The sequence below is a fragment of the Triticum aestivum genome, chromosome 6B, assembly GCF_018294505.1.
Source record: "Triticum aestivum cultivar Chinese Spring chromosome 6B, IWGSC CS RefSeq v2.1, whole genome shotgun sequence".
NCBI classification, from domain to species: Eukaryota; Viridiplantae; Streptophyta; class Magnoliopsida; order Poales; family Poaceae; genus Triticum; species Triticum aestivum.
The window spans coordinates 561,117,558-561,189,646 of record NC_057810.1 but is presented as its reverse complement, the minus strand read 5'-3'; the positions used below and the strand labels follow the sequence as shown (position 1 = coordinate 561,189,646).

Below are 72,089 nucleotides of genomic sequence, written 5' to 3'. Positions count from 1 at the left end.
TTCTGATCGGTGCCACCGAGTTGAGTCAAAAGTGTGTAAATTTTGCATGGGGGCTATATATACCCCTCCATCCCCTCTTACTTAGTAAGAGAGCCATCAGAACATGCCTACACTTCCACTACTCATTTTCTGAGAGAGAACCATGTACTCATGTGCTGAGATCAAGAGATTCCATTCCTACCACTTGAACCTTGATCTCTAGCATTTCCCAAGTTGCTTTTCACTCAAATCCTTCTTCCACCATAGCCAAATCTATGAGAGTGATTTGAGTGTTGGGGAGACTATCTTTTGAAGCACAAGAGCAAGGAGTTACCTTTTGGAGAGTGGTGTCTCCTAGATTGGTTAGGTGACGCTTGGGAGCCTCCGACATGATGTGGAGTTGAACCAAGAAGTTTGTAAGGGCAAGTAAATCGCCTAATTCGTGAAGATCTACCCGAGTGAGGCAAGTCCTTCGTGGGCGATGAACATGGTGGTATAGACAACATTGCTTCTTCGTGGATCCTTTGTGTGTGGAGCCCTCTGTGGATTTGTTGGGATGTACAGTAGGGTGCGTTGGGTGCAAATTAAAATTTTCCCACGCGCAGAACAACAGGAACATGCTACGGGAGATGGATGACAGTTCGTTACCACTAGACGCGCAGTGCCGTGCAGCGGAAGAAGAGATGGGGCAGCGCGTCCGCGTGGATCGTCTCCTCCTCGTCCGATCTCCCTCGAACAGTCGGTCGTCCGATCCCACGTACAAGTTCACAACATCATGCGGCGGACTGCTAGGTCATCCAGATCTGTGTCGAAGCTAGCGTCGACGTAACCCTTTACAGCGAGCTCTTCGTCACTCCATAAACAAGAAACATGTCCTTTGTCCTTTTCAGGTACTTCAGGATATTCTTGACCGCTGTCTAGTGTTCCTTGCCGGGATTACTTTGGTACCTTCCTACCAAACTTACGGCAAGGTTTACATCAGGTGTCTGATACACAGCATGGCATACATAATAGATCCTATGGCTGAAGCATAGGGGATGACACTCATCTCTTCTTTATCTTTTGCCGTGGTCGGGCATTGAGCCGAGCTCAATCTCACACCTTGCAATACAGGCAAGAACCCTTTCTTGGACTGATCCATTTTGAACTTCTTCAAAATCTTATCAAGGTATGTGCTTTGTGAAAGACCTATGAGGCGTCTCGATCTATCCCTATAGATCTTGATGCCTAATATGTAAGCAGCTTCTCCAAGGTCCTTCATTGAAAAACACTTGTTCAAGTAGGCCTTAATGTTGTCCAAAAGTTCTATATCATTTCCCATCAAAAGTATGTCATCTACATATAATATGAGAAATGCTACAGAGCTCCCACTCACTTTCTTGTAAACGCAGGCTTCTCCATAAATCTGCATAAACCCAAACGCTTTGATCATCTCATCAAAGCGAATATTCCAACTCCGAGATGCTTGCACCAGCCCATAAATGGATCGCTGGAGCTTGCATACTTTGTTAGCATTCTTAGGATCGACAAAACCCTCCGGCTGCATCATATACAGTTCTTCCTTAAGATGCCCGTTAAGGAATGCCATTTTGACGTCCATCTGCCATATCTCATAATCATAGTATGCGGCAATTGCTAACATGATTCGGACGGACTTCAGCTTTGCTACGGGAGAGAAAGTCTCATCGTAGTCAACCCCTTGAACTTGTCGATAACCCTTAGCGACAAGTCGAGCTTTATAGATGGTAATATTACCATCCGCGTCCGTCTTTTTCTTAAAGATCCATTTGTTTTCTATCGCTCGCCAATCATCGGGCAAGTCTGTCAAAGTCCATACTTTGTTTTCATACATGGATTCTATCTCGGATTACATGGCTTCAAGCCATTTGTTGGAATTTGGGCCCGCCATCGCTTCTTCATAGTTCAAAGGTTCACCGTTGTCTAACAACATGATTTCCAGGACAGGGTTTCCATACCACTCTGGTATGGAACGTGTCCTTGTGGACCTACGAGGTTCAGTAGCAACTTGACCTGAAGTACCTTGATCATCATCATTAATTTCCTCTCCAGTTGGTGTAGGCACCACAGGAACATTTTCCTGAGCTGCACTACTTTCCGGTTCAAGAGGTAGTACTTCATCGAGTTCTACTTTCCTCCCACTTACTTCTTTCGAGAGAAACTCTTTTTCCAGAAAGGATCCGTTCTTGGCAACAAAGATCTTGCCCTCGGATCTTAAGTAGAAGGTATACCCAATGGTTTCCTTAGGGTATCCTATGAAGACGCATTTTTCCGACTTGGGTTCGAGCTTTTCAGGTTGAAGTTTCTTGACATAAGCATCGCATCCCCAAACTTTTAGAAACGACAGCTTAGGTTTCTTTCCAAACCACAATTCATACGGTGTCGTCTCAACGGATTTAGACGGAGCCCTATTTAAAGTGAATGTAGCTGTCTCTAGAGCGTATCCCCAAAATGATAGCGGTAAATCAGTAAAAGACATCATAGATCGCACCATATCCAATAGAGTGCGATTACGACATTCGGACACACCGTTACGCTGAGGTGTTCCAGGCGGCGTGAGTTGTGAAACGATTCCACATTTCCTTAAGTGTGTACCAAATTTGTGACTTAAATATTCTCCTCCATGATCTGATCGTAGGAACTTTATCTTTCGGTCACGTTGATTCTCTACCTCGTTCTGAAATTCCTTGAACTTTTCAAAGGTCTCAGACTTGTGTTTCATCAAGTAGACATACCCATATCTACTCAAGTCATCAGTGAGAGTGAGAACATAACAATATCTTGGTTGGTTGCTCGCACACATCGGTATGTATGATTTCCAATAAGTTGGTTGCTCGCTCCATTGTTCCGGAGAACGGAGTCTTGGTCATTTTGCCCATGAGGCATGGTTCGCACGTGTCAAATGATTCGTAATCGAGAGACTCTAAAAGTCCACCAACGTGACCAAGGCGGCAGTGCCACAAGTATGTGGGACTATCATTATCAACTTTACATCTTTTGGTATTCACACTATGAATATGTGTAACATTACGTTCGAGATTCATTAAGAATAAAGCATTGACCATCGGGGCATGACCATAAAACATATCTCTCGTATAAATAGAACAACCATTATTCTCGGATTTAAATGAGTAGCCATCTCGTATCAAACGAGATCCAGATACAATGTTCATGCTCAAACTTGGCACTAAATAACAATTGTTGAGGTTTAAAACTAATCCCGTAGGTAAATGTAGAGGTAGCGTGCCGACGGCGATCACATCGACCTTGGAACCATTCCCGACGCGCATCGTCACCTCGTCCTTCACCAGTCTCCGCTTATTCCGCAGCTCCTGCTGTGAGTTACAAATATGAGTAACGGCACCGGTATCAAATACCCAGGAGTTACTACGAGTACTGGTAAGGTACACATCAATTACATGTATATCAAATATACCTTTAGTGTTGACGACCTTCTTGTCCGCTAAGTATTTGGGGCAGTTCCGCTTCCTGTGACCCTTCCCTTTGCAATAAAAGCACTCGGTCTCAGGCTTGGGTCCATTCTTTGACTTCTTCCCGGCAACTGGCTTACCGGGCGCGGCAACATCCTTGTCGTCCTTCATGAAGTTCTTCTTGCCCTTACCCTTCTTGAACTTGGTGGTTTTATTGACCATCAACACTTGATGTTCTTTCTTGATTTCTACCTCTGCTGACTTTAGCATTGAAAATACTTCAGGAATAGTTTTCACCATCCCCTGCATATTGTAGTTCAACACAAAGCTCTTGTAGCTTGGTGGGAGCGACTGAAGGATTCTGTCAATGACCGCCTCGTCCTGGAGGTTAATGTCCAGCTGGGACAGGCGGTTGTGCAACACAGACATTTTGAGTATATGCTCACTGATAGAACTGTTTTCCTCCATCTTACAACTATAGAACTTGTCAGAGACTTCATATCTCTCGACCCGGGCATGAGCTTGGAAAACCATTTTCAGCTCCTCGAACATCTCATATGCTCCGTGTTTCTCAAAATGCTTTTGGAGCCCCGGTTCTAAGCTGTAAAGCATGCCGCACTAAACGAGGGAGTAATCATCAGCACATGACTGCCAAGCGTTCATAACGTCTTGGTTCTCTAGGATGGGTGCTTCACCTAGCGGTTCTTCTAGGACATATGCTTTCTTGGCAGCTATGAGGATGATCCTCAGGTTCCGGACCCAGTCCGTATAGTTGCTGCCATCATCTTTCAGCTTGGTTTTCTCTAGGAACGCGTTGAAATTCATGTTGACATGAGCGTTGGCCATTTTATCTACAAGACATATTTGCAAAGGTTTTAGACTAAGTTCATGATAATTAAGTTCATCTAATCAAATCATTTAATGAACTCCCACTCAGATTAGACATCCCTCTAGTCATCTAAGTGTTACACGATCCGAGTCGACTAGGCCGTGTCCGATCATCACGTGAGACAGACTAGTCATCATCGGTGAATAGGGATGGACTAACGAGCAACTCGGCTCATTAAGCTTGTACTCGTTAAGCTCGTGCTCGTTAAGGCTCGGCTCGTTAAGCTCGTTAAGATTAACGAGCAGAAAACCCTGCTCGGCTCGGCTCGTTTGAAGCTCGTTAAGCTTGTGAGCGCTCGCGAGCGCTCGTTAACAGATTATAATGTGTTACGATATACATGATGAATGTGTAGGTATGGTTTTCAAGATAAAATATTATGAGTAAGAAAAGAAATGAAGTAGTATGTTGCCTCATATGTCGATTAGATTACAGAGATGGGCTGAGGTGCTACAAAAAGTTTGTCACATAATATGAAAACATATGTTGTGTTGTTACTAACGAGCTTAACGAGATACTCGTGAAACTCGTTAGCTCGCTCGTTAAGCTCGTTAAGCTTAACGAGCTAAAATCAATGATTGGCTCTGTTCATTAAGAAGCGAGCTACGAGCTTAAGGAGCCGAACTATCGAGCGCTCATTAAGCTCGCGAGCTACGAGCTTTTGGTCCATACGACTCATGTTCGACCTTTCGGTCTCTGTGTTCCGAGTCCATGTCTGTACATGCTAGGCTTGTCAAGTTAACCCTAAGTGTTTTTGCATGTGTAAAACTGTCTTACACCCGTTGTATGTGAACGTAAGAATCTATCACACCCGATCATCACGTGGTGCTTCGAAACGACGAACTTTAGCAATGGCGCACAGTTAGGGGGAACACTTTCTTGAAATTATTATAAGGGATCATCTTATTTACTACCGTCGTTCTAAGTAAACAAGATGCATAAACATAATAAACATCACATGCAATTATATAATAGTGACATGATATGGCCAATATCATATAGCTCCTTTGATCTCCATCTTCGGGGCTCCATGATCATCTTCGTCACCGGCATGACACCATGATCTCCATCATCATGATCTCCATCATCGTGTCTTCATGAAGTTGTCACGCCAACGACTACTTCTACTTCTATGGCTAACGCGTTTAGCAATAAAGTAAAGTAATTTACATGGCATTCTTCAATGACACGCAGGTCATACAAAAAATAAAGACAACTCCTATGGCTCCTACCGGTTGTCATACTCATCGACATGCAAGTCGTGATTCCTATTACAAGAACATGATCTCATACATCACAATATATCATTCATCATTCATCACAACTTTTGGCCATATCATATCACAAGACAATTGCTGCAAAAACAAGTTAGATGTCCTCTAATTGTTGTTGCATCTTTTACGTGGCTGCGATTGGGTTCTAGCAAGAACGTTTTCTTACCTACGAATAACCACAACGTGATTTTGTCAACTTCTATTTACCCTTCATAAGGACCCTTTTCATCGAATCCGCTCCAACTAAAGTGGGAGAGACAGACACCCGCTAGCCACCTTAAGCAACTAGTGCATGTCAGTCGGTGGAACCTGTCTCATGTAAGCGTATGTGTAAGGTCGGTCCGGGCCGCTTCATCCCACAATACCGCTGAAGCAAAATAAGACTAGTAGCAGCAAGCAAGTTGACAAGATCGACGCCCACAACAGATTTGTGTTCTACTCGTGCAATAGAGAACTACGCATAGACCTAGCTCATGATGCCACTGTTGGGGAACGTTGCAGAAAATAAAAAATTTCCTATGGTTTCACCAAGACCCATCTATGAGTTCATCTAAGCAACGAGTGATAGGAGTGCATCTACATACCTTTGTAGATCGCGCGCGGAAGCGTTCAAGAGAACGGGGATGATGGAGTCATACTCGCCGTGATCCAAATCACCGATGACCAAGTGCCGAACGGACAGCACCTTCGCGTTCAACACACGTACGGAGCGGATGACGTCTCCTCCTTCTTGATCCAGCAAGGGGGAAGGAGAGGTTGATGAAGATCCAGCAGCACGACGGCGTGGTGGTGGATGCAGCACGACTCCGGCAGGGCTTCGCCAAGCAACTGCGGGAGGAGGAAGAGGTGTAGCAGGGGGAGGGAGGCGCCAAGACTCAGGGTGCGGATGCCCTCCCTCCCCCCTCCTTTATATAGGCCCCCAGGGGGGCGCCGGCCCTGGAGATGGGAATCTCCCAAGGGGGGCGCCGTCCCTGGAGATTGGAATCTCCCAAGGGGGCGACGGCCAGGGGGGTGGAGTGCCCCCCAAGGCAAGTGGTGCGCCCCCCCCCCCCCCACCCTAGGGTTTCCAACCCTAGGCGCAGAGGGGGCCCAAGGGGGGTGCACCAGCCCACTAGGGACTGGTTCCCCTCCCACTTCAACCCACGGGGCCCTTTGGGATAGGTGGCCCCACCCGGTGGACCCCCGGGACCCTTCCGGTGGTCCCGGTACAATACCGATTGACCCCGAAACTTTCCCGATGGCCGAAACAGAACTTCCTATATATAATTCTTTACCTCCGGACCATTCCGGAACTCCTCGTGATGTCCAGGATCTCATCCGGGACTCCGAACAACTTTCGGTTTGCTGCATACTTATATTCATACAACCCTAGCGTCACCGAACCTTAAGTGTGTAGACCCTACGGGTTCGGGAGACACGCAGACATGACCGAGACGGCTCTCTGGTCAATAACCAACAGCGGGATCTGGATACCCATGTTGGCTCCCACATGCTCCTCGATGATCTCATCGGATGAACCACGATGTCAAGGATTCAATCAACCCCGTATACAATTCCCTTTGTCAAGCAGTACGTTACTTGCCCGAGACTCGATCGTCGGTATCCCAATACCTCGTTCAGTCTTGTTACCGGCAAGTCACTTTACTCGTACCGTAATGCATGATCACGTGACCAAACACTTGGTCACTTTGAGCTCATTATGATGATGCATTACCGAGTGGGCCCAGAGATACCTCTCCGTCATACGGAGTGACAAATCCCAGTATCGATCCGTGTCAACCCAATAGACACTTTCGGAGATACCTGTAGTGTACCTTTATAGTCACCCAGTTACGTTGCGATGTTTGATATACCCAAAGCACTCCTACGGTATCCGGGAGTTACACGATCTCATGGTCTAAGGAAAACATACTTGACATTGGAAAAGCTCTAGCAAAATGAACTACATGATCTTGTGCTATGCTTAGGATTGGGTCTTGTCCATCACATCATTCTCCTAATGATGTGATCCCGTTATCAACGACATCTAATGTCCATAGTCAGGAAACCATGACTATCTGTTGATCAACGAGCTAGTCAACTAGAGGCTTACTAAGGACATATTATGGTCTATGTATTCACACGTGTATTACAATTTGCGGATAATACAATTATAGCATGAATAAAGACAATTATCATGAACAAGGAAATATAATAATAATCCTTTTATTATTGCCTCTAGGGCATATTTCCAACAGGTACCTCATACCCCGGCTCCCAACCTTCTTTGCCACAAGGCCCAAAACCGTTTTGATAGCCTTGTCAAGTTAACTGACACAGTGCATGTCCGTGTCCGACACAAACCCTTCAGTTCAAGGACACCCAGCAGCACCTCAATTTTATGAGCCCACTACCAGACGTACTTGACGTGCGAAGGTGCAACATCCGGGATGGCAATTTACTTAATATTCATGAGGGATCTTTCTACCATTCAAACATGCATAGAAAGTAAGAAGCATAACAATCACAAATAAACATATACTGCGAGATAGTATGGCTCCTTCATGGACGTTCTTCCAGGTCGGCTCCGACTCCGATGACCATCCATGAACTCCATCTTGTTTGTCACGCCGGGACGCCAAGCTACCAACCTGATCTCTGTTATCCAACTACTACAACTAGTAATGAATTTTACATAGAGTCACAAGTCGACACGCAGGTCGTTATACAATATAATGACAGCACTTTGGCCCCTGTCGGCTGACAAACATGACACGCAGGCCACATATAAATTACACACATGCATCACATACACATGAGCCGTACTATTCACATCAAACCTGCAGAACAAAGTTATGCATAGAATCGCATTCTACCGGTTTATGTGTCGGGTACGAAATACACGGCGCTACGCATACGGCGGTCCCGATTGACAGAAAACATAGCCTCAACAATCCCCATGTGCAGTTGATCACATCAACCGTGCACATAGCCGATTTGATAAACAACATCAGATCTCATCTGCCGCCTCCACATATCTAATATGCATATGATCTGAATCCAAATCCTATAGCAGAGGCTCTAATACCACTGTTGGGATCTATGGTAGGGTGCGTCGACTGCAAATTAAAATTTTCCTACGTGCAGAACAACATGAGCATGCTACGGGAGATGGATGAAAGTTCGTTACCACTAGACGCGCAGTGTCGTGCAGCGGAAGAAGAGTTGGGGTAGCGCGTCCGCGTGGATCATCTCCTCCTCGTCCGATCTCCCTCGAACAGCCGGTCGTCCGATCCCATGTACAAGTTCACCGGAGCGGCGCAAGTGCACCGCCTCTAACGGTATCCGCACGTGCAGGAGGAATGTCGTGCGACGGACTGCTAGGTCCGATCACACAATCGGTGGTGAGTGGAGGTGGCTATTCGCAACACATGCAAACCTTAGTCGTAGCGCCGAAGAGATCAACCGCATGAGTGTGACGCACCTCCACTTTATATAGGCGTTCGTCGCGGGCTCAACACTTGGGCCTCGCACGAACCCTAAAGCTCATAAGTCTACATGGCCACAATCCGAATACAGCTCGGATCACATCCGACCAGTGTCCTTGGATCCGACCTCGTAGGTTCCTTCCCTTAAGCGTGCGACCCCTTAGGTTCAAGTCGGCTTGGTCGCACTTCGGATCACCTCTAAACTGCACGGTTGGTAGCGGCCTCTAGCAAGGCATGCCGAACATGAAGCAGACTATGAAGCTGGTTAGACGAACCTGTACAACATGTCACACTTCTGTTCCCTTTGCCACATGATATATGTTGTCGGGCTCAAGGCGAGACTATCATCCTTGTGCTAGCCTGACCTCTTTCTCGTTCCAGTGATGCTGACCACTATCCGAATTATCTCATAATCCTTGCCGCATGACCATGCTTATCCTGGTCGGATCACACGAGGGGCCTAGAGTATATCTCTCCTGATCGGAGGGGCAAATCCCATCTTGCTCGCAGGGCCGGTTTTGAGATTTTGGGGGCCCGGGCGAAACTAGAACTCGGGGCCCCTTATATTATATGAGAATTATAATAATAGCAATGGATTCGAGATTTATATAACAACCTTGCCTTCACTCCTATAGTTATTGCAGTAACTGCATCTACGACATTGCGTTTGGATGATTCTTTTTGTGAGATCCACCCCATGACTGGTTGTGTTATTTCGGTATTGTGTGCTCGGTACGGTACTTTTTCTGTTCGGATTTATTAGTCCTCATTTGGTTTTAAGCCTACTTTGATCTAACATTTGACTAATAAACTACTCCCTCCGTCCCATAATATAAGAACGTTTTTGACACTAGTGTAGTGTGAAAAATGTTCTTATATTATGGGGCAGAGGGAGTATGTGTTATATATCACAAAATATAGATCATTCAAAACATCCTTCGAATACTAACCCAATGATAGTTTTTTGGCATATAAATCATAACTTTTTATAAGTTAAATTCTAAGCAACTTTAGGCTCAACATTCGAGGGGGCATAATGAATTCCAATGGAGGAATTTTGCAGTACATGTAGCACAACCCTCGCGCTTGCATTGTATTTGGATTCTAATTAATATACACAAATACAAAATGATACGGAAAGACGCTTAGATAAAAGCAGAAATATATTTTATAGGTTGAATGACACAAGATATGCATTGTGTATGCGAAAGTAAATATAATTGAGATTGTGAGAACCGGCAATATGATATACCTGAGATCGATTGGATCAGCCATCAGCGTCGGTGATCGGACGACAGTGCTCGATGATGATGCAAAGTAGACTAGTGCATGACCCTGGCAGGAGGGGGGAGGCGATCGGCCATGTGCAATGGCGTCCAGTGATTGGGGCATCGCATCAACCTTGAGTAATATGGAATAAGGATCTCAATTTTGAAGGAAGAGATGGACTAGAGTACATCTGTACATATGACATACACCTGCAAATCCACTAGTTGAGATATGGAATAGCCACGATAGAAGAAGGGAAGCTGCGTCCGTGTGCTTGACTTGCGTCTGCGAGATTAAAAAAAAGCTTCGTATACGTGTGTGACTTGCATCTGCGAGATTAAAGGAAAGCTTTCGTCTGTGGGCTGTGCGATCCCTGCCTCGCTGGGCCGGCTACATGCATTCCTTGGGGAGGGGGCCCCTTGACCGTGGGGGCCCGGGGCGGTCGCCCCCTGCCTCCCTTAGGGTTGGCCCTGCTTGCTCGACCATGTCTCACAGCATGGGACTGGACAAACCTGAAACCTACCTTTGTAACTACCCAGTCACGGAGTAGCATTTGGTCAGCCCAAAGCAAGTCTGTCACTAGCCCGAGTACATGCGTCAGCTCAGGTCTTAGGACATAGAACGTATGTTGTACTAGAGACTCACAAATGACATATCGTTGCGTCTCATAATTGGGTCTGTCCGACTCGGACCTTATCTCGACTCGGATCCAATTACGTCGAATCCGACCAGACCTTTCCAAGTCCATATTATCCGGTTAGCATCCAATGCTCCATGGATAGCGAGACCGAGCCATTGACCGTGTCATATGCTAGTCTAGTCGGTTGCGCGTCCACATAGCCCTTTCGACTAGGGACCTTTTAGGACAGTCATCATACAATGCATAGTTCCACAAACAAGTCACGTACTTGCTGATACACATCAATGATAATGTCCAAGGACTATATTTATTCATAAACACATAGGAAATATCATCATACATGATTGCCTCTAGGGCATATCTCCAACAGGATTCGCGAAGCCCTTACCCTTTGTGGGTTGAAGTCTCCATCAACGTGGATGTACGATAGCACCACTTATTGGAACCACACCAAAAATCTTTGTGTCCCCATTGTGTTTGCCTTCTCCAAACCCTTCCTTTACTTACATGTGCAATTATTTACTTTCCGCTGCTATACTCTTAGAATTGCATGTGTAGGGTGTTGCTTGACTTGTCATAATTGCTAAAATCTACCTATAATTAAAATTGGGAAAAGGTTAAGTTTTACTTGGTCAAGTAGTCTAATCACCCCCCCCCTCTAGACATACTTTCGATCCTACACCATACGACTCTTGTTCATCTTTTGATGCTTCATGCTCTGAGCTCAGAACGATTCTGTCAGAACTTCAAGACAACCGAGTGTTATCTGCTTGCTCGGTCTGACCTTGTTCGTCTTACACCTCACATCCCGTCTGTACTCATGTGGACATGACGTGCTCCGGAATGCTATGTGTTATAGATGGTTGCAACACTAGGAAGAGCACCTTTTAACTTGATATTTACTGTGAGAGATCACCCTAATAATTGACTACTCTCCAATCAAAGGGTCCAAACAACAAAGGGATAAACATGTCAGGAAGTTCATAAAATCATGATATGGTATAACCCTGGGCACTAGGAATCTCCATGACCATCTTCAATCTCCAATTGAAGCATCGTGACGACCAATATTTTGTTGTCATGGAAACCGTTTCAATAATGATGTCGTGGCGGCAACTTCAGAAAACATTGTCGTGGCATCCGTTTAAGAAAACATTGTTGTGGCACCAAATTAAGAAATTGTGCCATGGCACAAAACTATAGCTCCTTGTCCCATGCCTAGTACACCTTCTCATCGTCGGGGTCCTCCGTGTACTGTTGCCTGATGTCTACTACACAACTTGTTCTTGTAGAATCGTGTTGGGCCTCGAAGCGTAGAGTTTTGTAGGACAGTAGCAAATTTCCCTCAAGTGGATGACCTAAGGTTTATCAATCCATGAGAGGCGTAGGATGAAGATGGTCTCTCTCAAACAACCCTGCAACCAAATAGTAAAAAGTCTCTTGTGTCCCCAACACACCAAATACAATGGTAATTTGTATAGGTGCACTAGTTTGGCAAATAGATGGTGATACAAGCATAGTAATGATAGTAGATATTGGTTTTTGTAATAAGAACAATAAAAAACAACAAGGTAGTAAAAACAGAGCACAAACGGTATTGCAATGCTCGAAGATGAGGCATAGGGTCCGTACTTTCGCTAGTGCAATCTCTCAATAATGCTAATCTAATTGGATCATATAACCATCCCTCAAAGTGCGATGAAGAATCACTTCAAAGTTCCTATCTAGCGGAGAACATAAGAAGAAATTGCTTGTAGCTATTCTTTCCGATCGATCTATCCAAGAGTTCGTACTAAAATAACAACAAGTTATTCTTTCCGATTGATCTATCAAGAGTTTGTACTAAAATAACACCAAAGCAAATTCAGATTCATAATACTCAATCCAACACAAATAACCTCAAAGAATGCCCCAAGATTTCTATCGGAGAAACAAAAGATGAGAACGTGCATCAACCCCTGTGCATAAATTACCTCAATGTCACCTCGGGAATCCGCGAGTTGGGTGCCAAAACATATCTCAAGTGAATCAATATAATATCCCATTGTCACCACGGGTATTCATATGCAAGACATATATAAAGTGCTCTCAAATCCATAAAAGTATTCAATCTGATAAAACAAAATCACACAGGGAAAACTCAAATTCATCACAACAAGATATAGAGGGAGAAACACCATATGATCTGACCATATTAACAAAGTCCATGATACATCAAGATCGTGACATCTCAAGAACACGAGAGAGAGAGAGAGTAAACACATAGCTACTGGTACAAACCCTCAGCCCCGAGGGTAGACTACTCCCTCCTCATCATGGTGGCCACCGAGATGATGAAGATGGCCACCGGTGATGATTTCCCCCTCTGGTGGAGTGCCGGAATGGGGTCTAGATTGGTTTTTCATGGCTACAGAGGCTTGCGATGGCGGAACTTCTGATCTAGGGTTATTTCTGATGGTTTCTCTATTTATAGGATTTTTTGGAGTTGGTTTCATGCTAAGATGGGCCTCGAGGTGAGCACAACCCACTGGGGCAAGCTCGACCCCTTGGGCGTGCCCCGCTGTCTTGTGCCCTACTCCTTCACCTTATGGTCCTTCCACGAAGCTTCGGGGGTCTCTTTTGTTCCAAAACAATCATCAAAAAGTTTCAGCTCATTTGGAGAACTTTCATTTCTCCACAAAAAACAACACCACGGTAATTCTGCTGAAAACATCATCAGTCCGGGTTAGTCCCATGCAAATCATACCAAAACCATATAAAATTGTTGTAAACATGGCATGAATACTTCATAAACTATTGATACATTGGAGACGTATCAGCATCCCCAAGCTTAATTCCTACTCGTCCTCGAGTAGGTAAATGATAAAAGAAATAATTTATGAAGTGTGAATGCTAGCAAAGTGCACAAGTTTGATCAATGATAATTTCGATCACTTCTCCTAGCATCATAACAGTAACTCTTTCTCATAAACTCATCATGATAAAGTAGCAATTGAAAACATATTCTTTTTTATGTGGAATGCTACCCATCATATTTATCATATAATCTTTTCTTTTCTAGCATGGACATTTGGACTTGAATGATTCAAAGCAATAGTCTATAATTTGACATGAGGACATCAATACTCAAGCATATCAACAAGCAACCATGTCTTCCAAAATATCAACACTAAAGAAAGCTATCCCTAGCCCATCATGCTCAATCATTGATCCATTCATGAAACACACTCGCATATTAGCTACATCCAATGCTCGAGTACGATCATAGTGCCCCTTAGTTGGTGCTTTATAAGAGAAGATGGAGGCTCGAATAAAAAAATTACATAAAGTAAATAGATAGGCCCTTCGCAGAGGGAAGTAGGGATTTGTAGAGGTGCCATCGCTCAAAGCTTAAATTGAGTTTTTTTGGGAGGCATACTTTTCCCCTCAACGAAAATGACTGAGTAATTCTAAACACTTTCCATGCTAGATATATCATAGGCGGTTCCCAGATAGAAAATAAAGTTTATTCCTTTTTCTGCCATACTTTCACACTCCACGGCTAGCTGTATCCACGGGTACTGTCCATACCAACACTATCCAAGAAATTTATTATTTGACAACATAAAGTAATTTTTTTCATTTCGGGACTGGGCATCCCTATTACCTTTGTCGTACTCTCGTGCAATGACAAGTGAGTAATAACTCACCTTGAGAATAACACATCTAGCATGGAAAATATTGGCCACCCCATGTCGCTTCATGAGCGGTACGAGCACACAAAAAGGAAATTATTTTGAAATTTAGAGATGGCACATACAAATTTGCTTAAAACGGCACGAAAATACCGCATATAGATAGGTATGGTGGACTCATTTGAAAAAACTAGGTTTAAGGATTTTGGATGCACAAGTAGTATTTCTACTTAGTACAAGTGGAGGCTAGCAAAAACATTGAGAAGCAACCAACCAAGAAATGAAAAATCGCATAAGCGAGCATTAAGCATAACTAACACCGAATAATGCACCACAAGTAGGATGTAATTTCATTGCATAACTATTGACTTTCGTGCTTGCATAGGGAATCACAAACCTTAACACCAATATTCTTACTAAAGCATAATTACTCACCAACATGACTCGCATTTTATTATCTGCATATCACAAGACTATTGCAAGGAATCAAACTATCATCCACCTCCATAAACCCCAAAGTGGTTCCATATGAGTCCACCATACCTTCCTATATGCGGTATTTACCTGCCGTTCCAAGTAAATTTGTATGTGCCAAACTCTAAATCTTCAAATGAAATTCTATTATGTATGCTCGAATAGCTCATGTATCAACTAGGGTTGTCTATATCTTCCATGTTAGGTGGGTTATTCTCATGATGAGTGGACTCCTCTCATCATTCACGAGAGAATGACCGGTAACCGAGATGCCCAGTCCCATGCTCAAATTAAATCAAAATAATTCAAACAAAACTCCCCCAGGATTGTTGTTAGTTGGACGGTACCCGTTGTTCCGGGCCAGCCATGGATTGATGCTCGTTGGTGGTGGGGGAGTATAAACTTTACCATTCTATTTGGGAACCGCCTATAATGTATGTAGCATGGAAGATATCGAGATCTCTTGGTTGTTATGTTGACAATGAAAGTATGCCACTCAAAATATTATTTATCTTTGTTTCAAAACTCGAGCTCTGGCACCTCTGCAAATCCCTGCTTCCCTCTGCGAAGGGCCTATCTATTTACTTTTATGTTGAGTCATCATCCTCTTATTAAAAAGCACCAGTTGGAGAGCACCGCTGCCATTTGCATGCATTGTTATTAATTTACATTGAGAATGACTGTGACTGGATCTCTTTTGCCATGAATTACAATGTTTAGTCAGTCCTTGATCTTCAGGGGTGCTCTGCATTTATGTTTTGCGGTCTCAGAAAGGGCTAGCGAGATACCATCTTGTTATATCATACTATGATTATTTTGAGAAAGTGTTGTCATTCGAGATTTATTATTATTGCTCACTAGTTGATTATACCATTGATATGAGTAAATGTGAGACCTAAATGCTATTGTGAATATGGTTAGTTCATAATCTTTGCTGAAATCTGGAATGCTGGCTTTACATATTTGCAACAACAAGATCAAACAGAGTTTGTAAATGTTTTTCTGTATCACTTTTAGTTTGTCAACTGAATTGCTTGAGGACAAGCAAAGGTTTAAGCTTGGAGGAGTTGATACGTCTCCAACGTATCTACTTTTCCAAACACTTTTGCCCTTGTTTTGGACTCTAACTTGCATGATTTGAATGGAACTAACCCAGACTGACGCTATTTTCAGCAGAATTGTCATGCTGTTATTTTTATGCAGAAATAGAAGTTCTCGTAATGACCTGAAAATCCACAGACACGTTTCAGAATTAATGAAAAATATTGGCGAAAGAATCAATGTAAGGGGGCCCACACCTTGGCCACGAGGGTGCAGGGCGCGCCCCCTGCCTCGTGGGCCCCCTGGACCTCCACCGACCTCAACTCTAACTCCATATATTCATGTTCGGGGAGAAAAAAATTAGAGAGAAGTATTCATCACGTTTTACGATACAGAGCCGCCGCCAAGCCCTAATCTTCGTCGGGAGGGCTGAGCTGGAGTCTGTTCGGGGCTCCGAAGAGGGGAATCTGTCGCCATCGTCATCATCAACCATCCTCCATCACCAATTTCATGATGCTCACCGTCGTGCGTGAGTAATCGCATTGTAGGCTTGCTGGACGGTGATGGGTTGGATGAGATTTACCATGTAATCAAGTTAGTTTTGTTAGGGTTTGATCCCTAGTATCCATTATGTTCTAAGATTGATGTTGCTATGACTTTGCCATGCTTAATGCTTGTCACTAGGGCCCGAGTGTCATGATTTCAGATCTGAACCTATTATGTTTTCATGAATATATGTGAGTTCTTGATCCTATCTTGCAACTCAATAGTCACCTACTATGTGTTATGATCCGGCAACCCCGAAGTGACAATAATCGGGACCACTCCCGGTGATGATCGTAGTTTGAGGAGTTCATGTATTCACTAAGTGCTAATGCTTTGGTCCGGTACTCTATTAAAAGGAGGCCTTAATATCCCTTAGTTTCCAATAGGACCCCGCTGCCATGGGAGGGTAGGACAAAAGATGTCATGCAAGTTCTTTTCCATAAGCACGTATGACTATATTCGGAATACATGCCTACATTGCAGTGATGAACTGGAGCTAGTTCTGTGTCACCCTATGTTATAACTGTTGCATGAGGAATTACATCCGACATAATTATCCATCATTGATCCATTGCCTATGAGCTTTTCACATATTGATCTTTATTAAGTTACTTCTCTGTTGCCACTGTTACAATTGCTACAAAATCGCTACTCTTACTTTTTCCACCATTACCGTTACTTCCATACTACTTTGCTACTAAATACTTGCTGTTGATATTAAGTCTTTCAGGTATAGTTGAATTGACAACTCAGCTGCTAATACTTGAGAATATTCTTTGGCTCCCCTTGTGTTGAATCAATAAATTTGGGTTCAATACTCTACCCTCGAAAACTGTTGCGATCCCCTATACTTGTGGGTTATCACCACACTATAGAAATTTTATCATAGCTTATTATGCTACAAGTTTCAACATTTTATCACATTCTAACTTTTCTAGAGAATTTCTGCAACAGTGATAAACTTTCTGTTTTGAAACATCAACTCATATACTTGCAAAATAAGCATGGCAAAGGATATACTTGACATTTTTATTGAAAGAAAATATGCAAAAAATTATTCTAAATAACAGAAAGCAAATCCTAACAAAATAAAACGAGCCTCCAAGCAAAACACATATCATGTGACGAATGAAAATATGGCTCCAAGTGAGGTTATCGATAATGTTGGAGACAAAAGAGGGGATGCCTTCCGGGGAATCCCCATGCTTAGTTGCTTGGATCTTCCTTGAATATTGCCTTGGCATGCCTTGTGCATCCCCAAGCTTAGGGTCTTACCACTCCTTTTCTCCTCATATCGATATCTCACCCAAAACTTGAAAACTTCAATCACACAAAACTTAACGGAACTTTGTGAGATAGGTTTGTATGATAAAGGGCAAACCATTCACTCTGGTACTGTCAAAGACAAGCTTCATAATTGTTTCCACACAATTCCTATTGTAGCATATCATTTACACAATTTATATTGATCAATATAAGCCATAGAAACTACGAAACAAGCAAAATATGCATTGAAAACATAATCTGTCAGAAACAGAACAATCTGTAATGATTTGGAGAACAACCATACTTATGCCTACTACAAAAATTCTAAAAAATTAGGACAGCATAGGGGATTTGTATCTCTATCACTCATAAAAAATTCAGATTAAAATCATGTTCCAGTGAATTTTTTAAATTCCTGGACTGAGTGCAAAAGATTCTGTTTTTGCACAGATTCAAGTCAACTATCATCCACACTATCCCAAAGGCTTTACTTGGCACTTTATTGAAACAAAAGCAATAAACATGATTACTATAGTATCATAATAATTTGAACACACAAAAACATTAGGTAAAAGTGTTGGGTTCTCTCCCATCAAGCACTTTTCTTTAATGCCTTTTAGCTAGGCATGATGAGTTCAATGATGCTCGCATAAAAGATAAGAACTGAAACATGAAGAGAGCATCATGAAGCATATTACTAGTACATTTAAGCCTAACCCACTTCCTATGCACATGTATTTTGTGAGAAAATAATTTATGGGAGCAAGAATCAACTAGCATAGGAAGTCAAAACAAGCACAACTTCAAAACTTTCAACATAAAGAGAGGAAACTTGATATTATTGCAATTCCTACAAGCATATGTTCCTCCCTCATAATAATTTTCAGTAGAATCGTGAATGAATTCAACAATATAACTATCACATAAAGCATTCTTTTCATGATCCACAAGCATAGAAATTTATTACACTCCACATAAGCAAATTTATTCTCATGAATAGTAGTGGGAGCAAACTCAACAAAATAACTATCATGGGATTGAAAATTAAAATCATGATGACAAGTTTCATGGTTATCATTATTCTTTATAGCATACATGTCGTCACCATAATCATCATAGATAGGAGGCATGCTTTCATCATAATAAATTTTCCCATCAAAACTTGGGGGACTAAAAATATCATCTTCATCAAATATAGCATCCCCAAGCTTATGGCTTTGCATATCATTAGCATCATGGATATTCAAAGAATTCATACTAACGATATTGCAATCATGCTCATCATTTGTGCCAAACATTCTATTGAATTCTTCTTCTATCAATTGAGCACAAGTTTCCTTTCCATCATTTCCAAGAAAGACATTATAAAGATGAACAATATGAGACCACCTCAATTCCATTTTTTGTAGTTTTATTTTATAAACCAAACTAGTGATAAAACAAGAAAATAAAAAGATTCAATTGCAAGATTTAAATATATACCTTTATGCACTCACCTCCCCGGCAATGGTGCCAGAAAAGAGCTTCGTTGACGGGGTGTGAGTGTCGCTTACCTAACCTTCCTGGCAACGGCGCCAGAAAAGAGCTCGATGTCTACTACACAACTTGTTCTTGTAGACTCGTGCTGGGCCTCGAAGCATAGAGTTTTGTAGGACAATAGCAAATTTCCCTCAAGTGGATGACCTAAGGTTTATCAATCCATGAGAAGCGTAGGATGAAGATGGTTTCTCTCAAAAAACCCGGCAACCAAATAGTAAAAAGTCTCTTGTGTCCCCAACACACCAAATACAATGGTAATTTGTATAGGTGCACTAGTTCAGCAAAGAGATGGTGATACAAGCATAGTAATGATAGTAGATATTGGTATTTGTAATAAGAACAATAAAAAACAGCAAGGTAGTAAAAAACAGAGCACAAACGGTATTGCAATGCTCGAAGATGAGGCCTAGGGTCCGTACTTTCGCTAGTGCAATCTCTCAACAATGCTAATCTTATTGGATCATATAACCACCCCTCAAAGTGCGATGAAGAATCACTCCAAAGTTCCTATCTAGCGGAGAACATAAGAAGAAATTGCTTGTAGCTATTCTTTCCGATCGATCTATCCAAGAGTTCGTACTAAAATAACACCAAGTTATTCTTTCTGATCGATCTATCAAGAGTTTGTACTAAAATAACACCGAGTTATTCTTTCCGATTGATCTATCAAGAGTTCGTACTAAAATAACACCAAAGCAAATTCAGATTCATAATACTCAATCCAACACAAAGAACCTCAAAGAGTGCCCCAAGATTTCTACCAGAGAAACAAAAGATGAGAACGTGCATCAACCCCTGTGCATAGATTACCTCAATGTCACCTTGGGAATCTGCGAGTTGAGTGCCAAAACATATCTCAAGTGAATCAATATAATACTCCATTGTCACCACGGGTATTCATATGCAAGACATATATGAAGTGCTCTCAAATCCATAAAAGTATTCAATCCGATAAAATGAAATCTCAAAGGGAAAACTCAATTCATCACAACAAGATATAGAGGGAGAAACACCATATGATCCGACTATATTAACAAAGCTCGCGATACATCAAGATCGTGAGATCTCAAGAACACGAGAGAGAGAGAGAGAGAGAGAGAGATATTAAACACATAGCTACTGGTACAAACCCTCAGCACCGAGGGTGGACTACTCCCTCCTCATCATGGTAGCCGCCGGGATGATGAAGATGGCCATCAGTGATGATTTCCCCCTCCGGCGGAGTGCTGGAATGGGGTCTAGATTGGTTTTTTGTGGCTACAGAGGCTTGTGGCGGCGAAACTTCTGATCTAGGGTTATTTCTGATGGTTTCTCTATTTATAGGAGTTTTTGGCGTTGGTTTCACGCTAAGATGGGCCTCGAGGTGAGCACAACCCACTAGGGCAAGCCCGACCCCTCATGCGCGCCCCGGTGTCTTGTGCCCTACTCCTTCACCTTCTGGTCCTTCCATGAAGCTTCGGGGGTCTTTTTGTTCCAAAAAAAATCGTCAAAAAGTTTCAGCTCATTTGGATAACTTTTAATTCTGCACAAAAAACAACACCACGGTAGTTCTGCTAAAAACATCGCCAGTCCGGGTTAGTTCCATGCAAATAATACCAAAACCATATAAAATTATTGTAAACATGGCATGAATACTTCGTAAATTATTGATACGTTGGAGACGTATCATTGCCATCGTCACCTGTAACCTGTAGGCTATCTCTATGATATTTTACATTAACGTGGCAATCTCGTGGCTCTAGTCATCATGCTGTGACACGCATGCCACTTAACATTACAACATATAACCATCTCATACATAAACTCATTAATTATCATGACGAAGGATATACCACATCATATGCATACCCTGCAAAACCAAGTTAGACGTCCTCTATTCAGATTTAGCAAAATTTTAGTTATGCAGTTAACCAGTTTTAGCAAGTAATACTAGCTACCTACTTCCACAACATAGGCAATATTTCTTGATGCTAGATTGAGTTTCAGGATGTGTGAAACAAGAGACTTAATTAAAAATCCCTAGCTATGCGTGACCCCCCCTAGAAGATCTTCCATCTTATGCACCCTCTTGCGTACGCGACGGTTTATTTTTCTCAACTATGGTGAAGCCCAAGGAACTGTTAGTAGATCGTCGACACCCAGAGCAGATCGATTGTCAGAACCTTGTGAAAAGCTACACCATGCTATCGATGAATTGAACTGAAGCAACACTCAAGGGAATCATAGCATGAACATCAACCCTCACAATCACATGTGATCTAGATCACAACCTGCACCTACTCATAATCCTGCTCATGATGCCACTGTAGGGAAACATAGTAGAAAACAAAAAAAAATTGCACCTACGACCACGCAAGATCATATGAAGATGCATAACGGGTTGGGATCACGACCGTTACCGTCACTGAGTTGCAACAGAAGAAGAATGTATCTGTGTAGATCATACTTGGAGTCCCTCGAACTATCGATGAACGATCCCTCATACAACCCACGAATAGTCCCTCGAACCAAAGACCAAAAGCACGACCTCTCTACTTGGTTGCAAGCGTGTAGCCTCAATGATCCGGCAGTGGTTCGCCGTCCAGAGCTAATTGTCACCGGAGAATTAGAGGGAGGAGATTAGAACCACACTGGGCTTCTAATTATGAGGACAAGAGGATTGTCCAAGCTCTAATTAGTCAACTAGGACCAACTAGAACATGAACTAGAGGAGGCTCCAAAAACTGTGTGTCTGGTAGAGCAAAAAAACCATAGTATATAAAGGTTGAAGGAGTAGGAGAGGGCAGCCACCAAGGGGGGAAAAGACCCCCTTGGGGCAATGGCCATAGGGAGGGAGTCCATCCAATTCGCCCCCTCCCATAAGGAAAGGGGGCGCCTTCCTTACTTGGGCCCTTGTGGCCCAAGTTGCCTTCCACCTCTTGGCCTTTTAAGCCCAATGATATTTAAATTAAATATAAAATGTTTTAAATACCTCTAGAACATTATATATATACATGTCCGAAAACATCTTCCACCTATATATAATTTATCGGTAATACCCGGTATTACCCGATACTCTCCGAAACCCTTCCGGTGACCCCAAAACGCTTTTGGATCCTCTCGGAACCATTCTGAATATTCATGAAACAATTCCACAAATATATTCTCATTACTCCTATCCTACTAACACTCAACAGATCGTGATTGCCTTACGTCAGTGACCTCATAGGTTTGGTAACCCATAAACATGAACGAAACCGCTCGTTCGATCAATGACCGGCAATGGGACCATGGACATCCATAACAGTCCCTATGAGCACACAAATGATATTCAAGTGAACCTTTGGTTATCACGTGATGTTCCCTTTGCTTTACGACACTTCACAAAACATGGGATGCATCGGTATCCTCCCGAGTCATTACTATGCTCGTTATACCGAAACCCTAGTTACCGATTTTGTTCTTCTTTTCGTTATTGTGTTCTGGCATCACCATGACGAAGTCACATGTGTCTGGCTAGACGATGATTGATGCCGTCACACTAAGAGGGCCCTAAGAATATCTCTCCATCACCAGAGGAGCAAATCCTACTCTCGAGCTATCTGGCCACTTGAGAAACTTTCCGATGAACCTGTAAGTTGTCTTTATGATCACCATGTTACAGGTGACGTCTGAGCAACCCCAAAGCCCACCGTACGATAAGAAGTGACCATGATACTCTCATGGTCTAAGGAGAAATATCACATGTTAACACTCCGTGTTATTACAATTTAATACAAACGATATTAACTCAATCCATAACAAACAAGATTGGGTCGATTCAATATGATCGTTCTTCCAACGTCATAATCTCAACATTGTTTTAGGATCGTTGTTACCCTTAACGATATCCTAAGATCCGGAAAACGTGATCACCAACAACACTTGAGCTAGTCTTAGAGGCGAGACTAAGAACCTTTTATTTTACTATTTGTCATTCCACACGTGCATATGAGTTTTCCATTGAATCACATATACCAAGATCATAGCAGTTATAACATAGAATATAAACTCTTTAATTATGAATATGGAAATATAATAATACAAATATTATTGCCTCTAGGGCATATTTCCAACATCGTGCACCACCCTCAGGGAATACATCGACCACCATCGGGGGTGCTTGATGGTGGAGAAGGGCCGAACCAATGTTCACCTCCTACAATCACCCATGACAAGACATACTATGTGAGGAGCACGAACGTCGGCTTCAACACCACAAGGGTAGACACTACCGGACCGCTTCAATGCCGTCATGCGATGCAGCTTCTGGAGCATGTCGTGGCAAATTGTCAAGTCAGTGGTGGCTGCCTATGGCCGGAAGGCCAGGAGGTTTGAGGGGCCACCTTGGTGTACCACGCCACTACTAGCGCTACCGACGTAGGGCATTCACATCAACATGGAGCCGTGCTCCCCGTCGAGAGGTGGTGTCCGCCTCCCCAAGCCTAAGCCACAAATGGGACTCCGCCTATGCTCCACCGAAGTGGGGTGATGCTTTTGTCAAGCTTGAGCCACAAGATAATGTGATGACGTACTAATGCATCGAGCGAGAGCCCTATGACCCAGGGGACATGTCGGTCTACGTTCGCGCAATCTATGATTCGACGTTGACTCGATCTTCATACACGCACCACCCTGACAATCGGGAGGACCTGCCGGAACCAAGTTGTCCCGCGCATTTTGGTGGCCGAGGTCTGACATCATCATCATGCCCTCCTCCTCATCCGACTAAGATTAGTTTAGGTTTAAGTTTAAATTTTGGTTAAATCCCTATAAATTTCATAATATTTGAATGAAATCCAAGTAGTTTGAATGCACTATGCTTCAATTTATGAGCGCAAAACATTCAAGTAATTTCGATCATTTTTACAATGGTTTGAATATGAACTAAAATGGCCACCTAGTGATCAACGGTGGTCTACTACTAGTGGTGAACGCACCAAAATTTGGCTCGCACTGCATGCCCACATGATCCCATGTTAGAGCATCTACACTCGGGTGCCCCATACCACCATTATGCCCAGGCAGCCCGATCATTGATCGGTCAAAAGAACTGACCCAAACCGACACCTCATACCGGCCTCAAACGTCCGTGCTGACCGTCACCCCTCACATGTAGCCCAAATCTGGAGTGGGTATGCGGAGGCCTAGGCCCATCTTCCATGTCATACCACACTGGTCGGACCCACCGTAAATTGCACTGAAAGGACCTAGTCCACCAAACCCACCGTCCTCCTCTTGCGTCCGTCCACTATTTCCCACATTTGAGTCGTCGTCATCCCTTCTCCCCCATTCGCGTCGCCAGCCACCATCCGTCGGCCTAGATGTCGTCCACATCGTCCCCAACCGCCACCTTAGATGTTGCCTTGGCCTCATCCGTGGGTCTCCCGTCCTTGGCTCCGGCCTGTAAGCCAGAGAATGTCGACCGGACGGACCTACGAAGGAGACAGTACAAGAGGGAAGCAACATCACAGGGAATTCCTTTTGTGGACCTCGAGGATGATGTGTCCCCTCTTCCCCCCTCCCCCCCTCCCGAACCCCAGACGTCCGAAGGTGACTCACAAGGTATGCGTAAAGTTCAATATTGGCACACATTAAGTTGAGGTGATTTGTGATGTTGTGCCAATGGATGTGTGTCGGTTGCTATTGGGCCGTCTGTGGCAATACGATCGCAATGCTATACATGAGGGGAGGTCCAAAACTTATGTGTTCTGAGATGTTGGCATCAAAAGCATGCTGCAACCATGGATAACAATGCTTTTAAGATTGATCATGTGTTTGTACACAAGGACATTTCAAAGAGTGCCTCGAAACCGAGGATGGTTTTGCTTGAAGGGGGGAGAGGATGATACAGTCACCCCAGGAACTCTTGTTGTCCCACCATTACAACCAAATAAATTTCTTCCAAGCGAAAGACTGGCTTTGGAAGCAAGATGCAAAAGTATATGGTTCCCGCTCTACGTCATAAGAAGACAATGTGTGCTATAGAACATAGAGGAATCTTATGTGTGATGCTTGTTCCATATGCTACTAAAGGGAGATGGTCAACTGCATCATATGCTCTACAGAACTTTGTTCAATTGCTCCTCAAATCGTGCCTCAATATGAGAATGGAAGTTTGAAGGCTCATCTTTATTGCACCATCAAGTTAATTTTCAATATGAGATTGTGCCCAAATTGGGACCAACTGATCAGACTTGAGGGCCCACTTGTCGCTCCACAATTTGCCGAGAAAGTAATTTGTAACAAAGCTGTTTGATCTAGATTCAGATAGGTCATATATACAATCTATAGATGTAACGAACCATACGGACCAGGCCCCATCTTTATATAATTAAAGAAAAATTTCAATTTAATCTATATCAAGTATGTTGGTCACATTGGCAAGATTACGAAAGAATGAACTCTATGTGTTACATTGTGTGAGTACCGTCCATCTTGGTTGCCCATGAGTTCAGCAGTCCAGACAGGAGGTCAAGCCTCTTTCTAGCCGCCGCCTCCTCCTCCAAGAAAAGCTAGGGTTCGTGCCTCTCGCCGGCTCCGCCGCAGGTCCGCCTCGTCTCCGGTGGCCCTAGGGCCATGGGGTGTGGTGGATCCTGGCAAAGGCCGGCGGGAGGGCTCCGTTGTTAGTCGTTCCTTCAAAATTTGTTAGGGTTTGTGTCCTACTCAGGAAGACGATACGGTGGCGGCTCCCTGAAGATGGAATAAAGGTCTCCCCGCCTAGTCCCCGTTCCGGTGGTGCGTCTAGCATCGTTGGTGGGCGTGTGGAGGTGTGTCTCCCGCGGATCTATCCTCGGTGGATTTGCTCGGATCTGGTTGTGGTTCGTCTATGTTCGTGTGTCTTCAGGTTGGATCCTTTCGATCTACGTTATTCTTCATCAGCGGCGGTTGCTGTTCTGGTGCGCTGGTCCTACGGGGCCTTAGCACGACGACTTCCCGACTGTCTACTACAACAAGTTGTGCCCGACTCCGGCGAGGAAGGGGTGATGACGGCGGCGCGCCTTCGGCTCGTTTCAGTGATTGTAGTCGTCGCTAAGTGGTCTACGGATCTGGATGTAATTTTTATTATTTCTAGTGTTCGTTGTACTGCTGTGATAGAAGATGAATAGATTGAAAGTTTTCTCGAAAAAAAAAACAGTCCAGACAGGAGGCATTTCTCGAGATAGTCTCCGTACTTAGTTTAAATTCGAATTTTGGAACCGGAGATTAATTAATTTTTATCCAAGCAGGGATTTGGAAGCCCATGAGAGGTGTGGTGAAATGGTGGGCCTAGCGACCGGGCCCAAACCCTGACGCGAACGGCGCGGTCGAGCGAGCATCGCCGATCCGAGGCGGCCACTGCGCCCGTCTCACTCTCTCTCACCCGCACTCCCACCGTCCCACGACGCGATCCCCTCTCCCGTTTCCACCCCCCAACTCCTCCTCCCCTCCGCCCGAGAAATCCCAACCATTTCTCCTCCTCCGCCTCGGCACGCGGCCGCCGGCACACGCTGCGCAGGTAAGCCCCAGCCCTCCCTCCCCACTACGCGCGCCTCTCAGACCGGACGCCCGCAGCTCGCGTCGCTCGGGCCTCCGATCAAATCGAGCAGACCGCGCTCTCCTTCTGCCAGATCTCGATCTCGCGCTAGGGTTCCTCGGCTCGCGAGCTCGAGCGGGCGTTAATTTTTTCATGTTGCTCTCGCAGGAAGTGGGAAAGGGCGCGATGGAGGATGACTCGCCAGCGACGAAGACGGTGAAGGGCGCCGTGACGGGTCTGGCCGCGGGCACCATCTGGGGCACCATCGTCGCCACCTGGTACGACGTGCCCCGGGTGGAGCGCCACGTCGCGCTCCCGGGCCTCGTCCGGACGCTCAAGATGTGCGGCAGCTACGGGGTCACTTTCGCCGCCGTCGGAGGGCTCTACATCGGCGTGGAGCAGATTGTGCAGAGCCAGCGCAAGAAGCGCGACTTCGTCAACGGGGCCATCGGCGCCTTCGTCTCCGGCGCCACCGTCTATGGCTACAGAGGTTAGATACAGGCTCTCGCCGTCCTCCAAAGTTGCGCTTGCAAACTTGGTTTATATACCCTGACCACCGATCACACGTTGATATTTGCATTCTCTAATGGATAGTGATAAACTGGGGGATTGCGTCATTTCTCTGTGTTTCTGGTCAATATTCAATGCAGTCATGTGGGTATCAACCTGCATTGTGTTCGACTGGTACTGATTATGATAATAAGATGATCTATTTTGCACGAACTGGGTTCTGTTAGATCGGTGAGTTTAGTTATATTTTGAGGGATTATCATTGATGATGTAAGGCGTCACAAGAGGAGATGCACCATGACTGGTTTATTGAATAGCATTGCTTGCTCTCCAACAATCACTGCCATTAGATCACAGGTTCAAATCATTCAAACTTTGCCATTTTGAAATGCAGTTCAGCTGTAAGTACTTGTTCCTATTGCAGCTTGATGAAATGATTTTTGCTAGGTCCTTGTATCAATGAAAGTTTTATTCATGCCATTGGACACAGTTTCTTTTGGGAAATATTTTTTTGAGAATTATTTCCACCCATAATAATAGAAGTTTGTTGGTAAACCTGAATAAACTGATGGGCCTTATACTTATATAGTTTAATCAGATGGTTGTTACAATCTTAAATACCTTGAATGTGTTCCTCCTTTTTAAATGATATTTGGAGAATCACATTAAATGAAAGAGTGATTAGCTTATTTAAGGAACTGTTAATTAGATATCTCATATCTGGTGCATTTTGGATTGGTCCATCCTAATATTGGATGATGGCATAGTTTATGCTCCTATATGTAGTTGGCTTCTGGTGACTACACAGTAAGAGCTATTGTGTGGACAGATACGGGTCAGACATGTATAATGGATTTCACAATTCACATTAGACTTGCCATGTTTTCGTAAAATGGGTTCCCTGGCTTAGCTCTAGTCGTATTAAGCTAAAGGCCTAAACAGTTTTACTCTTACTGGGGATGGTAAGCTAAGATTCACCGAGAATAGTGTTTGAATCCAATTTTGATATGTAGTATTTTTGGAGTTTTTGGGTACTATGGCTTCCAGAGATATACATTATTAACAAATTCCAGAGGTTTATGAAATCATAGCATGGTAAATACTAATACTAATATTTAAGGGTTTTTCAAGTGTGCTGAATACCTTTTAAAAAAACTGAAGTTAAGCCTCCAAAGTCCAGTACATCTCTTGATGGTCATGTTTGCATCCACTTCAGTTTTATGTTCTTTTTTCTTCATAAATAAACCTAAAGCACAGGAAAAGGAAGCAGATCATATTCCCTGTGTTAGATATATTTATTATATTTAACTCGAAAAAGTATGTGGGTACAACTAACTGTATGATTACTTATGCGCTCGATTTTGTGTACAGACCTTTATCGATATTGAAGTTATTATGAAAACTTAAAACTTGAATGTAAGTATTGTTGTTGAACATGGGCTTTTAAACAACAAATTGTTATCTTAGCTACACTTTTAGACATAACACTATACTCCCTCTGTAAAGAAATATAAGAGCGTTTAGATCACTAAAGTAGTGATCCATAGTGATCTAAACGCTCTTATATTTCTTTACGGAGGGAGTACTAATTACTGCAACTACCAAACACATTGGACTTGTCTCAATACTGTGAAAAAACTGTGGTTCTCATAAATACCTTGAAAGTGTTCCTCCTTTTGTAATCATATTGGAGAACCACACTAAATTAAAGTATGATTCTCCTGTTTGAGGAACAGTTACTTAGATATGTCAGATCTGGAGCATTTTGGATTGATCCATCCTAATATTGGGTGATGGCATAGTTTATGCTCCTATAGTCATTGGCTTCTGGTGACTACGCAGTAAGAGTTATTTTGTGGACAGATACGGGTCAGACATGTATACTGTATTTCACAATTCACATTAGACTTATCATGTTTCCGCAAAATGGCTTGAAAGTGTTCCTCCTTTTGTAATGATATTGGAGAACCACACTAAATTAAAGTATGATTCTCCTGTTTGAGGAACAGTTACTTAGATATGTCAGATCCGGAGCATTTTGGATTGACCCATCCTAATATTGGGTGATGGCATAGTTTATGCTCCTATAGTCATTGGCTTCTGGTGACTACGCAGTAAGAGTTATTGCGTGGACAGATACGGGTCAGACATGTATACTGCATTTCACAATTCACATTAGACTTATCATGTTTCCGCAAAGTGGTTTCCCTTGCTTAGCTCTGGTTGTATTAAGCTCAATGCTTAAAAATATTTTCCTAACCAGGGATGCTGACCTAAGATTAACCAAGAATAGTATTTGGATCCAGTCTTGATAAGTTATATTTTTGGAGTTTTTGGATACTATGGGTCCCAGAGATATGCCATGGACAGGGGTGCGTGGAAGTTAGCTATCCACGTGCCAGAACAATGACTAGGTTTCAAGATCTTCTGGGTTTCAAGTCTAGCCTACCTCAACTTGTTTGGAACTGGAAGGCTTTGTTGTTGTTGTTGTTGTTGTTGTTGTTGTTGTTGTTGGGTTTCAGAGATATATGTTATAGAAAAATTCGAGGTGTTTGGATACAACAAACTCCAGAGTTTTATGATATCATAGTGTGGTAAATACTAATAATATTTAAATATTCTTGGAAGTCTGCTAAACTGAAGTCAAGGGTACAAAATCGAGTACGTTTCTGGATGATCATGTCTGCATTCACTTCAGTTTTATCTCCCTCTTTTCTTCAGAAATTAACCTAAAGAACCGAAAAAGGAAGCAGATCATATTTCTACGTTAGATATATTTATTATATTTAACTAAAAAACATTTCTGCGTACAACTAGCTATATGATGACTTGTGGACATGGTTTTACCACTGCGCAGGCCCACGCTCCTTATTACTATAACTTGAATGTAGATATTGTTGTTGAGCATGTGCTTTTAATCAGAGTAACAACAGATAGTTGACCTTCCTACACTTTGGACATAACACTATTACTAAATATTGCAACTATCAAACACATTGATCCTGTCTCAATACTATAAAAAAACTGGTTCTCATAAACTGTTGTATTTCATGGGAAACTGATCAATAATTGTTGTTTACGAATATTGAGATTTTTAAGTACTGAATCATCCAAAGAGGGCCTGTACCTTTTTACCTAACGATTAAGGTGCAGCAATGATGTTAATAAGCCATTTGCCTTTTAATGAATCTGAATTAGATAGGGCTAAACTAGATCTTATCCTCTGGCAGCCCATTAGACTCATGGAATCGGTTTGAATCATGAGATCATTATTTATGTATGTTTGCCATGCCATAAAATAACACTGTCCTAGTGGCATGTATGGAGCACGAAAAAAAACTAACAGAGTCCAACTCTGGTGTTTATGTAGCATGTTGCATGGCTCCTGATTAATCTGCATAATATCACGGATTCTGTTTATGCAACTTGAAGAACCCAAGTGGTATTATTCCAGATCATGCATGTGGGCATCAGAAATATGAATCCAGTTACCGCTAAAGATCCCTTACAGAATTTTGATATTGGATCCAGTGACAAATAGTCATCTAGGATATCCCAGGCAGATAGATCATATTCCACAAATTGTCAACATTATTTCAATCAGGCACCACTGCATGCGAATCCACTAGTGTAAGTCTTGGTATGTTGTGTCCCATCATGTTAGTTTCATGATCATGTCGACAACCTCTGTATTAGTGCAATTGTATTCATATCCATATGCATATGAACCAGTATTATTGGCTAGGAAGACTTCTAACTGTGCCAATTGACAGGAAAGAGCATTAAGTCTGCCCTCATCGGTGGTTCTAGCCTGGCATTCACATCTGCCATTCTGGACGTTGGCGGTAACACTACCAGAGTGGACAATGGCAAAGCGTACCATGCATACACAACGGAAAAGAAGCCCGAGCCTGTGCATTGATCAAGGTTGTCTACTTGTAGCACAAATCATGCAAACCAGCTCGGTGAATTTTTGAGCTGATGTGTGCTGTTATGTCTGTTTTGCTGATGCACCTAGTTCCTTTGCAAAGCTGTAGTAACTTGTTTTGCTCGAGGGCAATACAACAGACCTGGAATAAATATCTTGCTTTATTTTGCTTCATCATTGGTTACGATAATAATCACATGTGACACAATATTGTTACCCCAACCCTTGATTGAAGTTGCGGTTTTACGAAATTTGTTCTATTGCTTCAAGCATCAAACAAAGAGTCAGAAAGTCTATATTTCTGTTTGTAGTTGCTGAACTATGCTGTGTTCGAACTTTATGATGATTTCACATTCAGCTTGTGTAATATTCATACTTTAGTATCATATACTTCGATAGTTCGATGATCTGTTGGGAAAACCTTATAACAGCTGTAATATCAGGTAGTATTCATTCCTTTTTTCCCCAGAATTCTTGCAGTCCACATTTGACTACACCCGTAATAGGATAGTTTTCTTTTGCGGGTACCCGTAGTAGGGTAGTTGCATGCTTAGTAAATTCATGACACCAGTTATACAACGAACTGGGGCTGCCAATGCGTGATAATAGGATAGTTGTACTTGGGTTGATGAACCCCCTAGCTATCTTGTGTGTATTCTCAACGATGTAACTATTATTCCCTCCGTTCCAGAATAGATGACTCAACTTTGTACTAGTACAAAGTTGAGTCATCTATTTTGGAACGGAGGGGGCATTTGATTGTCAATGCCTTTCCCACAAAAAAAAAATGTAACAAATGTACCTTGTCCTAATTGTGGATTTCGTCTGCTCTATCCTTTGCCATTTTCCAGAGGATCTCTTATCCCATCATTCACTGACTTTTTATCTGATTTTGTTTAAGAACATTTCTGTCAAGATGGACGTTTGATTACTGCAAATTTCAATTTTTTTGAGAAGTTTTTGAGAAGACTGCAAATTTCAATTAATCAATGTGACTGGCATACTAGTTACCCATTTAGCAAAGAAGCCTGGTCCTTGGTTCTGTTGTTGTTCAGGGCCGGCATCAAGGCCCTGCATTTGCAGCAGGCCTATTGTAGTAGTAAGGGCCTCCATCTCCAATGGCGTACCTCAAATAGCTCGCAAATATCTGGATCGGTTTTTTGCCATCCAATGCGATGCCGCGTTATGTCTGCATGTCTAAATTTTCACAAACCGAAAGCAAAGCTGTGGGACGTTTATGGAAGTCTAGATGTCCGCTTGACCAACAAAAAGCCATCACGTATCCCACGCCACAACCCCTCTCTCCTCTCCATGAGATTTGGCCCGCTGTTAGTTTTTTTTAAGTTAATAGAGGCGAACATTTGAGGTATAGGATTGGATGGTGGCTCCCTTATTCGGGTCCGCGGACGTTTAGTGTGTCCGATTTACAGCGTCGTTGGAGATGGTCTAATCTTTTCAAAGAAAAACTATGACTTAGGGGCTGAAAACAAAAACGTATTACGGTATTGGTAACTTTTGACCCGAAACAGAAGTCGGCGAAACATATGAACATGAGATCTAGTTTTGAAAATCTCATCGTGGCGAATTTTATGATGAAAATAATTTTTTAGGATGTACATTTGGGCCATAAACCATTTTGAAACTCGAATTTAAATGAAATATTTTAGTGAAATTAGCATTTTTGTCTTATATGCATGCATGCATGCACACTTAAATAATTTAGAGAATGCACCTAGTAGGAAAAGAATCGTTGCTTTGCAATAAAAATCGATCAAGGATCGACCTCACCCTTCGTGGAGCTTTGCTACACGTACAGGATGTTTACAGGGACGAGGGGGTTACAGTGTGATATGACCGTTTTTAATTGGAATTAGCAGCGGCACGGCCCCACCCCCATTGAATTCAGCTACGCAAGAAAATTAAATTGTTTGGTACCTTACAAAAATAGGGTGTGTTTAGAATTCAGTCGACCGAGGCTTAACGAAGTCTCGTCAGCATGTTTTTTTTGCTACAAGCGGCAGGGTTGGATGCTACAAACGGCGATGAAAAATGTTGCGATGGTATTGCAAGCAAAACCAACAAATGCTACAACCGTTAATGAAAGATGTTGCAACCGGTGAGATGACTTGCTAGTGTGCTACAACCGATGAGGGATGACATGCTTCAACCAACAAGACGAATGTCGCAATCAGTAGGAAAAAATATTGCAAACGATGACAAAAATGCTGCATGATCGACTGAGACTTGGTTAAATCTTAGTCGACTGATTTTTAGCAAGCCCGAACAAAAAAACGTGACGTTCGTCAGGTATCTTGGTCCAAAAGAGAATACAACCATACAAGGCAAAGCAGCCGTGATACTCAAAAGAAAAAAAAAAAGGCAAAGCAGCCGTGGGCAAGTTTCATGGCACAAATGGCTACGAAACAAGCCCTACCCAGCCCAAACAACAACCGAAGAAGAAGCCAGCACGAGGGGAAAAAACAACCGACGACCATCTCACGTAGGTGGTAGCGACAACACGGGCGACTGAACCACGATGACGTCAGCCGATTGAGTAATACAAGTAGTTTTTTTTTTTTGAGGAAAACTACCCAAAATACAGCCAAAGAAATTACTCGGTGCATCAGCGGACGGAGCTCTCCCGGCACGTCCGCAATCATCAGGCAGTCTTCATACCGCCTAGCTCTGGCCGCTAGCTCATGTGCTAGCCGGTTCTGATCCCTCTTGACTGTCCTGATTTGGATTGAACTGAATGTATGCCATGCATTTTTTATCGACTGAGCCTAACTCCCAACACGTAATCGTACATGTAGGTAGATATGGATGGGATTACTTGGTGGGATGATGGCGGCTAGAACTTGTTGCTGTACCAAAAGACTCCCTTGCGATCCTCGGGCTGGACGTAGATGCACTCCTTGGCCGAGCGCCATGTGGCCCTGGCGAGGGGGTTCGATTCGAACTGGTAGTACTTGCCGAGGATGGGCTTGATCGCCTTGGTGGCCTCCATGGCGTGGTAGTGCGGTATGCTGGAGAAGAGATGGTGCGCGACGTGCGTGTCCGTGGTGTTGTGGAACACGCGATTGAGGATGCCCAAGTCACGGTCCATGGTGGCGAGTCGTAGTCGTAGTGCGGCAGCGCCGGGTGGGTGTGAGCCAGGTAGGTGATCACGACCAGCCACGCGTTCACGATCAGCAGCGGCACCCCGTAGACCCGCACCACCCACCAGAACCCGAAGGCCGACGCGAGCTTCAACAGGGCGAAGGAGACGGCCAACACGCCGACGTCCGAGATGAAGACCTGTGCGCGCTCCAGGTCGCTGTACAAGGGGCCGTAGGGGTCGTAGTGGCAGACGAAGCGCGGGTACGGGCGGCCGGAGGTGTTGAGCGCCAGGTACATCGGCCACCCGAGGGTGAGCTGCACTACGATGTACCCCAGGCGCCCCACGGGGTTGTTGTAGATGTAGGGGGTGTACCACGGCAGCGCCTCCTTCTTTGGGACGTACACCTCGTCGTGCTCCAGCGAGCCCGTGTTGGCGTGGTGGCGGCGGTGGCTGTACTTCCACGAGAAGTAGGGGACGAGCAGGCACGAGTGGAGCACCAGGCCGACGATGTTGTCGAGCAGCAAGTAGTCGGAGAAGGCGTGGTGGCCGCACTCGTGGGCGAGCACCCAGACGCCGGTCATGACGCAGCCCTGCGCGGCCCAGTAGAGCGGCCAGGCGCCCAGCTGTTGCATGGTCGGGAGTGCTGGGATCCAGACCAGCGCGGCGTACAGGAGGGACGCGATGATGGCGAGGTCGTAGACCACATAGGAGAAGGACTTGATCACCGAGCGCTGGAAGCAGTGAGGCGGGATTGCCTTCCTGATCTGGGCCAGCGTGAACGCTGGTTTGTCCGTCGGCGCGCGCTGGGAGATCTCACCGGCGCCGGCGCGGCCGAGCAGCTCCTGCTTCTCCCGCTCCTTCTCCGTCATTCTGCCTCCGGCACCCATGGTGCTGCTGACAACAACAAAAAGCAGTGGTGATCAGACAGTGTGTATGAAGGTACATACTCCCTCCGTTTCTTTATACAAGGCCACTATGAAAAATACATTTTGCATCAATACAAGGCCACTAACAGTAACCGAGGTAAAATTCAATGATGTTTTCTCGTAGTAGCAACTTGTTTAATATTTGCATGCATGTAGTCATAATAACACTGTGCTACTTCCTTCTCATTCCTTCCTTGCATGCATGTGGGTGTATTAATGATCTCAGATAACAAGAAAAAAAGTTGGCTTCCAAAATAGTCATTAAATTTTACCTAGGTATATGTAATTTGAGTTTGTGGTCTTGTATAAGAGAATGAAGGGAGCATATCATTCGAGAACGAAGACATATATGCTTGTCAAATGAGGCTGCGCTGAATCCTGTGTGTTGTGTATGCTTGTCAAATGAGGCTGCGCTAAACCTGGCTTGCAAAATGAAATAAAATAAGGTTCAATACAGGTTCAGTCAAATTTTAGACCGAGTAGAAAAACGACAGTTGTACGTCAAATGGGGCTGCGCTAAATCGGCATTTCCCCAAAAAATAATGACAGGTTCCAATGGACCGGCTTTCATTCATGACAACACATGGCATTGATTAGGCTGAACTGATTGACAAGCTAAGTAAAAATGAACCAAAACTTTAATTCAAGTCTTTTCATTTGAAATTCAGCCAAAAATACAACTGCTTGAACACTGTAGGTCGTATACGTCAACAATGTAAAAAAGAGCTTGCAATCCAATATGAAAGACATTCATCACCCATGATGTTGCAAAACAAAAATCCTAAACTGACTGGACTGAAAAGATCAACAAGTACAGAGAAAGCACTACGCTAGTCACCATATGCCGCAGGAGACACAGCCACACCGCTGCTGATCCATGCTACCCAAGCCCGCTCTATCTGCCTGTGTAGCAGATACCGGTGTAAGATCCTGCCTCGTGCCGTTCCATGGATCATGAGCCCATTGATTCACCTCGTTTATTCTGCAGGCACCCAAGTCTAAAAGCAACTCCAATACGCCGACCCATGGACACACATTTTGTCCGTTTTTTATCTACGTGGATTGGCTTGTCCGCCCCCTTCTGCGTTTGGGTCGGCCGTGTGCCTAACGCGCGGACGCATTTTCGAGCTCGCGGCCTGGGTACATTTTTTAGCTCTTTTTGCAAACATATGGAAAAAATAACCCAAGTTCACATAATTCAAACAAAATATAAATATCTCATAGTTTCACAACAAAATAAATACCTCATAGTTTATAAGCCAAATAAAAATTAAATTATCTCAAATACATTAAAAAAAAGATAGCCTATACATCGCCAAGGTTTCGGGCGCTCATCCTCTACTATCATAGTGTGCATGATCACGCAAGCAGTCATCACCTCTCACAACTTCTTAGTGCTCCAATTTCTAGCAGGATACCGAACGATACCCCATCAAGATTAAAGAACACCAAAGGCGCGCTCCACATCCTTCCTAGCACTCTCGAAGCAGTCCTGTTAGAGTAGGCAATGGCCGCTCTCTCGGTTGCGATTCAACGCGGGAGTGTGCCCCGGGATCGAGCCCCTGAACATCGGCCGCTGCCTACTAATGTGGTCATGGATGACCAACACAACAACCACAAGCTCCTCATCACCAGATGAAGAATCATCCGAGTTGCAAATGAAATTGTGGAAAAAGAACTCGTCGCTGGAGTCCATTTGTACCTTGCGGGCAAACCGTCGAATAGCTTGTGGGCGTCGTGGAAGAAGTTGGCTGGTGAATAGCCCCGCGCCTCCCCTAGACCAGGTAGCAGGCCTGTCGGCGTCCAGCGAGTGGGGTCGCCGCGCTTGGGTGCTGCAGGCAGGGTGGTGGGGTGAGGGGGTGGTGGCGGCGATGTTGGGGTGCTGTGGCGGCGGTGGTGGCGGCGACGTTGGGAGGTGGCGTGCTGCGGGGGCAGGTATGTGGGTGCGGACGGCTGGCCTAGGCACCAGAACTGGGCGGTGGCGGCGATGGGTGGGGCGGCCGGGTGCGCTGACTGTCGATGGGGGGACGATGGAATGGCCAATGTGCCACCGACTGGCAGGCCAGAGGCAGGACAAGGGCGAGCGTCGTGTGCGCCCGTTTCGTGTCCGCGCCGACGCAAGCACGACCTAAATTTGGGCTTGAAATGGGTCACACGCGGACAAAGAACGGACGCTCGTCTGTTTGGGTCGCCATGTTGGGCCGACTTTTGTGTCCGTTTTCATCCAAACAGACACGCCGGATAGTTTGGGTCGTCATGTTGAAGTTGCTTTAAAGATATCACAGAGTTTTGTTTTATGGGTTGCAGTATAGTCTAATTAATGGACTCATTTGCATTTGCATGCGATTAATTTACAAATTAGATGTGTCTTTCGGTTCATGGGAGATGAGGGCCATCCAGATGGGATTACCATATTGTATAATGGGTATGATAGTCTAGAGCTAAATTCAATCTAATAGAAATGAAGTCTTTTTGTGTGTTGCCAAATATAAACTGATATGCTTTCATACCACTGTTATGTACTAAAGGTATACCAAATTAAAGACACTTATTTTAAAATGGATGGAGTATTATTTTAAGAAAATACCAATGGTATATTGCACTGCCATGGAGGCTTTATCGCTGCTGCAGTTCATTGAGAATTTGGTATGTGAGGGTCGTCGGTGGATTATTGTCATCGCCACTTGTGCTGCCCAGTTTCTGGAAGGTTAGGAATAGTACAAGAGTCTTTGATGAAGTATCTGTCTCTCATGCCAGCTCCTATTAGGCCAACTCCACCGCGCGACCCCAAATGGACGTCCGTTTTGTCCGGATTCTGTCCATTTGGGTAGGGGTTTGGGACCGTGTCCGGGCTTGTTCCTGGGATGCGGTGGCCGTGCGCGCAGCGCGCGGCCGCATCCATTTGCCCCATCCTGTCCGCGTCCACTTAAAAAACTAAAAAGCAGCATTTCAAATGCCAAGCCGTAGTTCAGGCCAGCGGCCCCGGTTCATCACGCCGGCCTACACGTCCATCGTCGGCATCAGCCAGTGGCCGACAACACAGCCAGCCTTCAAAATGAATATTTCTCCTCGCCGGAAACACAGCCAGCGGCCGGCAACACAGTCGGCCTCCAAAATGAATGTTTTCTCGCCGGCACACTGCCAGCGGCCCCGACAGGCGGGCGGCACCCATGCCAGCCTAAAAAGAACGGCCACGCCGATCGGACGACTTAGTTCAGGCCTTCGGCGTCGAGCATCTCCTTCTGCCTGGCCTCGAACCAGGCCCTCGTCTTGTCGCTCATCTTCGACAAGTCCACGCTCATGATCGCAAGGACCACCTCCTTCGCTTTGGTGGCGGCATTGGTGGCCTCGATGTCGAGCTGCCTCTGCCTGGCCTTGACGTTGTCGGCCTTGATGTCCAGCTGCCTTTGCCGGGCCGCCTCCTCCATGTCGAGCTTCCTTTGCCGGGCCGCCTCCTCCATGTCGAGCTTCCTCCTCTTGTCCGCCTCCTCCATCTCAAGCTTCTGTCTTTGAAGGTCTAGGTACTGCTTCATTTGCTCATCCTTGCTTTGCCGCTCGTGGACGGCGCGAACAAGCCCACCTCCGGCGACCCCGAGAAACGGGTCTGTCCATCGTGCCTTGGTGGAGGGAAGCCGGGCGACATGGGCATGGTGCTCGATGTTGGCGACTGGCAGTGCGTAGGCCGGGCGACCGACGAGCTGGTGCTTGCCGGGGCGACGGCCGCTGCAGGGAACCCGGCAGGACGGCCCATGCCAAGCATGAGGATGGCGTGCGCTTTGTTGACGAGGTCCTCCTTCTCGTCGGCAGCGGCCTTGCGCCACGCGGCCTCCAGCTCCTCGCGCATGGCGGCTCTCTTGGCCGCGGCGGCATTGAGCTTGCCGACCGCTCTCCGTTCCCTCCTCTTCGTCGATTCCGCGTCCAACTTGGCGATCTCCTTCGGCGTGCACTCCGACCGCGGCTTCCTTGGCGCCTTCTTCTTCACCTTTGCGGGCGGGTCGACGGCCAGGCCGCCGGAACTCGACGGGGCGTCGGCCATGGACGGAGGAGAGAGGGGGCGGCGGGAGGGAGGCGGGAGGGTTCGGGGCAAATGGCGCCAAATGGGTGTGGGGGGGGGGGGGGGTTGGTTTCTCCCACCGACAGGTGGGCTAGGGGAGGACAAGCGCGCGCGTCCCGCCCGTTCGCGCGCTGTCCGTTTCACCGCAAAACCAGCGCAAGTTTGGACCGGGGATGGGTCGAAAGCGGACACAAAGCAGACATAAAGTCCGTTTGCGCCCGCGCGCTAGACCGTCTCTTTTGTCCCTTTTACCCTAAACGGACGGGGACGGACATGATAGGATCGCGCGGTGGAGTTAGCGTTATAGCGTTTGTGAGATGCTGAACGCCTGAATCTTTGGGGCTCTCGGCTGAAGGATCAGAATGTCTCTTCCTTAGGGCTAAAATGAAGCTCTTACAGACCGCTGCATAGTCTCACACGAGATGTGGCTTTTCTTGTTTTTTTACTCCTTTTCGTTCTGTTGTTTTGGGCTGCCCCGGCTTGCCCACGTGTAACTGAACTATTCTCATACTTCAGTCTGGTTTGGAATACACTAGCAAATTTGCCCATGGGTTGCAACGGGAGAAAAACTATTACTTTTTTTCAGGATAAAACTATTAGATTATACATGTGTGATAGATATAAAAAAAAAGCCTGAATCAAATGCCCGGAAGAGATAAGGATTTTTAAAATGTCATTTCGCAAACTATGTCCGAGTGATGTCATGATGAGATAAGGTACTTTTAAAAAGTCATTTAAAAAATGTGATGGTCTTATCACGACCTGATCTCCTAAGGCGCCACAACGAAAAAAATTCATTGAGCAAACTGCATTGATGGACACCGTCTGAGCTAGACTGATGAATGATGTGTCCCACCCTGACCTAGCGTAGTGGTGTTTCTCATAATCAGTATTATCATGCCAGAATAAACATAGTTGTGTATCAAGGCAAAATAAAAATTCAGTTAGTTTTATATAACTTACAAAAAGTAATCCACGGAAAGTTGTGTCAATTTTGGGGGGCTCAACGTTGTACAAGATACGAAAACCTTTTTTTACCCGATGCAAGAGACTAAATAAAATCATAAAACGACCTCTACAGATCTCCTAATAAAACCTGTATGTAAGCGACGGTTCGTTATGTTCATTATTTATGGATCAATTTCAATTTTTTGAGCATATCCTAAAATTTTATGGACATTTTTTTAAACTCCCGAATATGTTTTGAATAATATTATTTTAGAAAGCATGAACATTTCTCATTTCATGACATTTATTTGAAATCGTGATTTTTTCTGTAATACACGAACATTTTTTTGTAATCGTGATCATTTTATGATTTTCAAATGTTTTTTGAATTCACAAACAATTTATGATTTCTTAATTTTTTTAAAACTCACAACTTTTAAAATTTGGTTCTTTTATAAATCAAAAATTTGGCTCAACGTTGTACAAGATACGAAAACCTTTTTTTACCCGATGCAAGAGACTAAATAAAATCATAAAACGACCTCTACAGATCTCCTAATAAAACCTGTATGTAAGCGACGGTTCGTTATGTTCATTATTTATGGATCAATTTCAATTTTTTGAGCATATCCTAAAATTTTATGGACATTTTTTTAAACTCCCGAATATGTTTTGAATAATATTATTTTAGAAAGCATGAACATTTCTCATTTCATGACATTTATTTGAAATCGTGATTTTTTCTGTAATACACGAACATTTTTTTGTAATCGTGATCATTTTATGATTTTCAAATGTTTTTTGAATTCACAAACAATTTATGATTTCTTAATTTTTTTAAAACTCACAACTTTTAAAATTTGGTTCTTTTATAAATCAAAAATTAATTTTAAAAAGTAAAAACTAAAACAAAAATGAGAAATTTGAAAGGAAAAAACAAAATAGGAAAACGGTGTGACCTACAATTGAGCCAGCCCGTTAATTACTGGGTGCGGGGAGGATGCACGCTTGCGATAGAAAAAAGAGAGAAAAGTGGAAATCCTAGGGGTCGAACCTTGGTCCCCAAGGGAAGGGCAGCCATCATAGCCACTACGCAACTGGGGTAATCCTGTTACATAAGTGTAGCGACAACTAATAGAACGAAACCGAGCGCGATTTTGAAATAAAAGCGAACCGTTTTTCCCACTTACAGGTGGCATAGTGGGTAATTTATGCCAACTTCGGAGGTAATTCTAATGACGGACGACCAGAAACATAATTTGCTTTATTATATATATATATATATATATATATATATATATATATATATATATATATATATATATATATATATATATATATATATATATATATATATAGGTAAAGATAAGGTAGACCGCGACCTACCTTTTTATCAAAAAAAATAAATAAACATATAACCTCGGCATAATGTGTGATGCTTTATATTAAAAGTTTGTTCTAATAGGAAATGGCACAAAGACGTGTGTTTGAAAAAGAAAAAGTAAAGTTTCATATGCGGTCATTGTTTCCTTCTCCCCCTGGTTCTCCCCTGCAATCTTAGATCTTTAGCAATTCTTTCACCTTAGTGCATACATTTGATGCTTCCACGCATAACTAGGAAGCCATTTGATGCACCCATCTGCAGAAGCCTTCTAGTGCCCGCTTCATTTGGTACTTGGAGATATCTCTCCAAAGATCTCAATGACAACCATCACAAATTTCTTCAAACCTTTTATGACCATGCTCTCTGCAATTCCCATCTAATCATCAATAAAATCAGCTGGACAACCATAGGCAAGCCTTGGCACTGACATCACAACCTCTTCTTTAGAGCACTATGACCAAGTTGACCAACTGCATTCTTGTTCTGCATGAATTATGGACAATGAGTTTCCAGGGCATATAACATGCTTAAACAGATCTCTCAAAATACAAAACTTTCTCCGGAAAGTTTTAGCTTGCTTGTTCTGACGAACTACCACATGCCCGGGTACTTAACCACCATGCTTCGGCCTCTTATTGTCATATCTATATGAAATCTATATATGATGATGATGACATCCTAAGTGTAGCATATGACAATGTAGCATATGATCGTGATGGCATCCTGAGTGTAGCATATGAAAATGAAGAACAATGGTTGTGCCATAGCAATATGAAGCGGGTTGTATATGACCATGCAAAGCAAATGACAGTTTAGACCACATCTCTAGCCATGCAATGTAATGATGATGGAAGTTGCATGACACTATATATCAGGATGACTAAAGAAATTGCCATGATAGGGAGGTATGGTGCATTTACATCTGTGCAGTTATCATGCTAACCTTTGAATCAGGGCATGCTAATCTTTGAATTACCTTACTCTCCTTGATCTAAGGTCACTTAGACCTCGACCAATTACTCATGGTAAGCCTTCAAAGTAGACTTCCAAAACCTTCACATACTCGTTCTTCGACGTTCCACAAGGACTCTTGGAAGCTCCGAACCTGATTCCTAACTATCTGGAAGATTATAGTCTTCAAGAGTAATAAGTCTTCAGTTCACTTAGAACCAATTCTTCAGTGATGCTCAATTACTTTGGCTCTGGGTATTTGGAGTTTTCTTCACTGGATTCTCTCAAATTCTTCGAAGGATGGGTTGCTCAGGATTAAACTTGTATGTAATAACCCAGAGCAGCCAACCAACAAATAATGGTTGGGGGCATCTCTTTATAGGTGGGGTCCCAACCTGTGGTCCTGATATGACCGCTGGTCAGATGGGACCCGCCAGACAGCTATTGCCGGCTCAGTAACGGTCGGAATATTTGAACTCTCAAATTCCTAATAGTAGAAGAAGCACGATGGTTTCCTAACTCTTTGATGAGAACATTGACTACAATGTCCTCAAGAATATAGTCTCTGACACTGAAGAAAATGGACAACAATGCAAGAGGTTTCTGAAGTCTTCACTCAAAGATATAGGTTTGGCTGAGCATCACTATATCACGTAGACCCCTATTAATAGTATGGTGTTCCCTATGACTCAAATAAGAAGAAAAAGAACCGCTGAAAGACAAAGTCTCCACACTCCAATTCTTCGTGCTATTTCTTCAAAGGGCGCACCAATTTCTTTAATGTATTTCATAAAATTTTAGGGGCATATTTGACGGTTAAAGAAAATCTTTGGGGACTTTTCTCCTGTGTATACTCACAAACACATTAATCCACTAACCATTTTGTCACCAATACTCCAAAACCACAAAGGGGACACTAGATGCACTTACAATCTCCCCCCTTTTGGTGATTGATGACAAAACTGGTTAAAGTTTTCAACAGGGATAATTTTTTTAATGCAAAAACTTGATGATTTTGATTCCATGTTATAGCCCTTGAAGATGTGCATATGAAGAATTTTCGTTTGGAATGAAAATGCACTTGTTAGGTTGTAATTGTGGAGAACTCCCCCTATATCTTGGAATCCAACTGAGTGCATTTATCAGATAATATGAAGAATTAGAAATGCACATTGATAAGTGGTGTCTAGCGAATATCAACATGAATATAGGATTAACTGTGGATAAGCATGAAGAAATAGCAGTATCAAAAGTGTCAGAAGACCACCTGACTATAAGTTTACAATTTGATGCAATAAAGTTTTAGAAAAACGAGAGTTGTAACTTTAAAAAATAAAGCACCCGCCCAATAGAACACACACTTGAAGATTACTCATATCCCCCTGTCATCAAATGAGCAAAAGGACAAGGAAATTGAGCACTAAACATTTCCGAAAGAGAAATCATGAAGATGGTGGTGTAGCCGGGGTGTTGTTGTCGGGGTTGAGTGGCGGAGCAGCTCGACCTGGTGCAGTGTCGTCGCGATGCATTTCTTCATGTTGTAGTCATGGTCGTTCGCAGTGTAGTTGCACGACGGAGATTCCCCATTACAAACCCTCATGAATATGAGATATCGTTAAAGCACATTGATGTCGTTGTGAGAACCCGACGTTCCAAAGAAAGCATGTCAAATCCATAAGTCATGTGATGCACTGCTTCCAGTATGATGGTGTACCATTTGGTATGACCTTGGTACATTCCATGCAAACTTTTGTGGCAGTTCTTTCATTAGCAATGCATGCAGTCAATTGATCCGAGCATACTTGGAAAAACATCTTGCCTCTCGAACATCCAACAACTTTTCTATGTCCTACACATTTGGTTCTCTCATATACTCTACTCCAAACACCTGCACCACGAGGTGGGCAAACCTGACAGTAGTCTTCAGGCATGTGCTCTCCCCCATCTGGACCATCTCACCAATGAAATCAGCGGCAGTACCAAGTGCAAGCATCTTCAGAGCATCCATGCATGTTTTGCTTAGCAAAGAAAGAAAGTTGGTTGTAGCAATCCCTAGTGAGATTGAAGTAGTCATCGTGTGCCTCAACTCCCTCCAGAATGCGCAGAAACAATGGTTTGCGCATACGAAAACAGCGATGAAACTATGAATCATCCAGGAAAGTTGGTCCAAAGCAAAGTAGTCCTTGTACTACAACAGTTGTGCCCTTATCCCGAGTAATAACTCTTCTTCCTTTGACTCAGCCCTTGAACTTGAGAATATGCTCCACCTGCCGGTCCATTTCCTCTTGCATGCTCATGAGCATGATCATATCAACTTCTTCGTTCAAATCCAATGAAACAGATAACTCATTTTCTATCATTTTATCAAGCCCCGTTGGTCCATACACCTCATCCGATGAAGCATCCAAATCCATAGTTTTCCCCTACAAATAGATCACAAAAAACATGATCAGATAATGTGTCGAACACATAGAGGGCAAGGTGCAACCCGAAAGTTGCCGGACGTACCGCGTTGACGTCCGTGTCAGGGATGATGTCTATGGCGGCGAGCATGGATGGGGGGACTGCAGCGCTGGTGCTAGCGGCGCTGAGGCTCAAAAGAATGGTGGAGGTACGAGACGTTTGACGCGAAGGAGGAAGAAGAGAGGAGAGAGCAAATGGAATCGGTAGGTTGTGGGGGTGAATTTGGTGCAATTTGTGGTGTGGTCGGGCTATTGGGTCCGACGTGGCGAACGCGCCCAAGCCGCTGATATCCACCCTACATTTGGGCTGGATATGAGGAGTATCGGTCAGCCCGAGTGCTTGAGGCCCATTTGAGGCGTCCGTCTAGGTTGTATTTTTTTTGAACGGTCACCCACCGAGCCATTCGTCTCGCCGTTTACGAGAGGGTTTAAGGGCATCTCAGATGGCACCCGCAAATTTCCTCCCGCATCCGTCCGCGATCTGAGTGGGGTGGGGGACCAGTACGCGGATACGGGTGCAGGATGCTGCCATCTGATACGCCTCCGTCATATCTACTTTTCCAAACACTTTTGCCCTTGTTTTGGACTCTAACTTGTATGATTTGAATGGAACTAACCCGGACTGACGTTGTTTTCAGCAGAATTGCCATGGTGTTGTTTTATGTACAGAAAACAAAAGTTCTCGGAATGACCTGAAACTCCACGGAATATCTTAGAATAAATAATAAAAAATCCTTGCTAAAGATGAAGACCAGGGGGCCCACACCCTGTCCACGAGGGTGGGGGGTGCGCCCCTCCCCCTGGGCGCGCCCCCACTACCTCGTGGGCCCCCTGGTGGCCCTCCGACGCCAACTCCAACTCCATATATTGGCTTTCGGGGAGAAAAAAATCAGAGAGAAGTCTCATCGCGTTTTACGATATGGAGCCGCCGCCAAGCCCTAATCTCTCTCGGGAGGGCTGATCTGGAGTCCGTTCGGGGCTCCGGAGAGGGGGATTTGTCGCCGTCATCATCATCAACCATCCTCCATCACCAATTTCATGATGCTCACCACCGTGCCTGAGTAATTGCATCATAGGCTTGCTGGACGGTGATGGGTCGGATGAGATTTATCATATAATCGAGTTAGTTTTGTTAGGGTTTGATCCCTAGTATCCATTATATTCTGAGATTGATGTTGCTATGACTTTGCTATGCTTAATGCTTGTCACTAGGGTCTGAGTGCCATGATTTCAGATCTGAACCTATTATGTTTTCATGAATATATGTGTGTTCTTGATCCTATCTTGCAAGTCTATAGTCACCTACTATGTGTTATGATCCGGCAACCCCGAAGTGACAATAATCGGGACCACTCCCAGTGATGACCGTAGTTTGAGGAGTTCATGTATTCACTATGTGCTAATGCTTTGTTCCGGTTCTCTACTAAAAGGAGGCCTTAATATCCCTTAGTTTCCAATAGGACCCCGCTGCCACGGGAGGCTAGGACAAAAGATGTCATGCAAGTTCTTTTGCATAAGCACGTATGACTATATATGGAATACATGCCTACATTACATTGATGAACTGGAGCTAGTTCGGTGTCACCCTATGTTATGACTGTTACATGATGAACCACATCCGGCATAATTATCCATCGCTAATCCGGTGCCTACTAGCTTTCCATATACTGATTTACGCTTATTTACTTTTCCGTTGCTACTGTTATCATCACTACAAAAATACCAAAAACATTACTTTTGCTGTCTTTACTTTGTTACCGTTACCACCACTATCATATTACTTTGCTACTAAACACTTTGCTGCAGATACTAAGTTTCCAGGTGTGGTTGAATTGACAACTCAGCTGCTAATACTTGAGAATATTCTTTGGCTCCCCTTGTGTCGAATCAACAAATTTGGGTTGAATACTCTACCCTCGAAAACTGTTGCGATCCCCTATACTTGTAGGTTATCAAGACCTTTTTCTGGCGCCGTTGCCGGGGAGCATAGCTATTCTTTGAGTCACTTGGGATTTATATCTGCTGGACACTATGAAGAACTTGAAAGACGCTAAGACAAAAATTTATCCCTCAACTACGAGGGGAGGTAAGGAACTGCCATCTAGCTCTGCACTTGATTCACCTTCTGTTATGAGTAAGCTAGCGACACCTAAACCTGCTTCTGCTATTCATTCCGATATGTCGCATGTTATTGATGATGCCACTTCTACTATGCATGATACTTATGATGAACTACTTCTATGCTTGATACTACTGTGCCACTCGGTGAATTTCTTGATGAGCAAATTGCTAGGTCTAGAGAAAGAGAAATTATTGAACCTGAACATGATGATGTGAGTGATGATGAACCTATGCCTGCTATTCCTGAGGGTTATCTTTTTAATGTTGAATCTATTGAAGCTGTTCTTGCTTGCCAGGATAGTCTTGAACGTAAGAGGTTGTTAATTAAGTGGAGTAAAGAATCTTTTAGAGGTAGGATGAGACCCAACCCTGCTTTTGCTACTTCACCTATCTGTATTCCTGATCAGGATTATTATGATATTTCTGTCGATCCAGATATAGTTACTTTGGTTGAATCTGATCCTTTTTATGGCTATGAATCTGAAACTGTTATGGCACATCTTTGTAAGTTAGATGATATAGCTGCCCTGTTTACTAATAATCTGAGATCGCGCCACCTTTATTTACTCAAAATATTTCCGTTCTCATTAAAGGGTGATGCTAAGAAATGGTTTAATTCTCTTGATCCTGGTTGTGTGCAAAGTCCCCAGGATATGATTTATTACTTCTCTGCTAAATATTTTCCTGCTCATAAGAAATAAGCTGCTTTGAGGGAAATATACAATTTTGTGCAAATTGAAGAAGAGAGTCTCCCACAAGCTTGGGGGAGGCTTCTCAAGTTACTTAATGCTTTGCCTGATCATCCTCTTAAGAAACCTGAAATATTTGATATCTTTTATAATGGACTAACTGATGCTTCCAAAGATTACCTGGATAGTTGTGCTGGTTCTCTTTTCAGGGAAAGAACACCGGATGACACTGAAATTCTATTGAATAATATGTTGGCTAATGAAAATAATTGGGCACCTCCCGAGCTACCTCCTGAGCCAGCTCCTGAGCCAGTTCCTGAGCCAATTACTGAGCCTATTCCTAAACCAACTCCGAAGAAGAGAGGTGTTCTATTTCTCAGTCCCAAAGATATGCAAGAGGCAAAGAAATCTATGAAAGAAAAAGGTATTAAAGCTAAAGACGTTAAGAATTTACCTCCTATTGAAGAAATACATGGTCTTAATTTACCACCTGTTGAAGAAGTATATGATCTGAATTACTTATTTACTGAAGAACCTCCCAATATCCCGACACAGGTAGTAAAGGTAAATTCTCTCTATAGATATGATAAAGCTGAAGTCCCTCCTACTAAAATTGCTAGTGAGTGCTTGGATGAGTTTGATGACTTTATGTTTAAGCAAGATGACTTTAATGCTTATTTTGGTAGACAATTAAAACAAAATACCTTTATGATTAAACGCTTGAGTGATTATATGGCTGATATTAGAGGTGAACTTAAACTTGTTAGCAAACATGCTTCTATGGTTACCACTCAAGTAGAACAAGTACTTAAAGCTCAGAAAGAAGTGCTTGATGAAATGAATAGTAAGAAAAATGATTATGCTGTTAGAGTGGCTACTAGAACTGGTAGAATGACTTAGGAACCTTTGTATCCTGAAGGCCACCCTAAGAGAATCGAGCAAGATTCTCAGAGAAACAATATTGATGTACCTAGTTCTTCTAAGAGGAAGAAAAAGAAAAATGATAGGACTGTGCAAACTTCTAGTGAACCTATTGCTGAACCACCTGATAATCCAAATGATATCTCTGTTTTTGATGCTGAAACACAATCAGGTGATGAACATGAACCTAGTGATAATGTTAATGATAATGTTCATGTTGATGCTCAACCTAGTAATGATAATGAAGTAGAAGTTGAACCCGTTGTTGATCTTGATAACCCACAATCAAAGAATCAAAGTTATGATAAAAGAGACTTTGTTGCTAGGAAACATGGTAAAGAAAGGGAACCATGGGTTAAGAAACCCATGCCTTTTCCTCCGAAACCATCCAAGAAAAAGGATGATGAGGATTTTGAGCGCTTTGCTGAAATGATTAGACCCATCTTTTTGCGTATGCGATTAACTGATGTGCTCAAAACAAATCCTTATGATAAGTATATGAAGGATATCATTACTAATAAAAGAAAGATACCGGAAGCTGAAATTTCTACCATGCTTGCTAATTATACTTTTAAGGGTGGAATACCAAAGAAACTTGGAGATCCAGGAGTACCTACTATACCATGCTCCATTAAGAGAAATTATGTTAAAACTGCTTTATGTGATCTTGGAGCCGGTGTCAGTGTTATGCCTCTCTCTTTATATTGTAGACTTGACTTGAATAAGTTGACACCTACTGAAATATCTTTGCAAATGGCTGATAAATCAACTTCTATACCTGTCGGTATTTTTGAGGATGTGCCTGTTATGGTTGCAAACATTACTATTTTAACGGACTTTGTTATTCTTGATATTCCCGAGGATGATAGTATGTATATTATTCTTGGAAGACCTTTCCTTAATACTGCAGGGGCTGTTATTGATTGCAACAAAGGCAATGTCACTTTTCATGTTAATGGCAATGAGCATACGGTACACTTTCTGAGGAAACAACCTCAACTTTATAGTATCAACTCTATTGGAAAAATTCCATAGATTATATTTGGAGGTCTTGAATTTCCTCTCCCTACTGTCAAGAAAAAGTATGATATTCTTATTGTTGGGGATTTTCATATCCCCGTTGAGGTAAATTAGTGTTATTCGAAATTTCTCCGGTTTTGGGATTATTCGGAATGAGTTTGTTAACAAGACTTGATCAACCTTGTTAGTGGGTTCATTTTGATGATCACGAGATGGATGAAACTAGAAGCACAACCTTCTGTACCCTCTTTATATTTTCTATTACTTAGTAGAAATAAAGTAAAATAATATTTTTCTGCCTGTTTCCTGACTTATCCGTGCAATATAAATATCCCGAAAATAAATGTCCTCAGAATGCCATGCCAATTTAATACAATTTTTTCGGGAATATTTGAGAATTTACTGTGCAAAAATTACCACGGGGGGAGCTGCCACGTGGCCACGAGGGTGGAGGGCGCGCCCTACCCCCCTGGGCGCGCCCCCCTACCTCGTGGGCCCACGGTGGCCCTTCTCCACTTATTCCTGCACCCATCTTCTTCCTCTGCCTCACACAAACACGAAAAACCAACTCAAGCACGAGTTCCAGCCCCCGTTGCTGTGATTTTCGATCTCCTTGCTCAAAGCACCTCTCGCAAAACTGCTTGGGGAGATTGTTCCTTGGTATGTGACTCCTCCATTGGTCCAATTAGTTTTTGTTCTAGTGCTTTATTCATTGCAAATTGGTGCTGCATAGGTGACCATGTTCTTGAGCTTGCATGTGAAATTTATATGGTTCCAAGTAGTTCCAATGCTTTATATAGGCTCTAGGCACTTGTGGGAGTTGTTACTATCAATTTTATTGAAGTTGGTTCACTTTTATTTAAAGTTACTAAAAATTTCAGAAATTTTTCAGAGGAAACAATATGCTTAGGAGGATGTTCCAAGGTGGTCCTTCAAGGAAGCAAGGTCCCAGGCTTGCAACACGTGATGCTGACGAGGAACCACCAAGAGACGCTCCTGTGAGGCCCTGTGAATGGCCGTCGGAAATTTTTATGAATCAAGTGGGGATCAAAGAAGAATTCAGCACATATTTGAGTAACGCCGGTCTTGAGGACTTTGAAGCTGACAAATGCCCCCAGTATCATGATCTCACAAGTTCATTTGTGAGGAGGCGAGAGGAAGATATATTATTACCAGAGAGGAGGAAGATGAGTACAAAAGGAGAGTGGAGGCTGCTCGACTCCATGCTACAGCTCAGGCGGTGATAGCTGCTGCGTCACACTATGACCCTAGCTTCACGTACGGATATCCGCCAGGCCATCCCTGGCAATAGACCAACTTAGGCCAAAAGCCTAAGCTTGGGGGAGTACATATTTCCCACCGACATTACATTCATGTTCACACACTCATTGCTAGATGTCGGTGCTCATACTCTTTCACTGTAATATCCATGCTAGTTTATTTTCTTTTTCCTGCTTTCTTCTTGTGTGTTGAATAAACCTTAGAAAAACCAAAAATTAGCAGTAGTTTATTTTTCCTGCTGTAGTAGTAATAATTAAAAAGAAAACCCCAAAAATATTTCCTGTTCTTCTTTTGCTTGTTGGGAGCTTTTTCGTGTAAATAGTTTTTATTTCTTTTCCTTTCTTAGGGGGTCGAGAAGACCATATTGAAAATGCTTAGTGGCTCTTATATGCATGATCGATTATTTAAACCTAGAGCCCATATTACTTGTCTTCTCTCTTGAGTTGAATGCTTGTAGATTCCAGCTTAGTCCAATGCACTTGCACTCCTATTTTTATACACATCGTTCGGTCGTGCAAGTGAAAGGCAATGATGATGATATATGGACTTATTGGGAAGAGAAAAGCTGGTATGAGCTCGACCTCTCTTGTTTTTGTAAATATGATGATTCATCGTTCCTGATTCAGCTATTATGAAGTAAACATATTTGCAATGACATTTAGAGATTTTAGTTGCTTGTGCCATGCTTGATTAGCTATGAGTTATAATGGTTTACCTTGCGTTCCAACATGCTACTGAGATGTTTATGACGTGGTATGATAGGATGGTATCCTCCTTTAAATGCATTGAGTGACTCGACTTGGCACATGTTCACGCATGTAGTTGAATCCAATCAACATAGCCTTCATGATATTTATGTTCATGGTGGATTATATCCTACTCATGCTTGTACTCGGTGTGAATTAATTTTAATGCATGTTTATGACTGTTGTCACTCTCTCAGTTGGTCGCTTCCCAGTCTTTTGCTAGCCTTCACCTGTACTAAGCGGGAATACTGCTTGTGCATCCAAACTCCTTAAACCCCAAAGTTATTCCATATGAGTTCACTATACCTACCTATATGTGGTATTTACCTGCCGTTCCAAGTAAATTTGTATGTGCCAAACTCTAAACCTTCAAATAAACATTCTGTTTTGCATGCTCGAATAGCTCATATGTCAACTAGAGCTGCCCTTATCTTCCGTGTTAGGTGGGTTATTCTCAAGAGGAGTGGACTCCGCTCCTCATTCACGAGAAAATGGCTGGTATCCGGGATGCCCAGTCCCATGCTTTATGCAAACTAAATCAAAATAATTGCAAACAAAACTCCCCTTGGGACCCGTTGAATGTTGGAGACACTCGTTGTTTCGAGCAAGCCATGGATTGATGCTTGTGGAGGAAGGGGAGTATAAACCTTTACCATTTTGTTTGGGAACCACCTATAATCTGTTTAGCATGGAAGATATCGCCGTCTTTTAGTTGTTATGTTGACAATGAAAGTATGCCGCTCAAAACATAATTTATCTCTATTTCAAAATCGAGCTCTGGCACCTCTACAAATCCTTGCTTCCCTCTGCGAAGGGCCTATCTATTTACTTTTATGTTGAGTCATCACCCTTCTTATTAAAAAGCACCCGCTGGAGAGCACACTGTCGTTGCATTCATTATGATTGGTTTATATTGGGTATGACTTGACTGGATCTCTTTTACCATGAATTACAATGTTTAGTCAGTCCTTGATCTTTAAAGGTGCTCTGCATTTATGTTTTGCGGTCTCAGAAAGGGCTAGCGAGATACCATTTTGTTATATCATGTTATGATTATTTTGAGAAAGTGTTGTCATCCGAGTTTTATTATTATGGCTCGCTAGCTGATTATGCTATTGATATGAGTAATTGTGAGACCTACATGTTATTGTGAGTATGGTTAGTTCATAATAATTGCTGAAACTTGAATGCTGGCTTTTCATGTTTACAACAACAAGAGCAAACAGAGTTTGTAAAAGTTTTTATTTTTCTCTTTCAGTTTGTCAACTGAATTGCTTGAGGACAAGCAAGGGTTTAAGCTTGGGGAGTTGATACGTCTCCGTCGTATCTACTTTTCCAAACACTTTTGCCCTTGTTTTGGACTCTAACTTGTATGATTTGAATGGAACTAACCCGAACTGACGTTGTTTTCAGCAGAATTGCCATGGTGTTGTTTTATGTACAGAAAACAAAAGTTCTCGGAATGACCTGAAACTCCACGGAATATCTTAGAATAAATAATAAAAAATCCTCGCCAAAGATGAAGACCAGGGGGCCCACACCCTGTCCACGAGGGTGGGGGGCGCGCCCCTCCCCCCTGGGCGTGCCCCCTACCTCGTGGGCCCCCTGGTGGCCCTCTGACGCCAACTCCAACTCCATATATTGGCTTTCGGGGAGAAAAAAATCAGAGAGAAACTTTCATCATGTTTTATGATACGAAGCCACCGCCAAGCCCTAATCTCTCTCGGGAGGGCTGATCTGGAGTCCGTTCGGGGCTCCGGAGAGGGGGATTCGTCGCCGTCATCATCATCAACCATCCTCCATCACCCATTTCATGATGCTCACCGCCGTGCGTGAGTAGTTGCATCGTAGGCTTGCTGGACGGTGATGGGTTGGATGAGATTTATCATGTAATCGAGTTAGTTTTGTTAGGGTTTGATCCCTAGTATCCATTATGTTCTGAGATTGATGTTGCTATGACTTTGCTATGCTTAATGCTTGTCACTAGGGCCCGAGTGCCATGACTTCAGATCTGGACCTATTATGTTTTCATGAATATATGTGTGTTCTTGATCCTATCTTGCAAGTCTATAGTCACCTACTATGTGTTATGATCCGGCAACCCCGAAGTGACAATAATCGGGACCACTCCCAGTGATGACCATAGTTTGAGGAGTTCATGTATTCACTATGTGCTAATGCTTTGTTCCGGTTCTCTATTAAAAGGAGGCCTTTATATCCCTTAGTTTCCAATAGGACCCCACTGCCGGGGGGGGGGGGGTAGGACAAAAGATGTCATGCAAGTTCTTTTCCATAAGCACGTATGACTATATACGGAATACATGCCTACATTACACATTACATTGATGAACTGGAGCTAGTTCTGTGTCACCCTATGTTATGACTGTTACATGATGAACCACATTCGGCATAATTATCCATCGCTAATCCGGTGCCTACGAGCTTTCCATATACTGGTTTACGCTTATTTACTTTTCCGTTGCTACTGTTATCATCACTACAAAAATACCAAAAACATTACTTTTGCTGTCTTTACTTTGTTACCGTTACCACCACTATCATATTACTTTGCTACTAAACACTTCGCTGCAGATACTAAGTTTCCAGGTGTGGTTGAATTGACAACCCATCTGCTAATACTTGATAATATTCTTTGGCTCCCCTTGTGTCGAATCAACAAATTTGGGTTGAATACTCTACCCTCGAAAACTGTTGCGATCCCCTATACTTGCGGGTTATCACCATCCAATCGTAGCCGCATACATCTAGCCTCTCTCATTTTTAAGTCCACACGATCAAATAGCTGCATACATAGAGGACACATGTTCAAATAGCCACATGCAACACTAGTTCAAACTTAAAAAAGTTCAAATATTACATCCCAACATTGTTGTCCCCTTTAACCGCGCACGAATGTTCAATTAGATCTTCCTTCAGCTGCTCGTCAGCTGATCGATGCTGAATTTGTTGATGCATTTGAATAAACTCTTCAAATGTGGCCGTATTCCGGTCTGGAAATTCAATAGGATCAGTCATGTTCTCAAATTCTGGAGCTATTGCAGCATCCTCACCCTCGTCCTCGACAATTATGTTGTGCATGATCACACAACATGTCATCACCTCCCACAAGGTCTTCGGATCCCATTGTTTAGCAGGTCCATGAACAACTACAAAATGGGCCTGCAGAACTCCAAGTGCCCTCTTCACATCCTTTCTGGCCGCTTCTTGTCTTTGGGCAAAGTGAGTGCTACTTGTGAGCTGCGTTGGGATTTCCTCGAAGAGGAGAGGATGATGCAGTATAGTAGAGATAAGTATTTACATCAGTTAAGAACCAAAGATATCAATCCAGTAGGAGAACCACACAACTCCTTGGAAACAACACCTACACACAAAATAACAAATACTTGCATCCAATGCAAACAAGGGGCTGTCAATTTGGTGGTTAATTGCAAGGATCAAATCTCATAGTAATAGATACATAAACAGAAAAAGGTAAATAAATTGCAGCAAGGTAGTTTTGGATTTTAATATATGATAAAGATAGACCTAGGGGCCATAGTTTTCACTAGAGGCTTCTCTCTCGAACAAAAGACATATGGTGGGTAAACAAATTACTGTCGTGCAATTGATAGAAAAGTGCATAGTTATGACGATGTCCAAGGCAATGGTCATGCATATAGGCATCACGTCCGAGACAAGTAGACCGACTCCTGCCTGCATCTACTACTATTACTATCGGCGTTCTAGGAATGGGGGTCCCCAGACTTGCCTGCCTGCGGCCTGCGGCGTGGCTCAAAGGGGGCCCAGCATAGCCCATCTTCATCAGCACAAGCTCAAGGCCCTCGCGAGGGGCCAAGCCTCGTGGGGCGGACGACAAGGAGCTTCCTCAGGCACGGCCTCATCAGGTTGGCTCACGAGGAGGTGGAGAGTTCAAGGCGGGGTACCTCGCGAGGTGCCCATGACGCAAGCCATGACGACCAAGGGCGCCAGCCCGCGCAGTGTCCTCCTTTCCTCTTTGGTGCAAGGGGAGCAAGCGCAGGCGAGAGCATCAAGCAAAGGCATCCATTTCGGTGCAACAAGACCAAGACCAGTCCAACGGCAGGATGGAGGTCACCGTGGAGCCCAAGCAGGCGTCACCACCAGAGCCTTTGGTAGGCGAGGACCAACTTTAGTCAGGATAGGTGTACCCGCTGTTCCCCTTCAAAATGGCCAATTTTTGGCGCCCTTCCCGCTCAATATTTGGGAAGAGGCCCAGGGCCTTTGCCTATAAATAGGACTAGCCACCCCCAGGGGAGAGGCATCTGGTATCTGGCATACATCTAGAATAGAAAGAGAGAGAGATAGGGCGACTGAACTCCTCCTAGCAGTTGATCGCACCAGCCAAGAATAGACCCTCGCGAGGCTGTTCTTCCTTGTATTGTTCATCATCAGCCCAAGAGGCAATCCACCACACCACACACTGGAGTAGGGTATTACACCACAATGGTGGCCTGAACCAGTATAAACCCTGTGTCTTTGTGCTGATTCTTTCGTAGTTTAGATCCTAGCGATTCGGCGAGGAGTAGGTAGACAGAGGGCGTAATCTCCGCGCGCACCCCAGTGTTCGAACCTCAAGGGTCTGCCGGAACCCGAAATCCGACATTTGGCGCGCCAGGTAGGAGTGCACGGGGATCCACCTTCTGCCACTTTGCATCCCGTCGCTTCGTCATCACCATGTCCGGCGACCAGGCGGGCAACCCTGCCCCCTGGGTGGCTTGGCCCGCCCGCGCAGAGCCGCTCGCCCCGGGTGACCCAACGCCTCAGGCAGCTCGCGGTCCGCAGGGCGCTGCGGGCCGAGGGCGACGTGGACAGGCCCCGACAAGTCTCACACCGCGATAGACGCGGTCGGCAGCAAGGGCCTCCAACCACGCCGCGGCCACGACGCCGTACACTCGCCGGGAGCAGGCGAACTCAAGGGCCGCGCTCACGGTGGCCCAAGAGCTGTTGCAGTGCAGGCTGATGGAAGGCGGCCGTGACGTGCTGCTAGAGCGGGTGGCAGAGCACCTGGGCTTCGCCGCCTCGGGGGCTCACCCCTTCTGCACTCAGCTCCCATCTCAGGCCCAGGGCAGCACGCGCGGGGGCCCCACGCGCGCACGCGGGCCCCAAGGCTACCTCGACACCAATGAAGCCGTCAGCACCGGGCCAACGACAACACTGACTCCGCTCCCCGCCAGTGAAGAAGGACACGTCACAACCCACGACCCCAGTGGGCCGCCGCGCTACCACCCCCAGGTTGGCACATCAAGCAGAGCTGCATGGCACGCGGAGCACTATGGCGTGACCTTCGGGATGACGGCCCCAGAAGAGTACGTGCCTCACATGATGGACCAAGGGCACCCGCGCGAGGGAGAACAAGGCTCTCTCCTCAGCCCAAGCTGGGGGGACGAGGCGCCAGAAGATGAGCTCTTCCAGGAGTCCCGGGACGGCCCCACCGGCCACGCTGGAAGCGACGATTATCGGGTACCTCTAATTCCTCAGGAGCAGGCATACGCTAATCATGGGTCGCAGGAGGTGCAGGTCGCCACAACGAGCAGCTGCCCCGCTCCCGCAGTCTCCTACCCCTCAGGAGGAGGGCATCGGGGGCTGCAGGGGAGGGGCCGGGATCCGACATCACCACCGCGGCGTTTGGAGTAAGGCGTTCCCATGAGGTAGGCCCTCCGCTGGGGAGGTGCCTCAGGGCCTACCCCTGGCGGAGGACCCGTGGTCGTCGGGGGAACCGATGGCGACCGCTCTACCCCATCGGCGGCGTCCTGGTTTCTGGTCATTGTTGATGGCACTAGAGTGTGGCGCAAGGCGGGGCCCTCGTCTGGCGATATGAAGCAAGGCCGGTACTTGTGAAGAAGGCCCAGTGCTTGTGAAGCTCGCCGCCCCGTGACACTCTCACGTAATAATGAGTGGGGCTGTACACGCCCCGGAGTCTCAGGGGTGCCGGCCTCAGGCCCTGGGGCTCCCTCCCACGCCCAGTGGAAGCACTTAGCTCCGCGCTGGTGAGAAGGCGTCCAAGACTAGACTAGGTGCCGGACGCGGCCTTTTGTTTGCTTTCATTGCTTTTCCCTCGGTTGTTGCTTTCCCCCGCTGGATTTAAGTTGGATCCGAATTTGAGATATGCGTGTGTTCAGGGAAGGGGTGCTTAGTCTCATTCGAGCAATCTCTCGCGTTCCGGTTACGGCCTCGCCACAGCTGCCTCCCCTCGTGAGCCCCTCGCGAGCCGGGTCTAGCCTAGCTTGCGTGCAGCCCAGACTGCCGCCGTCATATCCTCTCAGGAGGTTTTTTCACTGTAGATCCTACGAATTCGAGACACCACATCCTCCCACAAGTTATCTCAGGGCCCGCACGGGACAAAGGTAAACTAGCCAGCCGGTTCGTCACCTAGCCAACCACTTGGCGCGGGCATATGGGCGATACAACGTCCACTAGTACGCTGAACATAAGCTTTACATGAGGGGCACCCCCTCCCAAAATGCTCTTACAACCGTCAGGTCGAAAGCCTGAGTTCTATTCATGCAGGGTAAGGAAACAGGAACAATGCGCGGTCAGTCGGATAAATCCCCCAATGCATCCTCAGGAACACCACCCGAACTGTCGCTGGCGTCGCCGGCCTCGCCATCGCCCTCTGCGTTGTCATCGGCGGCGTCAGGACCGTTCACCACGCCGCCCTTGTCGGCGTCCACGACCGCGTCATCGTCATCTAAAGCGAAGGCCCTGACAAGAGCGTCCATGTTGTCTTCCACCCAGTCCGCCAGGTCACCCCGGACGGCCTGGGGAACTGGGGCGATGGCGGCGTCGAAGTCGAAGTGAGGATCCATGTTCTGGAGATGGCTGAAGACACGGGAAAAGGCATGCCCGAGCAGGGCGCGGCTCCTCTCCTCCACCAACCTGTTGGCCCTGACCAACCGCGCCTCCAGCTGCATCACGATGTCGGTGAAGAACTGAATGTTGCCGGCGTAGTTGATTGCGTGCGGCTCGCCAACGGCCGCCTCACAGATGTTGCCCAAGGCCGTGTTAGCTCTCTCCCGAAGCATGGTGAGCATGGGGGCGTGCTCATGTTCCAGGAGCTGCCGCTGACGTATCTCGTCCGCATTCTCGTGCGCAACGGCCTCAGCCTCATCCATCCGTTGGCGAAGAAGAAGCACCTCGGCACGGGAAGTAGTTGACTCCCCCTGCGCCACCTCAAGTGCGGCCCGAAAAGCATCGACCCGCCGCGTTGGTTCCTCCAGCTTGGCCCTTAGGACGGTGGTCCTACCTTCGGCCTCGATCCGGATCAACTCCAGCCTCTCCTCGAACTCGCACCCAAGGTTCAGGCGCACCGTCGCCACCCGATGTCCGACCTCCTCCGAGACGCGGGTCTCCCGCGCGGCGACATCGTCCTTCGCCCGTGTCACCGAGCGCTCTCTCGTCTCCAAGCGCTCGTACTCGCGTGTACGCTCGGCGGCTTCCAGCGCCAGCGCCTCCTCACGCTTCTGGCGCTCCGCCGGGTTGGGAGACCACCTTCATCGACGCAAGGGCCGCCTCACGCAGCTCCACCTGCTCCTCCAATAAGCGGCACCGGGCCAGGAGTTCCCATGCCCGCTCCTCCGTGGCCTCTCGCCGCCGGTCAGCTTCCCGGGCTTCTTTGATGGCCGGGAATGCACCTCCCGAGAGGCCGCCAGCGACGCCTTGGCCTCCTCATCGTCGAGATCGCGCTGACGGCGCGCGAGGGCGACAGCCGCCTCTAGCTCGCGCCTCTCCGCAACCAGGCGCAGGCCCTCGGCCTCAAGGCGCGCGTCTTCATCAGCAAGCTCTTCACCAAGCAGGCTCACCGCGTCAGCCGCTCTCCGAAGGAACCCTTGGCGAAGAGCGCGACGCTCCCGGGCGCGCTCAAGTACGTCTTCCACGCCATCATCCGCCCCAAGCAAGCGCATGGGGGCACGGATCAGCGCTCCCCCTCCGGGCAAGGGGCTGGGGGCTGGCACCCTTGAGGTGACCGGGCACGCCTCGCTAGAAGCCCTGCCTGGAGCCAGTCCATCCCCAAGTGAAGAACGCTGGGAGTACCCTAGCCAGCCATAGTCCACGACCAGATGAGAAGCCCACGGCAGGCAGGCTATGCCCCGAGAAGGCTCGCGAAGGAAGGTCGCGAGGCGCGCGGGGCCGCGTTGCGCCTCGGGATGGTTCATCTCTCCAACCGGCCTCACCACAAGGGCTCTACTGCTCGGAGCAACCGGAGACGGTGGAGAAGGTGAAGGCGGGGGGATGGCTCCTCAGTCATCTCCGTGAGCTCGGAAGGAAGGGCCCTACGGAGCATGGACTAGGAAGGGCAACAGAAGAATCTGGAGCTGGGAAGGGAGAAGGCTTACTCATTGATGGCGAAGTACTTTCTGCGCTTCAGCAGGCGACAAGGGTAATCGTCGCCCAGGGCCTCCCTTCTCTTGCGGAGGGCCTCAAAGTCCACGCGGAAGCGGCCCAAGAGTTGAGCGCAGGGGTCAGCCTGTGACGAGGAGGAAACGTCAAGACGACCCACGTCAGGGGTGTCTGCCTGAGGCGCGCCGCCGGCCGCCTCACGAAGAAGAGCAGCTGGGGCCTCGGAGGCCTCAGCCGCGGGCGTAGCAGGTGGCTGCTCGCCGCCCTCAACCCCGGCAGCATGGGCCTCAGGGGCTGCTCCCTCATGAGCGCTGCCCGGTGCTGTCACCTCGGCGGGGGCACCCTCGGCCTCCAGAGGCTCATGCCTCCCTACTCCGCCACTTGAGGAAGAGTCGCCTCAGCCAACTGGAAGGGCGGCCACCATCACTGGATTCTCGCGAGGCCCCTGGAGGCCGGCGGGGCGCGGTCCCCATTCGTCAAAGACGGGCATCTGATTCACAAAGTCTCTCCTGCCCGAGTAGAGGTAAAGCAAGGCCCCCCCTTGCTAGATGCTGCCAGGGTTGGGGTCCCCCGTCAGGACCAAGAGCACCTTCCTCAACGCTTCAGGCGTCAGGTCCTCTTCCTAGAGCCTCATGCGATCCCCGCACCCGCTGAAGGCCCACATGCAGCGAGAGTGGCGCTGGAGAGGGGCGACACGGTGTAGCAAGAACTCCTTCACCACCTTGGGCGCCGTCACGTCAAGCAATCTCAGGCACTCGAAGCGACGCCAGACGAAGAAGAGCAGGGGACTCGTGAGAGTCTCCTGGCCCTAGCCTGGATTAGGGACAGCAGGCGAAGTCGGCTTCGACAGCAGGGGGCTGGGCACCCCCACGTCCACCTACAGCCACCACTTGCGGAACCCAGGCGCAGGCGGAGGAAGACCAAAGTCAATCCCTGAGGCCGCCGTCTCTGGCGCAGCAACGAAGCTCACACACCCCGAGCATTGGGCGGGGTCGACAAGGTGCAGAGCGAAGAAGTGGCGCAACAAGGCGACCGAAGGGAGGATGCCTACCATGGCCTCGCAAACGAAGGCGAAGACCGCAAGAAGAGTAATGGAGTCAGGACCCAGATGCATCATGTGGATCTGATAGTGGGAGAGCACGGCGTTGAAGAAATCGGAAAAGGGGGGAATTAGCCCCGCCCATAGGGCATCGACGAAATAAGGGACCTCGGTGATTATCCTGTCAATGGAGAAGCGAGACGCGGGCCAGGCCGTCGTCCTCCTGCATTCATTGAAGATGGTGGCCAGGGCCGAGTTGACCTTGCCCAAGCCCTCTCGATTGAGTACGATCGACCGATCCACGGCGGGGGCCGCCGACGACGGCGAGCGAGGTGGAGGCATGGGTCCCTTCCCTCTTCCCTTCTTTGTCGGAGCCATGGTGACGGAAGGGGGGAGGAAAGGTCCGAGATTGGCTTGAAAGTAGAAGCTGGAGTTCGAGAGGAGGAAGGACAGAGGGCGCTCGAGCAACGGAAAGGGGAGTGGCTGTGTACAACTGCAAGTCCGCCTAGCCTAGCACCAAATAAGGAGGCGTGGGGGAACAGTGCCACCCATGTCCAATCAACCGCCACGCAGCGCCCAAGGCCGCAGGGTGTTAGGGCCCGCGACGCTTCGCACTTGCCATTTCGCCTCTCCGCTCGGCCAAGTCCGGGCGCGCCTAGGGCCCGGGGGCTACTGTCGGCGTTCTGGGAACGGGGGTCCCCAGACTTGCCTGCCTGCGGCCTGCGGCGTGGCCCAAAGGGGGCCCAGCATAGCCCATCTTCATCAACACAAGCTCAAGGCCCTCGCGAGGGGCCAAGCCTCGTGGGGCGGATGACAAGGAGCTTCCACAGGCACGGCCTTATCAGGTTGGCTCACGAGGAGGCGGAGAGTTCAAGGCGGGGTACCTCGCGAGGTGCCCATGACGCAAGCCATGACGACCAAGGGCGCCAGCCCGCGCAGTGTCCTCCTTTCCTCTTTGGTGCAAGGGGAGCAAGCGCAGGCGAGAGCATCAAGCAAAGGCATCCATTTCGGTGCAACAAGACCAAGACCAGTCCAACGGCAGGATGGAGGTCACCGTGGAGCCCAAGAAGGCGTCACCACCAGAGCCTTTGGCAGGCGAGGACCAACTTTAGTCAGGATAGGTGTACCCGCTGTTCCCCTTCAAAATGGCCAATTTTTGGCGCCCTTCCCGCTCAATATTTGGGAAGAGGCCAAGGGCCTTTGCCTATAAATAGGACTAGCCACCCCCAGGGGAGAGGCATCTGGTATCTGGCATACATCTAGAATAGAAAGAGAGAGAGATAGGGCGACTGAACTCCTCCTAGCAGTTGATCGCACCAGCCAAGAATAGACCCTCGCGAGGCTGTTCTTCCTTGTATTGTTCATCATCAGCCCAAGAGGCAATCCACCACACCACACACTGGAGTAGGGTATTACACCACAATGGTGGCCTGAACCAGTCTAAACCCTGTGTCTTTGTGCTGATTCTTTCGTAGTTTAGATCCTAGCGATTCGGCGAGGAGTAGGTAGACAGAGGGCGTAATCTCTGCTCACACCCCAGTGTTCGAACCTCAAGGGTCTGCCGGAACCCGAAATCCGACAATTACTCTACACATCAACCGCTATCCAACATGCATTTAGAGTATTAAGTTCATAAAGAACGGAGTAATGCCTTAAGCAAGATGACATGATGTAGACAAAGTGAACTCAATCAATATTAATAAACCCCATCATTTTATCCTCAATGGCAATGATACAAGCATGTGTCATCTGCCTTTCTGTCACTGGGATTGAGCACCACAAGATCGAACCCATCACAAAGCACCTCTCCCATTTCAAGATAAATCAATCTAGTTGGCCAAACAAAATGGATAGATCAAAGAGAAATACAAAGCTATAGCAATCATGCATAAAAGAGTTCAGAGAAGACTCAAGTAATATTCATGGATAATCTGATCATAAACCTACAATTCATCGGATCCCAACAAACACATTGCAAAAAAGGATTACCTCGAATAGATCTCCAAGAAAATCGAGGAGAACATTGTATTGAAGATCAAAGAGAGAGAGAGAGAAGAAGCCATCTAGGTACTAGCTATGGACCCGTAGGTCTATGGTAAACTACTCGCACATTATCAGAAGGGCAGTAAGGTTGATGTAGAGGCCCTCCATGATCGACTCCCCCTCCGACAGAGTGCTGAAAAAGGCCTCCAGATGGGATCTCGCAAGAACAAAAGCTTGCGGTGGCGGAAAAAGTATTTTAGGTGGCTCTCTATTGGTTTCCCGATTTTAGGGAATTTATAGAGTTGGAAATAGGTCAAACGGAGGAACGAGGGGCCCACAAGCCACATGGGCGCGCCTACCCCCTGGGTGCTCTCATGTGCCTTGTGGCCTACTCCTTCGCCTTCTGGCCTCCTCCCGAAGGTTCTAGGGTCTCTTATGTGCTGAAAAAATCGTCAAAAAGTTTCATGGCATTTGGACTTTGTTTGGTACCGATTTCCTAGAGAAACCAAAAATAGGCAAAAAACAACACCTAGCACTTGGCACTAAGTTAATAGGTTAGTCCCAAAAGATGATATACAATTGCATATAAAACATCCAAGATTGATACTATAATAGCATGGAACAATAAAAAAATTATAGATACGTTGGAGACGTATCAGTGAGCCTTTTTCTGGCCAACTGGGTCAGAGATGTAGCTGACAAAGGTACCCCACGGAGGATAGATATCATCAACCAGATAGTAGCCCATGTTGTACTCATGTCCATTCACAGTACAGTGGTAAGGAGGAACTTTTTCTTCAATCAGCCTCGCAAACAATGGTGATCGCTGCAACACATTGATGTCATTGTTGGAAATATGCCCTAGAGGCAATAATATTGTATTATTATATTTCCATATTCATAATTAAGTGCTTATATTTCATGCTATAACTGCTATGATCCTGGATTATGTGATTCAGTGGAAAACTCACATGCACGTGTGAAATGATAAAAGAATAAAATAAAAGTTCATCGGCTCCCCTCTAAGACTAGCTCAAGTGTTGTTGGTGATCATGTTTTTTGAATCTTACGATATCATTAAGTGTAACTGTATTCCTAAAACAACATTGAGATTATGACGTTGGAAGAACGATCATATTGAATCTACCCAAACTTCTTTGTTACGAATTGAGATAATATCGTCTATAATTAATTGTAATAACATGGAGTGTTAACGTGTGATTTTGCTCCTTAGACCATGAGAGTATCGTGGTCACTTCTTACCATACAGTGGGCTTTGGGGTTGCTCAAACGTCACCTGAAACACAGTGATCATAACAACAACTTACGGGTTCATCAGAAAGTTTGACAAGTGGACGGATAGCTCAAGAGTGGGATTTTCTCCTCCGATGATGGAGAGATATTCATCGGGCCCTTTAGTGTGATAACATCCATCGTCGTCTAGCCAGACACATGTGACTACATCACGGGGATGTCGGAACACAATAACAAGAAAGAAGAACAAAACCAGTAACGAGGATTTTGGTATAGTAAGCATAGTGATGACTCAGGAGGATACTGATGCATCCCGGGTTTTATGAAGTATCGGGAAGCAAAGGGAACATCACATAATAATTATAAATTCACTTGAATATCATTTGTGCGCTCATAGGGATCGATACGGACGTCCACTGTCTCCCTGTCAGTCATTGAACGAACGGTTCCATTCATGTCTATGAGTTACCGAACCTACGGGGTCACAATCATAAGGCAATCACGATCTGCTGAGTGTTAGTAGGATGGGAGAATGAGAATATTTGTGGAATTGTTTCATTAATATTCAGAATAGTTCCAAAAGGATCGAGAAGCATTTTGGTGTAACCGGAAGGGTTTTGGTGAATATCGAAGAGGAGAGGATGATGCAATATAGTAGAGATAACTATTTCCCTCAGTTAAGAACCATGGTTACCAATCCATTAGGAGAACCATGTGAAACCTTAACAGCTACACGCAAAAGAGTAAATACATGCACCCAATGGGATCAAGGGGGTTGTTAATCCCCTTGGCGGTTATTTACAAGGATCAAATCTGATAGTGATAGATAGATAAATAAAAACAAAAAAAATAAAATAACGGTAAATAAATTGTAGCAAGGTATTTTTGGATTTTATATATGATAAGGGTAGACCCCGGGGCCATAGTTTTCACTAGAGGCTTCTCTCTCGAACAAAAAACATTCGGTGGGCAAACAAATTGCTTTTGGGCAATTGGTAGAAAAGCCCATAGTTATGACGATATTCAAGGCAATGATCATGTATATAGGCATCATGTCTGAGACAAGTAGACTGACTCTTGCCTACATCTACTACTATTACTCCACCCATCAACCACTATCCAGCATGCATCTAGAGTGTTAAGTTCATCAAAACGGAGTAACGCCTTAAGCAAGATGACATGATGTAGACAAGGTAAATCCAACCAATATGAATAAACCCCTTTGTTTTCCTCTTAATGGCAAAAATACAAATATGCGTCTTGTCCCCTTATGTCACTGGGATATAGAGCACCGCATGATTGTACCCATTACAAAGCACCTCTCCCATTGCAAGATAAATCAATCTAGTTGGCCAAACTAAACGAATAGATCGGAGAGAAATACAAAGCTATAATAATCATGCATAAAAGATTTCAGAGAAGACTCAATCAATATTCATGAATAATCTGATCATAAACCCACAATTCGTCGGATCCCAACAAACACACTGCAAAAAAAAAAGAGTACATCAAATAGATCTCCAAGAACATCCAGGAGAACATTGTATTGGAGATCAAAGAGCGAGAAGAAGCCATCTAGCTACTAGCTATGGACCCGTAGGTCTGTGGTAAACTACTCACACGTCATTGGAAGGGCATCAAGGTTTGGGCGTTGTTGAATGTTGATACTTCTTTCTGTAAGTTTGATCAAAGTAGAGATACTTTGACTACACACAAAGCTTATTTGTAAACTAAAAAGTATCGGAGGGAGTATATTGTACGTTCAAAAGAGAAATGAATATTGAATACCCTTTATATATGATTTGCTGCTGCTTTGATCACCGATTCAAAAATTTGAATCCACCTTACATTGAATTCTGATTTTTTAAACTTTTTTAGGGATTCAACTACCATGTGTCTTCTTATGCATAAAATAGTTTTTTTCTTTGACACACCATCTCTGTGTATCACACATGCACCCACTCGTTCTCTCTCGGTTTCATCTCGGGGTCTCTCTCTCCCTCTCCCCCCTCTCTCTCACGTGTGCGCACACACACATACCACCTCTCTTCCTCTTTGTGCATGTCACACCTAATTGATCTCTCGAGGTATTGGGATTGTATCTCGCTCGTCAGGTCGCTCTTTGACACACGTCTAGGTCACTCTACCATGCATTAATTGTAACCAAGCCTTTCATCTATATTTTTTAAGCATACATCCATCTTTCTCTCCGCCCCTTTCTAGATCGGCTGATCGGTCGATCTCCGGACCCACCCTAGTCCTCTTTCAATCAATCCATAGCTAGATGGTACATGACCAATGCATAGACACAGAAACACCCCCTTCTTTCCACCGCACACTTTCTATCATAGAAACACACCAAACCTTTATCTCCTTCCACGACACGCACTCAACATCTATCGATCTTGACAAGATGTGTCGGGGCATGAACCGAATGGGATGTCAAAACTAAGATGGGAAGCGACACGTAGTGGAGGCAATCCGAAACTTTAAACGAACCGTTTGTCTGTATGCATGTCGGACAAATTACAACATTGGAAATACATGCATGGTCTACGCCCGCATGCGAGTGACATTCAGCGGGATGTTCAAATGAGTCATGTGGGAGGATGGATGCTACCTCTTGAGCACTGCGTTGGATTTCCCCGAAGAGGGGAGGATGATGCAACAATGTAGCGTAAGTATTTCCCTCAGTTTTTGAGAACCAAGGTATCAATCCAGTAGGATACCACGCACAAGTCCCTCGTACCTACACAAAACGATAGCAACTTGCAACCAATGCTTAGGGGTTGTCAATCCCTTCACGGTCACTTACGAGAGTGAGATCTGATAGAGATAATATTTTTGGTATTTTTGATAGATAGATGCAAAGTAAAAAGTAAAAGGCAAAGTAAAAACAAAGCAAGTAAATAAAGTGATAGAGATTGATATGATGAGAATAGACCCGGGGGCCATAGATTTCACTAGTGGCTTCTCTCAAGAGCATAAATATTCTATGGTGGGTGCACAAATTACTGTTGAGCAATTGACAGAATTGAGCATAGTTATGAGTATATCTAGGCAATGATCATGTATATAGACATCACGTCCAAAACAAGTAGATCAAAACGATTCTGCATCTACTACTATTACTCCACTCATCGACCGCTATCCAGCATGCATCTAGAGTATTAAGTAAAAACAGAGTAACGCCTTAAGCAAGATGACATGATGTAGAGGGATAAATTCATGCACCCCATCTTGTTATCCTCGATGGCAACAATATAATACGTGCCTGGCAACTCCTTCTGTCACTGAGTAAGGACACCGCAAGATTGAACCCAAAGCTAAGCACTTCTCCCATTGCAAGAACTACCAATCTAGTTGGCCAAACCAAAAAGGATAATTCGAAGAGACTTGCAAAGATAACTCAATCATACATAAAAGAATTCAGAGAAGAATCAAATATTTTCCATAGATAATACTGGATCATAAACCCACAATTCATCAGTCTCAACAAACACACTGCAAAAAGAAGATTACATCGAATAGATCTCCACGAGAGAGGGGGAGAACATTGTATTGAGATCCAAAAAGAGAGAAGAAGCCATCTAGCTACTAGCTATGGACCCGAAGGTCTGAAGTAAACTACTCACACTTCATCGGAGGGGCTATGGTGATGATGTAGAAGCCCTCCATGGTGGATGCCCCCTCCGGCGGAGCTCCAGAACAGGCCCCAAGATGGGATCTCATGGATATAGAAGGTTGCAGCAGTGGAATTAGGTTTTTGTCTCCTGTTCTGATCGTTCGGGGATACGTAGGTATATATAGGAGGAAGGAGTATGTCGGTGGAGCGTCGAGGGGCCCACGAGGTAGGGGGGCGCGCCCAGGGGGGCGCCCTCCACCCTCGTGACCGCCTATGGCACTGCTTGGAGTAGGGTCCAAGTCACCTGGATCACGTTCGGTTGGAAAATCACGACCCCGAAGGTTTCATTCCGCTTGGACTCCGTTTGATATTCTGCAAAAAATAGCAATTCTGGGCTGGGCCTCTGGTTAATCGGTTAGTCCCAAAAGTAATATAAAAGGGGAAAATAAATCCTAATATAGTCCAAAACAGTAGGTAAAGTAGCATGGAGCAATAAAAAATTATAGATACGTTGGAGACGTATCAGGCATCCCCAAGCTTAATTCCTGCTCGTCCTCGAGTAGGTAAATGATAAAAAGAATTTTTGATGCAGAGTGATACTTTGGCATAATTTGAATGTAAATCTTCTTGATTGTGATATGAATATTTAGATCCGAAAGATTCAAGACAAAAGTTCATATTGACACAAAAATAATAATACTTCAAGCATACTAATCAAAGCAATCATGTCTTCTCAAAATAACATGGCCAAAGAAAGTTCATCCCTACAAAATCATATAGTCAGGCTATGCTTCATATTCGTCACACAAAGATGTTCCCAACTTCTATACCCCCGATGACAAGCCAAACAATTGTTTCATACTTAAATAATCTCAAACTTTTTCAACCTTCACACAATACATGAGCGTGAGCCATGGATATAGCACTATGGGTGGAATAGAATATGATGATGGGGATTGTGTGGAGAAGACAAAAAAGGAGAAAGTCTCACGTTGACGAGGAAAATCAACAGGCTATGGAGATGCCCATCAATTAATGTCAACATGAGGAGTAGGGATTGCCATGCAACAGATGCACTAGAGCTATGAATGCTCAACAAAAAGAAAACTAGTGGGTGTGCATCCAACTTGCTTGCTCACGAAGACCTAGGGCATTTGAGGAAGCCCATCATAGGAATATACAAGCCAAGTTCTATAATGAAAAATTCCCACTAGTATGAAAAGGACAACTTTATGTGACTCACTACATGAGGAACAAGGTGCTACTTTGAAGCACAATATATGAGACTCACTACATGAAGAACAAGGTGCTACTTTGAAGCACACGTGTGGAAAAAGAGATAGTAGCATTGCCCTTTTCTTTTCTTTTCTCTTTTTTGGGCCTTTTTTTGGCCTTTCTCTTTTTTTTATTTAGGCAATGCTCTAATAATGATGATCATCACACTTCTATTGATTACAACATAAGGATCACAACTCGAAACTTAGAACAAGATATGACTCTATATGAATGCCTCCGGCGGTGTACCGGGATGGTGCAATGAATCAAGAGTGACATGTATGAAAAATAATGCATGGTGGCTTTGCCACAAATATGATGTCAACTACATGATCATGCAATGGCAATATGACAAAAGTAATGTATGTCATGATGATGATGGTGGAAGTTGCATGGCAATATATCTCGGAATGGCTATGGAAATGCCATAATAGGTAGGTATGGTGGCTGTTTTGAGGAAGATATAAGGAGGTTTATGTGTGATAGAGCATATAGTATCACGGGGTTTGGATGCACCGGCGAAGTTTGCACCAACTCTCAAGGTGAGAAAGGGCAATGCACGGTACCAAAGAGGCTAGCAAAGGTTGAAAGGTGAGAGTGCATATAATCCATGGACTCAACATTAGTCAAAAGAACTCATATACTTATTGCAAAAATTTAGAAGTCATAAAAAATCAAGTACTACGCACATGCTCCTAGGGGGATAGATTGGTAGGAAAAGACCATCGCTTGTCCCCGACCTCCACTCATAAGGATGCACAAGCCAGGTACACTTCATGTTTCAAATTTGTTACACAACTTTAACCATACGTGCATGCTACGGGACTTGCAAACTTCAACACAAGTATTTCTCAAATTCATAATCACCCAACTAGCAAGACTTTGATATTATCACCTCCATATCTCAAAACAATTATCAAGCATCAAACTTATCTTTAGTATTCAACGCACTCAAAAGAAAGTTTCACATATCTTAAACACCAAGTATATTAACATTAAGCAAATTACCATGCTATTAACGACTCTCAAAATAATCTAAGTGAAGCATGAGAGATCAATAGTTTCTTTAAAACAAATCCACCACCGTGCTCTAAAAGATATAAGTGAAGCACTAGAGCAAAAATTATCACGCTCAAAAGATATAAGTGAAGTGCTATGAGCAAAACTATCAAGCTCAAAAGATATAAGAGAAGCACATAGAGTATTCTAACAAATTCTAATTCATATATGGCTCTCTCAAAAGGTGTGTACAGCAAGGATGATTGTGGTAGACTAACAAGCAAAGACGCGAATAATACAAGACGCTCCAAGCAAAACACATATCATGTGGTGAATAAAAATATAGCTCCAAGTAAATTACCGATGGAAGTGGACGAAAGAGGGGATGCCTTCCGGGGCATCCCCAAGCTTTGACTTTTTGGTGTCCTTGTATTATCTTGGGGGTGCCATGGGCATCCTCAATCTTAGGCTCTTGCCACTCCTTGTTCCATAATCTATCAAAAGAATTCACCCAAAACTTGAAAACCTCACAACACAAAACTCAACAGAAATATCGTGAGCTCCGTTAGAGAAAGAAAACAAAAGACTACTTCAAGGTACTGTAATGAACTCATTATTTATTTATTTTGGTGTTAAACCCACTTTATTCCAACTTCTCTATGGTTTATAAACTATTTTACTGGCCAAGGATTCATCAAAATAAGCAAACAACACACGTAAAACAGAATCTGTCAAAAACAGAACAGTCTGTAGCAATCTGTAACTAACGCAAATGTATTGGACTCTAAAAATTCTACCAAAATAGGAAGTTCTTGAAAATTTGTTTATTGAACAGAAGCAAAAAGAATCAACGCAAAAGAACGTTCCTGTAATTTATCATAACTAAATTCGTGCGTGCAAAGTTTCTGTTTTTCAGCAGAATCAAATCAACTATCATCGTAGGTTATCCTATAGGTTCTACTTGGAAGAAACACTAATTAAAACATAAAACCACATCCAAACAGAGGCTATATGGATTATTTATTCCTAAACAGAAGCAAAAAACAAAAAAACACAAAATTGGGTTGCCTCCCAACAAGCGCTATCGTTTAACGCCCCTAGCTAGGCATTAAGATTTCAATGATGCTCACAAGAAAGACAAGAATTGAGGCACAAAGAGAGCATCATAAAACATGTGACAAACACACTTAATTCTAACATACTTCCTATGCATAGGCATATTATAGGCAAACAAATTATCATAGCAAGCAAAAACTAGAATATGCAAGGAAGCAGAAAGGAACAATAGCAATCTTAACATAACGAGAGGTAATTTAGTAACATGAAAATTTCTATAACCATATTTTCCTCTCTCATAATAATTACATGTAGGATCATAAGAAAATTCAACAATATAGCTATCACATAACATATTCTCAACACGATCCACATGCACGCGAAGTTGACACTCTTCCGAAAT

The 72,089-nt window shown here is 44.8% G+C and overlaps 1 protein-coding gene and 1 pseudogene across 1 annotated transcript; one reads left to right on the top strand and one right to left on the bottom strand.

Moving 5' to 3' along the window:
- Window positions 1–26,817: 26,817 nt before the first annotated feature.
- On the top strand, window positions 26,818–31,650 carry LOC123138004 (outer envelope pore protein 16-3, chloroplastic/mitochondrial). The gene is made up of 3 exons (XM_044557893.1): window positions 26,818–27,020; window positions 27,207–27,528; window positions 31,322–31,650. The coding sequence occupies exons 2-3, from the start codon at window positions 27,225–27,227 to the stop codon at window positions 31,468–31,470; spliced, it is 453 nt and encodes a 150-aa protein (XP_044413828.1). The 5' UTR covers window positions 26,818–27,020; window positions 27,207–27,224; the 3' UTR covers window positions 31,471–31,650.
- A 2,449-nt stretch (window positions 31,651–34,099) lies between these two features.
- Window positions 34,100–35,544, bottom strand: LOC123134417 (fatty acid desaturase DES2-like; annotated as a pseudogene).
- Window positions 35,545–72,089: the final 36,545 nt, after the last annotated feature.

What these genes read in the sequence shown, in the direction of transcription:
- LOC123138004 (XM_044557893.1), top strand. Translation starts at nt 27,225, where the DNA reads ATGGAGGATGACTCGCCAGCGACGAAGACGGTGAAGGGCGCCGTGACG. An exon ending in CACCGTCTATGGCTACAGAG is followed by an intron (nt 27,529 to 31,321) that starts GTTAGATACAGG and finishes GCCAATTGACAG; the next exon opens with GAAAGAGCATTAAGTCTGCC.